Raw genomic sequence first — 72,089 nt, forward strand, 5'->3', positions numbered from 1 at the left:
TGGACGACTCTAATTTTTTCGGAATCTGGGGCTACCCCTTCGGAACTTACCACATGTCCCAAGTAATTCACTTGTGGCTTTAATAAGTGACACTTAATTGGATTCACTTTCAGTCCATAATGGGCCAGTTGTTGCAGAACTTCTTGCAGATGGTGTAAATGCTCTGAATATGACTTAGAAAATATAATAATATCGTCTAAATATAAGAGGATCATTTCAAAGTTTTTATGGCCCAAACAATGTTCCATCATCCTTTGGAAAGTGGCCGGAGCATTACACAATCCAAAGGGCATTCACTTGAATTCATAGAGTCCCATGGGGGTGGTAAAAGCCGTCTTTTCTTGGTCTTCAGTTGCCACCATAATCTGCCAGTATCCACTGGTGAGATCTAGCGTTGAGAAATATTTAGCTGATTTCAAAGCTGCTAACGACTCTTCTATTCTGGGCAGTGGATAGGCGTCCCGGTGGGTTATCTGATTTAGTTTCCTATAATCGACACAGAATCGTAACTGACCGTTTTTCTTTTTGACTAGTACCATCGGGGCAGCCCAAGGGCTGTGGCTTTCCTGGATGACCCCAGTTGCCTTCATATCCTCTAACATTTGTCTAACTGGCTGGTATAGAGCTGGGGCTACCGGGCGATGTCTTTCTCGGATAGGTATTGCATTCCCTGTTACTATATGATGTGTGACGGTCGTCACTGTACCAAAATCCAACGGATTTTTGCTGAAAGTCTGTGGATTCTCTTTTACCACTTTTAATACTCCTTCTTTTTGTTCCAACGGGGTGGTTTCGCCTCCAATTTGGATACCCTCCCACCATTCATTGGTGATATTCTTTTTGTCGCTGGTACCATCCTCACTTGGTCGATGAACCCGGTTTTGGGCCTGCATAACATCCTGAAAGGTGACCCACGTGAGTTTGGCAATCGGTCTTTGGCGATACAATTTAATCTGGTGGTTGTGAGGGTTCATGATCCGAATTGGCACTCGTCCATTCGTAATCTGTACCAGACAATGGGCCACCACAATGCCGTCCTCTTCATTACCTTCACAAGGTTCAACCAGGGCCTCGTAACTTTTTCCCCTCGGTCCGCAACGAGCCTTTCCCCAAACTATGACTTCGGAGTTGGGAGGCAACTTTATAGGCTTACCATCAGTAATCCGTACTTTCCCCACGGAACCTCCACACTGTATAAAGGCCCGTTGACTTTGCAGGGTCTTAATGGTCTTTTGTATAACATTCCGATCAGGGGACAACTGTTCAGCAAGGGACCGCTTCAGGATCGTAATTAATTCATCCGGGCAACTTTGCAGGATATTCATCCCTAAAATGATTGGGATTGCGTTCGGGTCACTAGTATGGGTAATCAGACATCCTTGCCGAGGTAAGTCCTTATCTCCGATTTTTACATTAGCCTCCCAATAACCCATACACGAGATGCTTGATCCGTTACTGGCTATCAATTTTAACCAGGTCGGTGGCGGGGACACCATTTGCTGCTCTCCCCAGTATTGTAGGAAGGTGGAATGTTGAATGGTGGTTATTTGTGAACCAGTATCCACCATAGCCGTAATCTCTACTCCATTGATAGAAATCCGTATATGCGGACACTGTCCCACGTACTGGGCCCACCATTCTTCAGCCTCTGGACCTATTCGGGTGTCTCCCCCCGAGGCTCGGCCCCCAACCTCGGGACATTGGAGTTTAAATCTTCCGCTGATTCACAGTTTCGTTCGATATGTCCCGGTCGATGACATCGCCGACAAATTGGACGTCCTTGAGGATCAAACTGATCGGTACTTCTTCGGCCACTATTGGGTGGTGGAGTCCACCAATCGCTCCGTGTTCTCCGCCGTTCCCGGGACCACCGATTTTCATTGGGAAAGGAGGCTTGCTTTCTAGTGACATTCTGAATTTCTTTACTCATCTCTGTCATACCCATAACGAGCTCTTTTATTTGGCTCTGTAGCGTTCGGATGGGATCCGGATGACTCTGGAAATTCTGACTGCCAATATCAGTGCTCCTCTTGTTCCTTACTGTACGAAGAGAGCCATCTTCACCGGGCGTCTGATCTTCCCGATAACCCGGCATCTCTGGAAAACTGACCTCTGGCGTTATCTCTGTTCCCACTACTTTGATCGCCGCTTCTTTAAAATCTAAGAATGACTGATCAGGTTTCTGCATTCTAAGTAATCTCAGCTGAGCTCTTACGCCTTCTCTATTTGCTCCTTCGATCAATTGGGATACTAGCGTCTCATCGCTATTTTCCATTTCACTCTCATCTACCGTTCGGATCGCTTTTAAGGATTCCTGCAAGCTTAACGCAAAATCTCGAAGTGTTTCATTTTGACGCTGTTTCCTAGCGTAAAATCTCATCTTCAGTTCTGAAATGGTATGTAACTCAAAGGTAGTAGCTAATCTCTGGAGTATCTGTTCAATGGTCTTTCTCTCTCCAGCCGGCCATGAAATCACTTCACGCTGCGCCGACCCTTTCAACTGTCCGATTAGAATCTCTACCTTTTGTTGTTCGTTTAAGGGATATAGACGAAACATAGACTTCATCTTATTTTTGAAATCAGTCAAAGTATTCCCTTCGGAATGGATTCTATCGCCATAATAGGTGGGAAGCCACGGGGCCCCAAAATAGTAGGGTAACGTAATAGGATTTACTTGAGCCATACTGGGGATTCCCGAAGGAGACTGGCTGGTTTCTCCCCTAGCCGAGGGATGAGACTGCTCTGGTTCCTTAGACATGTCTTTGGTGTAGAATCTGCCCCGTGTTGGGGTAGGTATCCTGTTCGTGACGCCACTTAATTAGTATGTAGAACTCTTGTTCTAGTTTCTAACCGGTTCCGATTTGTATAAGTGTAGGGTCTATTCCCCGTAATTTCCAGGTAAGTTATATTGGGGGGTGTAGTTTTATTTTCCAACTTTCTGTTTCCGCAGGTCGCCTTAACTCCGGAACGATAGTAGCCAGACGAATTAGACGAGAATAACAATTCCACTACTTTTATGACACCAATAAATACTCTGACTACTGATCTGGTTTATCCCTAAATCAATGTAAGACAAATATTGAACCGAAATTATTTATTATACTGGAACATCACGTTCATTGAATCCTGTCTGGGATCTATCTTCGGCTCTGTTAAAAGGTTAGTATAACATATATATTGCAATAATATATTAACTTATGCACTTTACAACTTATCATTAAACAACTAACAATACTATTTTCCCCTAGTATGCCATACGGATATTCCCAACTCCTACTGACAGTATCCCTAAAGTTCAGCTGACTATTCGTACGTTGGTGCACAATGAGGAATAGAAAACCCGGTAGGTGTTTATCGGAAGTATGCTCAGTAGCTTAAGTGTCGCTTGATCTGAATCACTAACATCCCTTGATGCTGTATTTCTAGGGTGATCAATGATGCCACTTGTATATCCGCTGGTTAGTAGATCCGAGCTGACTAACTCGGAGATCTCTGAATGGGATTTTTAGTAAGGAGGCTCTTAAAATACCTATGTCAAATTCCAGCGTCTGAATGACTCCTGTTCTCTCTGCTGACTGTGGCTTAATGGTCTTTCCTTACAAGCCTCTACTGAGTTTCATCAAAACTAGTGTTATACTCCCTTCCAGACTAGGTCTAAATATATCTGGATTCGCTGTCCATTTACCATCATCAGAGACCAGACAGGTATTAGTTAGGATATTGCCTCCGCCTTTCTCTCTTTCTTATTTGTTGCTCCCTGTAGTCGAGTACACTCCTGACGGGGTCACTTTCTTCCTGTTACTAGTCCTGTACTGCTATCTATTTCAACTAGGCAGCTATCTGGAAAACGAGTAGGGATTCTGTCTCTACTACTTTCTCTGAAGAGGATAGGGCATCTGTCTACGCAGTAGCCTAGAAGTGGGGTAGAGAGTCTAATTACGCAGTGTCTGAAGAGGGAGTAGAGACTCAATCTACGCAGCGTATGAGGAGGGAGTAGAGACTCAATCTACGCGGTGTCTGAGGAGGGAGTAGAGACTCAGTCTACGCAGCGTCTGAGGAGGGAGTAGAGACTCAATCCACAGAATGTCCTGTAAGCGGAGTAGCCATTCTCTCTACACAGTGTCCTTTTGAGACGATTAGGGAGTTAGGTTTTGGCACTATTTTTAATCTCTGGTGCTGAATTGGGCACGATTAATACTCTCAGCGTGTGGCCTCAGTCTCGGCTCAACGACTCTTACTACACCAGATGCCGTCTCTCTCTGCTGCAGCGCACCAGTCCTCCCGTACTCACGGTCCGTCTCCTCCGTTCGTTCTGACACTTCACTTTCTGGTTCTCCCTTGTCTCTGCTGCCACCTGGTGGTTCTCTCTCGGTAAGTCACGACTTACTATCCGCTCGGCGTACTCCGCTCCCCGCTGCTTGTCACGGCATCTGCTCCGTAGTCACTCCGCTCTCTCTCTGCTCCTGCTCACTCCGCCAACCGCCGCACCGCTCGAGCCCTCTCCTCTTTATCTCCTTCCCTTAAGTCCCCGTATGTCTCCCGCCGAGCGCTCGTGATCCGGCAGTTAGTCGGGCCTCCGTCCTCCCTGTAATAGTTCACAGGTCACAAGTTCTGCTTGAGCACTCCACATCTCCATAGTAACTACACAATCCATCTCTCCATCATAATAGTCAGCTTTTGATTTCTCTCCCTGTTGCTACCCTAATTCGGGTTCCTACCCTTAAGTGATACCCTAAGATCTATAGTCAGTGCAATCTTTCTTTCTGGGTATCACAGAGGCATGCTGAAGGTCTCCTGAAAGACAGAACTGGAAAGGCACTGATGAATCAGTGAAGAATACCAGTTATAATTGTGCTAAAGGGCACGGGGTGCTTGGAGACACTGAGGTGCTTGCGGACACTGAGGTGCTTGCGGACACTGAGGTGCTTGCGGACACTGAGGTGCTTGGAGACACTGAGGTGCTTGGAGACACTGAGGTGCTTGGAGACACTGAGGTACGTGGAGGCACTGGGGTGCGTGGAGGCACTGGGGTGCGTGGAGGCACTGGGGTGCGTAGAGACACTGGGGTGCGTAGGGGTGCTGAGGCACGGAGGTGCTGGAAGCACGGAGATGCTGTGGCACGGAGGTACTGAGGCACGGAGGTGCTGTGGCACGGAGGTGCTGGAAGCACGGAGGTGCTGGAAGCACGGAGGTGCTGGAAGCACGGAGGCACTGAGGCACGGAGATGCTGAGGCACGGAGATGCTGAGTCACGGAGATACTGAGGTGATGGAAGCACGGAGGTACTGAGGCACGGAGGTACTGAGGCACTGAGGTGCTGAGGCACGGAGATGCTGAGTCACGGAGATACTGAGGTGCTGGAAGCACGGAGGTGCTGAGGCACGGAGATGCTGAGGCACGGAGATGCTGAGGCACGGAGATGCTGGAAGCACGGAGATACTGAGGTGCTGGAAGCACGGAGGTGCTGAGGCACGGAGATGCTGAGGCACGGAGATGCTGAGGCACGGAGATGCTGGAAGCACGGAGATACTGAGGTGCTGGAAGCACGGAGGTGCTGAGGCACGGAGATGCTGAGGCACGGAGATGCTGGAAGCACGGAGATGCTGAGGCACGAGGTACTGAGCCCTGGAGATCCCAACTACAACAGTAGTAAAACTGAAACACGACAGCTGTGGTTTTCAGTGGAGAACACGGAATTCAGTACTGTGCCTTTAAGACGAAACATTGCAGCTGTACCTTTACATTGAGACTCAGGGAAATGGTGAAATCAAATGGCAACACACAAATAAACCAAACGGTAACAAGGGAACAGAGTTTCCACAGGAACTTAGGTACAAAGGTTACCTTTAGGGAGCTCAGCTTAAGACCCACACAAGGCTGTATGTGACACAAGGAACTGGCCCAGATTCCAACTCAGCCTCCTGATTTATACTTCCTGGTCCTTGATGATTGGTGGGCAGGATTAGGTGATGTCACTGTCATGTGACTACTCTAGCCAAGGCTGTGATGTAGAATGAGGCCTAGCAGGCCAAGAGAACACTGAAGCCTGGACTTCTGCAAAACACAGGATGCTTGCTTTTAGATTACTGAATTCAGCCTCACACAGGAGATCACCACAGGTGGAGCTGATTACCTCTCAGGCAGAGAACTCAGGAAACCTCATAGTGCTGACAAGCTGTTTAACTCCGTGAGTGAAAAGACACAGGATCCAGGACAGATGGCAGGGGTAAGTCACCAAATATAAACCTACAGTCAGGATTGTGACAGTATCCCCCTCTTCAAGGGTGGACTCCGGACACCCATCTTGAATCTTAGAGGAACTTGATGAATAATTTGTACACAAAGCTTCTAAAAAGTGGAAACCAGAGGGTCCAGAACAAAACTTAAGCTGGATTCTTTAGAAGTCTTCCTGATCTTCATCTTCAGAACAGGTAGACCATCCATCATAGACAAGACTGGAATTTCCTTCATCCGAAAGGACTGAGGAATAAACTGTAGAAGGTTCCTCTCCTCGTTTTGTAGTGCGAGAAGATTGTGCTTTCGAAGCTAGCACTCCACTGAGGCTTGTTCTATAACGAGGACTTTTCATACAGAGACCTGTAGAGCTTTTTGGTGATTCTGGAACCTCTTCATGCATGGAAGCATAACAGGAAGGAACAGCACCTCCCAGGAAAGGAGTAGCATCATAAACTGGATCAAATTCAGAGTCTGAGTCCAATTCTAACGGAAAATATGAATCTCCTTTAGATACACAGTTTGAAAATGACCTAGAAGTGCACTGTAACTTTAAATTCTTTGGCGGAGAACTTAGTATTGAGCTAGGAGAGACTCCTACATGACCAACCTGAATGGTCGGATTCCTACGGAAGGAGATACTTGGACTATCTTTGGCAGGCTTAGAGGATGAAACTGAAGAAAGCTTTGGCTGGACGAGTAGGACTGGATTGGATCCGAGGATACTTGAATTGGCTGGAGCCAAAGGAGACGGACCAGGCTGGTCCTGGAGTATTGCTGGACCGGCTGTAACCGGGACGGACTGACCAGGCAGAACCTGGAGTATTGCTGGACCGGCTGGAACCGGGACGGACTGACCAGGCTGGGCCTGGAGTATTGCTAGACCGGCTGGAACCGGGACGGACTGACCAGGCAGGGCCTGGAATATTGCTGGACCGTCTGGAACCGGGATGGACTGACCAGGCAGGGCCTGGATTATTGCTGGACCGGCTGGAACCGGGACGGGCTGAGCCCTTTCTTCACAGGGTTGGGCTGAGGCAAGAGCCCCCACTTCACGGGGCTGGGCTGAGGCAAGAGCCCCCTCTTCACGAGGCTGGGCTGAGGCAAGAGCCCCCTCTTCACGAGGCTGGGCTGAGGCAAGAGCCCCCTCTTCACGAGGCTGGGCTGAGGCAAGAGCCCCCTCTTCACGAGGCTGGGCAGCACTCTGCAGAATCTCTGGCTGGGCAGCACTCTGCAGAATCTCTGGCTGGGCAGCACTCTGCAGAATCTCTGGCTGGGCAGCACTCTGCAGAATCTCTGGCTGGGCAGCACTCTGCAGAATCTCTGGCTGGGCAGCACTCTGCAGAATCTCTGGCTGGGCAGCACTCTGCAGAATCTCTGGCTGGGCAGCACTCTGCAGAATCTCTGGCTGGGCAGCACTCTGCAGAATCTCTGGCTGGGCAGCACTCTGCAGAATCTCTGGCTGGGCAGCACTCTGCAGAATCTCTGGCTGGGCAGCACTCTGCAGAATCTCTGGCTGGGCAGCACTCTGCAGAATCTCTGGCTGGGCAGCACTCTGCAGAATCTCTGGCTGGGCAGCACTCTGCAGAATCTCTGGCTGGGCAGCACTCTGCAGAATCTCTGGCTGGGCAGCACTCTGCAGAATCTCTGGCTGGGCAGCACTCTGCAGAATCTCTGGCTGGGCAGCACTCTGTAGAATCTCTGGCTGGGCAGCACTCTGCAGAATCTCTGGCTGGGCAGCACTCTGTAGAATCTCTGGCTGGGCAGCACTCTGTAGAATCTCTGGCTGGGCAGCACTCTGTAGAATCTTTGGCTGGGCAGCACTCTGTAAACTCTCTGGCTGGGCAGCACTCTGTAAACTCTCTGGCTGGGCAGCACTCTGTAAACTCTCTGGCTGGGCAGCACTCTGTAAACTCTCTGGCTGGGCAGCACTCTGTAAACTCTCTGGCTGGGCAGCACTCTGTAAACTCTCTGGCTGGGCAGCACTCTGTAAACTCTCTGGCTGGGCAGCACTCTGTAAACTCTCTGGCTGGGCAGCACTCTGTAGACTCTCGGGCTGGACGCTCTGAAGACGCCCCTCCTGGGGCTGGACGCTCTGAAGACGCCCCTCCTGGGGCTGGACGCTCTGAAGACGCCCCTCCTGGGGCTGGACGCTCTGAAGACGCCCCTCCTGGGTCTGTGGACACGGACTCCTCTGTGACTGTAAATGGCTTGAACATTCTTCTCTGGACACCCAACTTGGGATAAGGTCTTTTAACCACCGGACCCCAGTCATAAATTTGAGTCTCTCTCAGAAGAGTAGCCTTCTTGATACCCCCGTCAGCAGCAGAAGGATCGGATACTGTGGATGACTTGTAGACATGAGCACTATGATACTGAGATTTGTCACTATTACCTGGCTTGCGAAGAATGCAGTCTTTAACAAAATGACCAGAATTTCCACAGTAAAGACAGAGATGTAGCTCCTTACGCCGCTGACGTTCAGCTTCAGAGAGCTTGGGCCGTGGATAGCTCTGATGAAAAACTTTCCCTTGCGCAGAGGAAGAGACTATTAACTGGATGGGACAAAACAGGATCAACAACGTTGGTAGTATTCCTGAGGAGATCAGGCATCACAGAGAGAATACTAGGCAAAAGTTCTTGTAACTGTAGTAACATCTGGTAGAAAATCTGCAGTTGGTCAGGAGTCTTAGAGCAGAAGGTCATAGAATCTCTGGAGGACGAATTCCGCTGCAGACACTGTGCCAATCGATGCTGAGTCGACTCCAGACCTTCCAAGCGTCCTGCAATATTGCTTAGGAGGTCATGCGTCAGACTAACACTTTCGGCCGGGTCCATGTGGCCAGTTCCTACTGTCATGACTGAGGTTTTTGTGAACCCGGTGTAGTGAAGTCTGTGCGGGCGACTGGAGGATTATGTGAATACTACCACTGACCTGGTTTGGAAATGCTGTGGACTCTGGGTCTCCTCCGGTGACTGGGAAGAGGAACCGCAGCAGAGATGGCCGAATCTAGGTTCTCCTCATGCAGGATTAGGTCGGCAGACAGGAGGCATGCTGAAGGTCTCCTGAAAGACAGAACTGGAAAGGCACTGATGAATCAGTGAAGAATACCAGGTATAATTGTGCTAAAGGGCACGGGGTGCTTGGAGACACTGAGGTGCTTGCGGACACTGAGGTGCTTGCGGACACTGAGGTGCTTGCGGACACTGAGGTGCTTGGGGACACTGAGGTGCTTGGGGACACTGAGGTGCTTGGGGACACTGAGGTGCTTGGGGACACTGAGGTACGTGGAGGCACTGAGGTGCGTGGAGGCACTGAGGTGCGTAGAGACACTGGGGTGCGTAGGGGTGCTGAGGCACGGAGGTGCTGGAAGCACGGAGATGCTGTGGCACGGAGGTACTGAGGCACGGAGGTGCTGGAAGCACGGAGGTGCTGGAAGCACGGAGGTGCTGGAAGCACGGAGGTACTGAGGCACGGAGATGCTGAGGCACGGAGATGCTGAGTCACGGAGATACTGAGGTGCTGGAAGCACGGAGGTACTGAGGCACGGAGGTACTGAGATGCTGAGGCACTGAGGTGCTGAGGCGCTGAGGCACGGAGATGCTGAGTCACGGAGATACTGAGGTGCTGGAAGCACGGAGGTGCTGAGGCACGGAGATGCTGAGGCACGGAGATGCGGAGGCACGGAGATGCTGAGGCACGGAGATGCTGAGGCACGGAGATGCTGGAAGCACGGAGATACTGAGGTGCTGGAAGCACGGAGGTGCTGAGGCACGGAGATGCTGAGGCACGGAGATGCTGGAAGCACGGAGATGCTGAGGCACGAGGTACTGAGCCCTGGAGATCCCAACTACAACAGTAGTAAAACTGAAACACGACAGCTGTGGTTTTCAGTGGAGAACACGGAATTCAGTACTGTGCCTTTAAGACGAAACATTGCAGCTGTACCTTTACATTGAGACTCAGGGAAATGGTGAAATCAAATGGCAACACACAAATAAACCAAACGGTAACAAGGGAACAGAGTTTCCACAGGAACTTAGGTACAAAGGTTACCTTTAGGGAGCTCAGCTTAAGACCCACACAAGGCTGTATGTGACACAAGGAACTGGCCCAGATTCCAACTCAGCCTCCTGATTTATACTTCCTGGTCCTTGATGATTGGTGGGCAGGATTAGGTGATGTCACTGTCATGTGACTACTCTAGCCAAGGCTGTGATGTAGAATGAGGCCTAGCAGGCCAAGAGAACACTGAAGCCTGGACTTCTGCAAAACACAGGATGCTTGCTTTTAGATTACTGAATTCAGCCTCACACAGGAGATCACCACAGGTGGAGCTGATTACCTCTCAGGCAGAGAACTCAGGAAACCTCATAGTGCTGACAAGCTGTTTAACTCCGTGAGTGAAAAGACACAGGATCCAGGACAGATGGCAGGGGTAAGTCACCAAATATAAACCTACAGTCAGGATTGTGACACAGTGTATCTGATACCTCCTTTCCCACCCCCCGTGTCTGTCTCCATCATCCCCAGTGTATCTGATACCTCCTTTCCCACCCCCTGTGTCTGTCTCCATCATCCCCAGTGTATCTGATACCTCCTTTCCCACCCCCTGTATCTGTCTCCATCATCCCCAATGTATCTGATACCTCCTTTCCCACCCCATGTGTCTGTCTCCATCATCCCCAGTGTATCTGGTACCTCCTTTCCCACCCCCCGTGTCTGTCTCCATCATCCCCAGTGTATCTGATACCTCCTTTCCCACCCCCTGTGTCTGTCTCCATCATCCCCAGTATATCTGATACCTCCTTTCCCACCCCTTGTGTCTGTCTCCATCATCCCCAGTGTATCTGGTACCTCCTTTCTCACCTCCCGTGTCTGTCTCCATCATCCCCAGTGTATCTGGTACCTCCTTTCCCACCTCCCGTGTCTGTCTCCATCATCCCCAGTGTATTTGATACCTCCTTTCCCACCCCCTGTGTCTGTCTCCATCATCCCCAGTGTATCTGGTACCTTCTTTCTCACCTCCCGTGTCTGTCTCCATCATCCCCAGTGTATCTGGTACCTCCTTTCCCACCTCCCGTGTCTGTCTCCATCATCCCCAGTGTATCTGGTACCTCCTTTCCCACCTCCCGTGTCTGTTTCCATCTCCCAGTGTCTCTGTCCTCTCTATTTTGGTCTCCAGTTTATTTGTGTGCCTCTGACCTCCCCCTCCTTGTGTGATTATCCCTGTACCCTGTTAATATCTGCTCTCCTCTTCCTTTCGATCGCTGTTTAGTGTTTAGCTGTCTGCTCAACACCTAGGGCCTTATTTAGAGCGCGTGCGCAACCCTTCAATATGCGATCACGTCCCAGAAGTTGATTGACAGGTGACGGGCGGCAACATAGCGTTGGGGGGAGGAGAGCAGGAAACGCAGGCGTGTCATGGCCGTTTTCAGTGCAGCCCAATGACGCCGCCTGCGTTCCCTGCGATAGGAAACATGGCGCTGAATTGCCTGCTTATGCAGCCGTGCTGCATAGGTAGGGGCTCCGCCTCTGTTTGATGCGATCGCAGATGAATTGTGAACCAATTGCGGGGCAGCGCCACACATGCTGGGCAGCCTTGCCCTGTGCTGGACGGCCCCCAGCATGCGAGTAGTGCAATCGGAGTTCTTGTTGATTTAGCAAAAACTGCAATCAACTCTAAATAACCCCCCTAGTTTGTAAGTCTCACTCTTTATGTCCCCCCCCCCCCCCCCAATGTGTCGTGCTGCATGCATATCGGCATTCACTAATGCCGTATGCATGAAGAAAATTCCAAAGGGCAGCTCTTGCGGTTAAGAGCTGTCCTTTGCGATGATAGGGCTTCTGGGTTTGTAACCCGGAGCCCTATCTGTGAATGCGTTGAGTGTGGCGCAAGCCGCAGGGGATACTCTAAGAAGGGGCACATTGCCCACCGCATCCAAGCTTGGTGAATATGCTGTATGCTGCCAAACCTCAGGAAACTGCATTCTCTGAGGTTTGGCTGCATATTTTAGCTCCTTGCATCTCGTCCTATGTATCATCTGTATGCCTGTCCTGTATTTCTCTTTATGGGGCCCATGTATCATTAAATATTTGCAGCATGTTCACCAATAACATTAGTGTTTGGGGGATAGCAGCAAATATAATGTACACACATATGTATGCCCACCATAGCAGCCACTACTGGACTAAAATGCTCTCTTGCATGGTGGCAGGTTCGGATCCTAGAGGATTCAAGCCCTGTCAGCCATGCAAGCAGAGGTTAGCAGCGTGTCCCATTTAAAAAATGGCGCCATGGAGCCATTTTTTAAATCCAAGATGGCCGACGCGTTATCGCGCTGCCCCTTCTGTCTGGCTTATAAAAGCCAGCTGGAGGCAGTGGCTGTCAGTCCGCCGGTGGGTAGGGAGCATGGAAGACCTCCCGAAGATAGAATCTGCAGGAGTCCTGATGGGCGGTGGCCATGAAAAAGAGCTTAAAGGCCGCCGCCGCCGCCAGGTGAAGACCCTTCATAATAAAATATTACAATATTAGGTGTCTTGTGTTTTTTTAAATATTTTCTTTACAGGCGGACTACAGGTGCCAGCGGGCCCTTTGTGTCCGGGCATGCTGGCACTTGTGGTTCACCAAGTGCCGGCATGCTTGGGCAGGCTTGCTGGGACCTGTAGGCCGTTTGCAAAGAACAATATTATAACATGAACCCCGCACCCACCGCCACCAGGGGTGCGGGACATAGCACTGGGCTATCAGCCCAGTGCTGGTTGTTGCTCGGAAGGGGGGACCCCATTTTATTCTCTGGGTTGTCCCTGCCTTCCCAGGAATTCCAGCCCTGGGCTGACTGGTTTGGGGTGGTTAATGTCATGGCAGGGGGACCCCACACTGAGTGGTCTCCCTGCTATGGCATTATACCCTGCCTGGCTGTGCCTGGTGCTGGTTTGTAATAAACAAGTGGAACCCCACGCTGTTTATTTTTTTACTTTTATAATAATGAAGGGGGGGGGGTGCAGGGTGCAATTAGTCAGTGCCTCACCAGCCATGGCCCTCACCGCACGTCACTGATGTGTGTGTGTGTGTGTGTGTGTGGGGTAGATGTGTGTACAGCAGGTATATATATGTGTGTGTGTGGGGTGGGTGTGTGTACAGCAGGTATATATGTGTGTGTGTGGGGGGGTGGGTGTTTGTACAGCAGGTATGTACATGTGTGTGTGGGGTGGGTGTGTGTACAGCAGGTATATATATGTGTGTGTACAGCAGGTATATATATGTGTGTGTGTGGGGTGGGTGTGTGTACAGCAGGTATATATATGTGTGTGGTGTGTGTGTGTACAGCAGGTATATATATGTGTGTGTGGGGTGGGTGTGTGTACAGCAGGTATATACATGTGTGTGTGTGTGGGGTGTGTGTGTGTACAGCAGGTATATATATGTGTGTGTGGGGTGGGTGTGTGTACAGCAGGTATATATATGTGTGTGTGGGGTGGGTGTGTGTACAGCAGGTATATATATGTGTGTGTGGGGGGTGTGTGTGTGTGTGTGTGTGTGTGTGTGTGTACAGCAGGTATATACTGTATGTGTGTATGGAGGGAGTACATAGGGCAGGTACAGGTATATACACATAGTGGGGGCCGGGGAGGGGAGGAGGTGCTGCAGCCGCTGTGTACTGCGGGTCACTTGCTTGTCTCCATCTTCCGGCGCCGGATCCCCGCTCTCATCCTACCCGGGCAGCTCCGTCCTCCGCTGCCGCCGCCTCACAGTGACTGGTCGAACTTCCCGCAGCCGCGGCCCGTTACCCGTCCTCCTCCTCCAGGCAATCACACAGTGGCCAGTTGACTGCCGCCACGCCCCGCTGACCGGTGATTGGCTAACAGCTCTGAGTGATCACAACCCCTTCTCAGACACTCCGCCAATCACACGACTGGGGTCATACAGGCCCGTCCTAACCATTGGTTCTTCTCTATGACATAGACATCTCCCTCAGCAAATGACACACTTAAAGGGCCAGGAGACACACCCAGATCAGCCACGTGTCTGCTTTTTCTTCCTATATCTTAGGCCAGATCTGTGACTCTTAAGGTCCGTACACACTTAACGATAAAATGAGCGACGTCGCTCATTTTCCCCCTCCTTGAGCGACGTCGCTCATTTTATCGTCAAGTGTGTATGCCGCCAGCGACGACCGATGCGCGGCCCCGCAACGATCGTCGCTGTCGGTAGGGCATGCATGAAGGATGTGGACTGACGTCCACGACCTTCATGCAGGGCTGGCGGGGGCGTGACGTCACTGAGCGATATGAGCGGTCATATCGCTCAGTGTGTATAGTCGGCCACCGACCGGCTGGCCCGGGAAGGGGAAACATTAGACGATGTCGCTCACAGAGCGACATCGTCTAATGTGTATGGAGCTTTACTCCGGGCAGCATTGTGACTCCGCCCAGCGTTAGCAAATGAGGCACAAAGTCACAGATCTGGGCTAATATATAGGATATATATATATATATATATATATATACATACATACACACACACACACACACACACACACACACACACACACACACACACACACAGACAGTTTTCAGTCTGTTGCTGCTTATTACATACACTATTCAAATAAGAATAAATACTGTGAATGTGATGACAGAAACACATACATGTCTTTGTGCACGGTACCCGCTTTAAAGAGCAGGTTCATTACGTTAAATCACAGTTCTAATTACCTGCTATAATAAATATTGTTGAGGTGACAAATTGAGAACTTAACAGTTCTGGGCTCAGGGAAAGTATTTCTACCTGTTACTGTCATCACAAAACATATCATCCAGCATATGTAACGAAGGATTTATAGCAGAGGTTCTCAAACTCGGTCCTCGGGGGCCCACACAGTGCATGTTTTGCAGGTCTCCTCACAGAATCGCAAGTGAAATAATTAGCTCCACCTGTGGACCTTTTAAAATGTGTCAGTGAGTAATTAATACACCTGTGCACCTGCTGGGTTACCTGCAAAACATGCACTGTGTGTGCCCCCGAGGACCGACTTTGAGAACCTCTGATTTATAGGATGTTTTCATAATTTTCTACATTTCTATGTGTAACTACTGTATTTACTGGTATACATAGAAAGACCAGTGTGTCACAGGCTTATAGTAACAAAGCCTCCATGCTTTGTCATACATAAACAAATAATTATTTTGTATTATTATTAATAATAATAATAATAATAATAATAATAATTTTATTAATAGTTTCGTATGTTGCATAAATTAGCAATTAGAGTGATACCACTTTAATAATGTAGAGTCAGAATTAACAAGAAATAACTTAATGTGAAAAGCATTCACAAGCGATTACACATTTAATATTAATTAGTTTTAAACACTACAAACAACTCTTGTTTGTTTCTCATTATAACACTTAGTTTTATGCCTAATTGGAGGGAAGCTTTTAAAACCTATTCATGTTTAATTCATGAGAACTGTAAAACAATAAAGAGACAAGCCGTTAATGGGAGGAACATCAGTCTGGACTCATTGGCTCTCATTTAGAGTTTTGGAGTAGGACCGGAAGTGGAAAGTGGAAAGATATTGGCCCTCATTCCGAGTTGATCGCTTGCAAGGCGAATTTAGCAGAGTTGCTCACGCTAAGCCTACGCCTACTGGGAGTGTATCTTAGCTTCTTAAAATTGCGACCGATGTATTCGCAATATTGCGATTACAAACTACTTAGCAGTTTCAGAGTAGCTTCAGACTTACTCAGCATCTGCGTTCAGTTCAGTGCTTGTCGTTCCTGGTTTGACGTCATAAACACACCCAGCGTTCGCCCAGACACTCCCCCGTTTCTCCGGCCACTCCTGCGTTTTTTCCGGAAACGGTAGCGTTTTTATCCACACGCCCCGAAAACGCCGTGTTTCCGCCCAGTAACACCCATTTCCTGTCAATCACACTACGTTCGCCAGAGCGAAGAAAAAGCCGTGAGTAAAAATACTATCTTCATTGTAAAATTACTTGGCGCAGTCGCAGTGCGAATATTGCGCATGCGTACTAAGCGGAATTTCACTGCGATGCGAAGAAAATTACCGAGCGAACGACTCGGAATGAGGGCCATTGTGTTGTAGGTGACCGAAAAGGAGACAAGTTCAGAGTTGGAAGGAGAGGAACACATGGGTGATGGTAGGAGATGCAGCTGACCACTCTGGGGGAGGGGACGGAGCTAACTTGATGTGATTTGTGTCATTTAAGCCCTGCATCCTCCCTACAGCTCTCTCTCTCTCTCTCTCTCTCTCTCTCTCTCTCTGTCCCTCCTCCTCCAGCCTCTCTCCTGAGTCTCACTCCTGTAAGACTTAAGTCCTAACTGCCTCTGATCTGCTTCCTATCACTTACAGACCCACAACCCACCCTTGCACTCAGCATACCTCTCCGGATGCTCCCGGAAAGTGCTGACGGATTGCTCCAGTGATACCTGTGAGAGCGTAGCCCTCTCTGATGCTTAGCTCTCGTCGTGTAAATTGATATGGGGAAGTATCACTGCACTCAGGGATGCTGCTGTGGGAAGAAGAAGCCAAACCTGGAGAAGTGATAAAGCAGTGTTAAGTGGAAGGTGATAATGCACCAGCCAATCAGTACAGGTATGAAAAATTACAGAAGCTTTTTGGTTGGTGCATTATCACCTACCACTTATCACTTCTTTATCACTTATTTGTCACTTCTCCAGGCTTAATACATCTGCCACACAATTCTCAGATTGTCTGATCACAAATCAGGCAATGAGAGACATTGCCAGGCAACCAGTCTGCCCTCCAGGAAGTCTTCTTATAAGAGTTGCTGATTGCAGATAGGCTGCTGGAGTCAGGTGACCTGAAGCATGGATTGCATTGGTGGTGCAATGGACACCTAACTTGCTGAACATGGCTGCGCCCTGGGACCGGGACTAGCAGTAGCCACAGCATGGGAGACACTGGAGCTTTCTGAAACTTTACTGTTCAGGTGCCGGCAGGAGATGTACTAAGCCATGTAAAGTGATACATTTCACGGTGATAAAGTACCAGCCAATCAGCACCTAACTGCCATGTTACAGGCTGGGTTTGAAAAATGACAGGAGCTGGTTGGTTGGTACTTTAGCACTATGAAATGTATCACTTTTCAAGGCTTAGTACATATTCCCCCTAGTGAGAGAACTGGTGAATGCGGGTTAGTGAGTGGTAGTAGGTTGTTGGCAGTGGAGTAACTAGGGGCCTGCAGCCCCTGCGAGTGCTTGGAGGCGCGCAGGGCTGCGGGGCGCCCTAGCCGCCGCCACTGATTTCTGCTGGGAAGGAGGGACACGGAGGGCACAGCGCGCGCCTCTCCTGTGTGTCCCTCCTGGGTCTCCGGGGCGGCAGTGGCGTGTCTGTTAAATGAAGTGCCCGGCACTTCATTTAACAGACATGCTGCTGCCGCCGGAGACGCAGGAAGGACACACAGGAGAGGCACACGCTGTGCCCTCCATGTCCCTCCTTCTCGAATCGCACAGCAGCGAGGGGGGTGTACCTGGCACTGGGGGAGCATATTTAGCACTGGGGTGGGGCATATTTGGCACTGGGGTGGGGCATATTTGGCACTGGGGAGGGACATATTTGGCACTGGGGGAGGGCATATTTGTCACTGGGGGGGCATGTTTGGTACTAGGGGAGCATATTTGGCACTGTGGGGTATATGTGTACCTGGCACTGGTGGAGCATATTTAGCACTGGGGTGGGGGCATATTTGGCACTGGGGATGGGCATATTTGGCATTGGGGGGCATATTTGGCACTGGGGGAGCATGTTTGGTACTGGGGGAGCATATTTTGCACTGGGGGGTATATGTGTACCTGGCACTGGGGGGGGGGGGGGCATATTTGGCACTGGGGGTATATGTGTACCTGGCACTGGGGAGGGCATATTTGGCACTGGGGGCATATGTGTACCTGGCACTGTGGGGGAATATCTGGCACTGGGGGCATATGTGGCACTGGGAGCACAGCCCTAGCAACAAGCATTACCCCCTGGTTACAAGCACAACACCCAGCTCATGAAATCCCTGACAACAAGCATTACCCCCTAGCAACGAGCATGACACCCAGTGCATGAAACCCCTGGCAATGAATATTACCCCCTGGCAACAAGCTTGAAACCCAGCACATGATGCCTCTGGCAACAAGCATAACACCTAACGCATGAAACCCCTGGCAACGAGCATGACACCCTGAGTATGAAAACCCCTAGCACCATGCATGGAACCAAGAGCATGAAACCCCTGGCAACGAGCAGGTAATTTAAAAGTAATTAGAAGCCTTACTGTAGGACTTAATGTGTAATGGGCATTGCGGTGTGTGGCATAATGTATCACGGACATTGCGGTGTGTGGCATAATGTGTCACAGGCATTACGGCGTGTGGCATACTATATCACCGGCAGTGTGGTATGTGGTATAATGTCTATGGGGCATTGCAGTGTGTGGCATAATGTATAACAGGCATTGCGGTGTGTGACATAGGGTATAACGGGCATTGCGGTATGTGTCACAGGCATTACGGTGTGTGGTGTGCTATATCACAGGCATTGTGGTATGTGGTATAATGTCTCAGGGGCATTGCAGTGTGTGGCATAATGTATAAGGGGCATTGCGGTGTGTGGCAAAGGGTATAGTGGGCATTGCGGTATGTGTCACAGGCATTACGGTGTGTGGTATACTATATAACGGGCATTGTGGTATAATGTCTCGGGGGCATTGCAGTGTGTGGCATAATGTATAACGGGCATTGCGGTGTGTGGCATAGGGTATAACGGGCATTGCGGTATGTGTCACAGGCATTACGGTGTGTGGTATACTATATCATGGGCATTGTGGTATGTGGTATAATGTCTCAGGGTCATTGCAGTGTGTGGCATAATTTATCACGGACATTGCAGTGTGTGGCATAATGTATCACGGACATTGTGGTGTGTGTCATAATGTGTCACAGGCATTGTATTTGCTATAATGTATCAGGGGCATTGCAGTGTGTAGCATAATGTATAACGGGCATTGCGATTCCTGTCATAATGTGTCACAGGCATTACGGTGTGTGGCATAATGTGTCACAGGCATTACGGTGTGTGGCATAATGTGTCACAGGCATTACGGTGTGTGGCATAATGTGTCACAGGCATTACGGTGTGTGGCATAATGTGTCACAGGCATTACGGTGTGTGGCATAATGTATCAGGGACATTATGGTGTGTGGCATAATGTCTAAGGGCCATTTCAGTATGTGGCATAATGTATACTGGGCATTACTATAAGGAGGAAAAATGACAAATAATGTAAGGGGCATGAATCAGGATTATATTTTTTCCTGTGGTGGCCAACGTCTGGGCGTGCAGGTTGCAAAACTGGGGTATAAGGTTGTCTTTTCCTGCAATGCCCGCCCCTTTATGCAAAGCCACGCCCATTTCAGCAAGGCCACGCACACAGATTCATCACTTTGCTAGTGCCAATTATGAAGGGACGGGGGAGGGCGCCAGAGAATTTTTTGGCTTGGGGGAGAAAAATTTCTAGTTACGCCACTGGTTGGCGGGTGACTGGGGGCAGCCAGGGGAATATGTTCTTATCTATGCAAGCACATGCATACGTACCTCACTGTAACAGCAGTGTCAACATCTTAAGGAAAGTTAGTGCACATCTCAAGGCGTTAGGCAGCTTGTTGATACCGATTCGATTCATATGCGCGCTCCCGTGGGGTCGGTATCTCAAGGCTAGATAGAATGTGCAGGCGAATCAATCCTGACTATCTAGTGTACTATCTAAGTATAGTCAAAATTGGTACTTAGTCAAAATCGTACATAGACAAAATCTCAAGCACAGATAGTCAAAATCTGTACTATCTGGGTTCTGGGGGAGTTCAAGGGAAATCAATGGGGCATAGCAAGGATCTCACCGTGTGTACACACCTTAACATCCATATATTTATTTATTAACTTTTATGTAGTGCTAGCATATTCCATTGCACTTGTACACCCCCTACACTATCAGCCCCAATGTCTCTCTCAATATGGAAAAGTATAACAATTTTGTAATTGTGAGGAACATAGAAATACAATTTTAATGCTTGTGATTTATGGCCAGCTGTAGTAAACTGGTGGCTGGTGATCATCATGCTGTCATGATGATGGGCCTATTTGTAGGTGGAGGCCTGGAACTGTATCTCCATCCACCTCATTGTTAATCTGGCCCTTCAGGAGTGTAGGACAGGAACAAGTATGGGTAACGTGGCTGGAAAAGCAGAAGGTAGAGATTCACCAGCTGAAGACATCAGAACCACAAGAGGCCAGCGCCCTCATGGGTCCAGAGTACAATGCAGTAGGGACATGCAGTCAGGGGAGGCAGTGATAATGTATCAGGGGCATTGCAGTGTGTAGCATAATGTATAACGGGCATTGCGATTCCTGTCATAATGTGTCACAGGCATTACGGTGTGTGGCATAATGTGTCACAGGCATTACGGTGTGTGGCATAATGTGTCACAGGCATTACGGTGTGTGGCATAATGTGTCAGGGACATTATGGTGTGTCCTCTTGGATCCAGTCCCTGCCTGACATTTTGCAGAGTTGTGGAGCAGAGCGCTTCCAATTTCAAAAATGGCACAGTTAGCGTCATTTTTTCTCTGACGTCCTAGTGGATGCTGGGTACTCCGTAAGGACCATGGGAATAGACGGGCTCCGCAGGAGACTGGGTACTATCTGGTGTGCACTGGCTCCTCCCTCTATGCCCCTCCTCCAGACCCCAGTTAGAATCTGTGCCCGGCCCGAGCTGGTTGCACACTAGGGGCTCTCCTGAGCTTCTAGAAAAAGAAAGTATTTGTTAGGTTTTTTATTTTCAGTGAGATCTGCTGGCAACAGACTCACTGCTACGAGGGACTGAGGGGAGAGAAGCGAACCTACCTGCTTGCAGCTAGCTTGGGCTTCTAAGGCTACTGGACACCATTAGCTCCAGAGGGATCGAACACAGGGCCCGACCTCGATTGTCCGGTCCCGGAGCCGCGCCGCCGTCCCCCTTGCAGAGCCAGAAGACAGAAGAGAATCCTGAAAATCGGCGGCTGAAGACTTCGGTCTTCATTAAGGTAGCGCACAGCACTGCAGCTGTGCGCCATTGCTCCCTATGCACACCACACACTCCGGTCACTGATGGGTGCAGGGCGCTGGGGGGGGGCGCCCTGGGCAGCGATTAGAGTACCTTACATGGCTAATTGACACATAATACAGCTTTTAAGCTGTATATGTGCATAATCCCCCGCCATTATACAGATAAAAAAGCGGGAGAAGTCAGCCGAGAAGGGGGCGGGGCTATCTTCCTCAGCACACCGGCGCCATTTTCTCTTCACAGCTCCGCTGGAAGACAGCTCCCCAGGCTCTCCCCTGCAGTTTCCATGCATCAAGAGTAAAAAAGAGAGGGGGGGCACTAAATTTAGGCGCAAACTATATATAAAAGCAACAAACAAACAACCACATTAAAGAAATTGTATATATATATATATATATATATGTGTGAATCTTTTTCAGTCCTCAGGATATTAGGTATAGTCCGCCTTGCGGTTCGCACCTCTGGACTGACCTCCTCACAGCGGGGGATGTTCCTTAAAAGGTTTCTTTCTCCACACTTCTTAACACATCAAGCTTCCTGGGTCTCACCCCTTTTTTTCATAAAGAGACGCTCACCTTATGCATACGCCCTATGTGCCTTGAAAGGTTTCTTTTACTTCACTTCCTTTTCCACACCACCCTCCTTATATATATCACATCAGAGGCTGCTCCTGTCCCATATATAATATGCTCACCTTCAGGCAAAGCCCTATATGCCTTGAACGGTTTCTTTTCCTCCGTCTGTCCTCTTTGGTTTTCTTTCCACACCTCAAAGAACCCGTATGCAGTATATCCAATTGATAAAAGAAGTTCAGAGTCCAAAGTTGCATAAAAATTATTCGAAAAATTTATTTTTAACAAAACATTCCATAAAACATTAAAAAGTCTCCCCAGAAAATTTAGTGGCCACAGGGTAATCCCACAGTATGCCTCTCGGAACCCGTCAGGGAGTAATATCTTACCCTGAAAAAAACGAATTTTGTGGATTCCTCCTGAGAGGTAAAAGACCTCATATATAAGAAAAAAGTGGGAAACCTTACCACTTGGGGTTAAAAAGATTGTGCCAACGCGTTTCGGATAACAAATCCTTCCTCAGGGCATAATGTGGGACCAACCTAGTGGGCATTTTATACCCTACTGCAGTCTCCCCTGATTCCCTCAACCAATCGGGAATCCTTACTCCCAAATCTTCATAAAAAAACATTTAAAATCTCTGGATTTCAACTTTGGACTTTTCCTTACATTAATACATCATTTACAATGAATCAGATAATTATAAAACCATATATTTCATATGTTATATATTTCTTAAACATTAATTGGTAAAGAGCAATACAAGGTATGGAGTACCAGATCCGTTAGTTAACATATATCCCTTTTATTAAAATCGGATCAATTCCAAGTCCATTTATCCATATTTCATACGTTGCTCCGTTTGTATTGTGATTGCTGGTTTCCGGTTGTTGCGTCACTTCCTGCTCATGTGTCCGTCTTACATTGTGGACCCCTTGTCCTTTTCACAAGGTTCCCGTCTGTTAGGAGGTGTATTTTCCCCCGCTGCTTGCGGCCGTGACGTACTTCCGGTCTTTGACACGCAAACAGGAAGTTTGCTTAAAACGCAACCACATCTCACCAGTGTTATTGTGCCGGAGCCACCATACGGGAGCATATAAATAGACAAAAAGCAATTTATTAGAAAGTTATACATAACCCTCATATTTTCTCCTATATAGCACTCCAATAAGACTTAAATATAACGATTTCATATAAAACTTATACATACTTCCATTCCGATATACTGACTACTGATACATTTTCATTCCTCCATAGATTTTCTATTTTTTGTTTTTTTGTATCAAAGAAACCATTTGACCTCAAAGTCTATATTCAGCCCCTTTGGGGTCAGAGTACCTAATTCATAAATGGCTCTCATCTCTGTCCTCGCTAGATGTGCCTCCCCATTTTTTATTCTCCAACTTGGTGCAGCTATCTTAATACCACAGAATCCAATTAAATGACTGATGTTACACTTATGAGTTTTGCCAAAATGGGATGAAACACTATGGGATTCAAGACCTTTTTTAATATTACGGACATGTTCCGCCATTCTCACTTTAAGCATCCGTGTCGTCCGTCCCACATATTGTAGTCCACAGAAACATTCCAATAGGTATATACAGTTCTTACTATTACAGGTAATAAAGTCTTTAATGTAATAGACTTTATTAGTTTGTGTGGATCTATATTGTGTTATTTTACTTTCTTTATTTTTGCACGCCTTACACATAATACATAGACCACACCTAAAGAAGCCCTTAGATATGTTTCTAGTAGGCATCCTGGGGGCCGTTACTACACTTCTAACTACATTTTCTTTTAAATTCTTGGCCCTCCTGTAAATAAACTTCGGGGTCTTGGTTATAGATTCTTTCAACGCAGGGTCTCTATTGAGGATAGACCAGTGTCTTCTTATGATGCCTTCAACTTGCTTATGTTGGCTGTTGTATGCTGTAATAAACGGTACTTCCCCATGTAATCTATTTACCTTTTCTGATTTTTTACTTAACATCCCATCATGGTTATAAGTCCCTGTGGTTTCCATGGCTAACTGGACCATTCCCTGGTCATACCCCTTAGCTTTGAATTGCTCTTGTAGGGTCTGTGCCTGTTCCCAGTATACTTCAATATCAGTACAATTCCTTCGAATTCTTTGGAATTGACTTGCTGGAATACTCCGCAACCAGTTCTTATGATGGTTACTGGAATGATCTATAAATGAGTTGCAGTCTGTAAGTTTTGTATAATTACTAGTTTTAATTTTATTCTCTTCTATATAGATACGTAGGTCAAGAAAATTGACCTCTACCTCACTAATATTAAAAGTCAGGTGTATATTATTATCATTGTTATTTAGATGTGCGCAAAAATCATCCAACGAGGGACGATCCCCACTCCATACAAAAAGTACATCATCTATGTAACGATTCCATGACACCAGACTGGCGCCAAGTTCATGGCCACTCCACACCTGTTGGTCTTCCCAGTGGGCCATGAATAAGTTTGCATAGCTTGGCGCCAGCCTGGTGCCCATTGCGGTACCCATAAGTTGTAAATAGAAAGAGCCGTTGAACCAAAAGAAGTTATTGTGTAAAATTAAAGATGTTCCTTCCAGTACAAAATTAATTCTTTCAAGTGAAAAACCTTCCTTTTCCATAGAGTATTTCAGGGCCTTTAAACCTATCTGGTGATCAATCACCGTATAAAGGGACGTCACATCAGCGGTCACCAACCAATACCCTGGATTCCAATTTACCGACTTTAATTTGTTAATGGTAGCAATGGTATCCTTTAAATAGGAACGGGTGGTCTTGACCATAGGTTGTAGTATATGGTCTATAAAGCAAGATAGATTAGACAAACACGAATTGGTCCCTGCTACGATGGGACGCCCAGGTGGTGTTTCGCTATTTTTGTGTATCTTGGGCAAAATATAGAACACAGGTAGAGATGGATTTTCAATAATCATATACCTGTATTCCTCTTCTGTAATTGTGCCCATCCCTAGATAAAGTCCCAAGAAAACCTCTAATTTCTTGTCTATACCATCACTGGGGTTTCCCCTAAGTTTTTGATAGGTGGTATTATCTGCTAATTGCCTCATAATCTCCTTGTTGTAGTCATCTAGACCCATAATGATAATGCTACCCCCCTTGTCGGCAGGTTTTATTACCACTTCCTTATTATTTCTCAAGGAGGTAATAGCCTTTCTTTCCTCCTTTGTAAGGTTGGTTTTCCTACTGGGTTTGAATGTGATACTCTCTAGATCGGCTTTTACTGCCTTTTCAAAGGATTCTATGAAGCTTCCCTTTTTATGCTTGGGGTAAAATTTGGATCTTTTTTTAAATTTAGATCCTATATTGATATTCTCTTCAATGTCACCCTCCGGTATTTCACTGAAGAATCTTTTTAAGGTCAGTCGTCTAACTAACTTTTCCACATCAATAAGAACTTCAAACTTATCACATCTGTTTGTAGGAGCGAATTTAAGTCCTTTTTCAAGGATGGATTTCTCATAGGTTGTGAGTGTATACCCACTCAAATTATAAATCTTGGTTACTCCAGACTTATTTTTCTGTGGGTCCTCCTGAATTGTTTCAATATCAGTAATGGGGTTTCTTTCTACATTTTCTTTATTTGATTTGCTTTTATCTCTTCTTCTTTTGTTCAGGGACCTGTTTTTACCCCCTCTTTTCCCTCGTTTATTATGTATTATCTTCTTCTTGGGGGTATATATGTTCCCCTCTCTAAAAAAGACAAATTGGTGGGATTTTGTGGCCTACGGGGTTCTTCATGATATCTATCATTTTCTCTCCATCTTTGGTCCTTATAGGATGTCCCTGATACATCCTCCCTTTCCTCACGTGGGTTCCTTCCCCATTCTGCTAGCTTTTTTTGTCTATCTTCATCATGAGCATCTCTTCTTTCCTGATCTCCCCTGTTTCTTCTGAGTATATTTGCCTCTCTTCTAGGGGTTATATCCCTTTGTCTATCCTTATATGTATATCTTTGCTTAGTTATATTGGAGTTTTGTATTTCTCTCATCCTATTTGATTCCAAGGGGGTTTCTCTACTCCTAATAAATCTCCTATTATTTCTCCTAGGTGACCTTTTTGGTAGAGCCTGATATGTAAGGTTCATATCAGACCCCCCCTCTCTGGGAGGTTCTCTCACTTCCTCTTCCTTATCCTTTTTATCCCTATTATATTTTTTTGTTTTTTATTTTTAATTTCTCTCTCATTCCTCATGATTTTTGTAGTAATAACCTCCTCCATCTCTTTATATTCCTTAGACCCTATATAGGGTTCTGCTAGGGATTTATAGGTTTCGATTTCCCCCTCAACCCCTTGTAACTCTCTTTTTTTCTCACCAATGATTAACTCCATTAGAGAGAAAGAACATGCATTAATTGTTTTTTGCCATGATTCAATGAACTCGCCCGACTCTCTCTGAAAGGATGGGACTTTGTTTATCCTTAATCCTCTAGGTATTAATCCATCGACACAATACCTCTCTAGAGAGGCCACCTCCCACCATAGTTTTCCTTCTTGAATCAGCAATTTTTCTAGTTTATACATAACCTTATCCAGATTAATATCCATTAGATCATAATTTTTTCCTCCAAAAATATCATCCATCTGGGCTTTTCTCTGAGCCCTATGGCCAAACATTCTGTAATCAGGCTGCAAGACACACCCCAAATGGTGTATACAGAATATCCAAATAAACAAGAAGGAGAGGTATAACTTGCGCCTATGGAGCTGCTTGGTACTAAAACTCTGGGAAACACCACATCCAGTTATATATTTACAATTACAAATTGAGAATAGTCCTCAAGCGCTACCAACAAACAAACAACCACATTAAAGAAATTGTATATATATATATATATATGTGTGAATCTTTTTCAGTCCTCAGGATATTAGGTATAGTCCGCCTTGCGGTTCGCACCTCTGGACTGACCTCCTCACAGCGGGGGATGTTCCTTAAAAGGTTTCTTTCTCCACACTTCTTAACACATCAAGCTTCCTGGGTCTCACCCCTTTTTTTCATAAAGAGACGCTCACCTTATGCATACGCCCTATGTGCCTTGAAAGGTTTCTTTTACTTCACTTCCTTTTCCACACCACCCTCCTTATATATATCACATCAGAGGCTGCTCCTGTCCCATATATAATATGCTCACCTTCAGGCAAAGCCCTATATGCCTTGAACGGTTTCTTTTCCTCCGTCTGTCCTCTTTGGTTTTCTTTCCACACCTCAAAGAACCCGTATGCAGTATATCCAATTGATAAAAGAAGTTCAGAGTCCAAAGTTGCATAAAAATTATTCGAAAAATTTATTTTTAACAAAACATTCCATAAAACATTAAAAAGTCTCCCCAGAAAATTTAGTGGCCACAGGGTAATCCCACAGTATGCCTCTCGGAACCCGTCAGGGAGTAATATCTTACCCTGAAAAAAACGAATTTTGTGGATTCCTCCTGAGAGGTAAAAGACCTCATATATAAGAAAAAAGTGGGAAACCTTACCACTTGGGGTTAAAAAGATTGTGCCAACGCGTTTCGGATAACAAATCCTTCCTCAGGGCATAATGTGGGACCAACCTAGTGGGCATTTTATACCCTACTGCAGTCTCCCCTGATTCCCTCAACCAATCGGGAATCCTTACTCCCAAATCTTCATAAAAAACATTTAAAATCTCTGGATTTCAACTTTGGACTTTTCCTTACATTAATACATCATTTACAATGAATCAGATAATTATAAAACCATATATTTCATATGTTATATATTTCTTAAACATTAATTGGTAAAGAGCAATACAAGGTATGGAGTACCAGATCCGTTAGTTAACATATATCCCTTTTATTAAAATCGGATCAATTCCAAGTCCATTTATCCATATTTCATACGTTGCTCCGTTTGTATTGTGATTGCTGGTTTCCGGTTGTTGCGTCACTTCCTGCTCATGTGTCCGTCTTACATTGTGGACCCCTTGTCCTTTTCACAAGGTTCCCGTCTGTTAGGAGGTGTATTTTCCCCCGCTGCTTGCGGCCGTGACGTACTTCCGGTCTTTGACACGCAAACAGGAAGTTTGCTTAAAACGCAACCACATCTCACCAGTGTTATTGTGCCGGAGCCACCATACGGGAGCATATAAATAGACAAAAAGCAATTTATTAGAAAGTTATACATAACCCTCATATTTTCTCCTATATAGCACTCCAATAAGACTTAAATATAACGATTTCATATAAAACTTATACATACTTCCATTCCGATATACTGACTACTGATACATTTTCATTCCTCCATAGATTTTCTATTTTTTGTTTTTTTGTATCAAAGAAACCATTTGACCTCAAAGTCTATATTCAGCCCCTTTGGGGTCAGAGTACCTAATTCATAAATGGCTCTCATCTCTGTCCTCGCTAGATGTGCCTCCCCATTTTTTATTCTCCAACTTGGTGCAGCTATCTTAATACCACAGAATCCAATTAAATGACTGATGTTACACTTATGAGTTTTGCCAAAATGGGATGAAACACTATGGGATTCAAGACCTTTTTTAATATTACGGACATGTTCCGCCATTCTCACTTTAAGCATCCGTGTCGTCCGCCCCACATATTGTAGTCCACAGGAACATTCCAATAGGTATATACAGTTCTTACTATTACAGGTAATAAAGTCTTTAATGTAATAGACTTTATTAGTTTGTGTGGATCTATATTGTGTTATTTTACTTTCTTTATTTTTGCACGCCTTACACATAATACATAGACCACACCTAAAGAAGCCCTTAGATATGTTTCTAGTAGGCATCCTGGGGGCCGTTACTACACTTCTAACTACATTTTCTTTTAAATTCTTGGCCCTCCTGTAAATAAACTTCGGGGTCTTGGTTATAGATTCTTTCAACGCAGGGTCTCTATTGAGGATAGACCAGTGTCTTCTTATGATGCCTTCAACTTGCTTATGTTGGCTGTTGTATGCTGTAATAAACGGTACTTCCCCATGTAATCTATTTACCTTTTCTGATTTTTTACTTAACATCCCATCATGGTTATAAGTCCCTGTGGTTTCCATGGCTAACTGGACCATTCCCTGGTCATACCCCTTAGCTTTGAATTGCTCTTGTAGGGTCTGTGCCTGTTCCCAGTATACTTCAATATCAGTACAATTCCTTCGAATTCTTTGGAATTGACTTGCTGGAATACTCCGCAACCAGTTCTTATGATGGTTACTGGAATGATCTATAAATGAGTTGCAGTCTGTAAGTTTTGTATAATTACTAGTTTTAATTTTATTCTCTTCTATATAGATACGTAGGTCAAGAAAATTGACCTCTACCTCACTAATATTAAAAGTCAGGTGTATATTATTATCATTGTTATTTAGATGTGCGCAAAAATCATCCAACGAGGGACGATCCCCACTCCATACAAAAAGTACATCATCTATGTAACGATTCCATGACACCAGACTGGCGCCAAGTTCATGGCCACTCCACACCTGTTGGTCTTCCCAGTGGGCCATGAATAAGTTTGCATAGCTTGGCGCCAGCCTGGTGCCCATTGCGGTACCCATAAGTTGTAAATAGAAAGAGCCGTTGAACCAAAAGAAGTTATTGTGTAAAATTAAAGATGTTCCTTCCAGTACAAAATTAATTCTTTCAAGTGAAAAACCTTCCTTTTCCATAGAGTATTTCAGGGCCTTTAAACCTATCTGGTGATCAATCACCGTATAAAGGGACGTCACATCAGCGGTCACCAACCAATACCCTGGATTCCAATTTACCGACTTTAATTTGTTAATGGTAGCAATGGTATCCTTTAAATAGGAACGGGTGGTCTTGACCATAGGTTGTAGTATATGGTCTATAAAGCAAGATAGATTAGACAAACACGAATTGGTCCCTGCTACGATGGGACGCCCAGGTGGTGTTTCGCTATTTTTGTGTATCTTGGGCAAAATATAGAACACAGGTAGAGATGGATTTTCAATAATCATATACCTGTATTCCTCTTCTGTAATTGTGCCCATCCCTAGATAAAGTCCCAAGAAAACCTCTAATTTCTTGTCTATACCATCACTGGGGTTTCCCCTAAGTTTTTGATAGGTGGTATTATCTGCTAATTGCCTCATAATCTCCTTGTTGTAGTCATCTAGACCCATAATGATAATGCTACCCCCCTTGTCGGCAGGTTTTATTACCACTTCCTTATTATTTCTCAAGGAGGTAATAGCCTTTCTTTCCTCCTTTGTAAGGTTGGTTTTCCTACTGGGTTTGAATGTGATACTCTCTAGATCGGCTTTTACTGCCTTTTCAAAGGATTCTATGAAGCTTCCCTTTTTATGCTTGGGGTAAAATTTGGATCTTTTTTTAAATTTAGATCCTATATTGATATTCTCTTCAATGTCACCCTCCGGTATTTCACTGAAGAATCTTTTTAAGGTCAGTCGTCTAACTAACTTTTCCACATCAATAAGAACTTCAAACTTATCACATCTGTTTGTAGGAGCGAATTTAAGTCCTTTTTCAAGGATGGATTTCTCATAGGTTGTGAGTGTATACCCACTCAAATTATAAATCTTGGTTACTCCAGACTTATTTTTCTGTGGGTCCTCCTGAATTGTTTCAATATCAGTAATGGGGTTTCTTTCTACATTTTCTTTATTTGATTTGCTTTTATCTCTTCTTCTTTTGTTCAGGGACCTGTTTTTACCCCCTCTTTTCCCTCGTTTATTATGTATTATCTTCTTCTTGGGGGTATATATGTTCCCCTCTCTAAAAAAGACAAATTGGTGGGATTTTGTGGCCTACGGGGTTCTTCATGATATCTATCATTTTCTCTCCATCTTTGGTCCTTATAGGATGTCCCTGATACATCCTCCCTTTCCTCACGTGGGTTCCTTCCCCATTCTGCTAGCTTTTTTTGTCTATCTTCATCATGAGCATCTCTTCTTTCCTGATCTCCCCTGTTTCTTCTGAGTATATTTGCCTCTCTTCTAGGGGTTATATCCCTTTGTCTATCCTTATATGTATATCTTTGCTTAGTTATATTGGAGTTTTGTATTTCTCTCATCCTATTTGATTCCAAGGGGGTTTCTCTACTCCTAATAAATCTCCTATTATTTCTCCTAGGTGACCTTTTTGGTAGAGCCTGATATGTAAGGTTCATATCAGACCCCCCTCTCTGGGAGGTTCTCTCACTTCCTCTTCCTTATCCTTTTTATCCCTATTATATTTTTTTGTTTTTTATTTTTAATTTCTCTCTCATTCCTCATGATTTTTGTAGTAATAACCTCCTCCATCTCTTTATATTCCTTAGACCCTATATAGGGTTCTGCTAGGGATTTATAGGTTTCGATTTCCCCCTCAACCCCTTGTAACTCTCTTTTTTTCTCACCAATGATTAACTCCATTAGAGAGAAAGAACATGCATTAATTGTTTTTTGCCATGATTCAATGAACTCGCCCGACTCTCTCTGAAAGGATGGGACTTTGTTTATCCTTAATCCTCTAGGTATTAATCCATCGACACAATACCTCTCTAGAGAGGCCACCTCCCACCATAGTTTTCCTTCTTGAATCAGCAATTTTTCTAGTTTATACATAACCTTATCCAGATTAATATCCATTAGATCATAATTTTTTCCTCCAAAAATATCATCCATCTGGGCTTTTCTCTGAGCCCTATGGCCAAACATTCTGTAATCAGGCTGCAAGACACACCCCAAATGGTGTATACAGAATATCCAAATAAACAAGAAGGAGAGGTATAACTTGCGCCTATGGAGCTGCTTGGTACTAAAACTCTGGGAAACACCACATCCAGTTATATATTTACAATTACAAATTGAGAATAGTCCTCAAGCGCTACCAACAAACAAACAACCACATTAAAGAAATTGTATATATATATATATGTGTGAATCTTTTTCAGTCCTCAGGATATTAGGTATAGTCCGCCTTGCGGTTCGCACCTCTGGACTGACCTCCTCACAGCGGGGGATGTTCCTTAAAAGGTTTCTTTCTCCACACTTCTTAACACATCAAGCTTCCTGGGTCTCACCCCTTTTTTTCATAAAGAGACGCTCACCTTATGCATACGCCCTATGTGCCTTGAAAGGTTTCTTTTACTTCACTTCCTTTTCCACACAATCTTTTTAACCCCAAGTGGTAAGGTTTCCCACTTTTTTCTTATATATGAGGTCTTTTACCTCTCAGGAGGAATCCACAAAATTCGTTTTTTTCAGGGTAAGATATTACTCCCTGACGGGTTCCGAGAGGCATACTGTGGGATTACCCTGTGGCCACTAAATTTTCTGGGGAGACTTTTTAATGTTTTATGGAATGTTTTGTTAAAAATAAATTTTTCGAATAATTTTTATGCAACTTTGGACTCTGAACTTCTTTTATCAATTGGATATACTGCATACGGGTTCTTTGAGGTGTGGAAAGAAAACCAAAGAGGACAGACGGAGGAAAATAAACCGTTCAAGGCATATAGGGCTTTGCCTGAAGGTGAGCATATTATATATGGGACAGGAGCAGCCTCTGATGTGATATATATAAGGAGGGTGGTGTGGAAAAGGAAGTGAAGTAAAAGAAACCTTTCAAGGCACATAGGGCGTATGCATAAGGTGAGCGTCTCTTTATGAAAAAAAGGGGTGAGACCCAGGAAGCTTGATGTGTTAAGAAGTGTGGAGATAGAGAAACCTTTTAAGGAACATCCCCCGCTGTGAGGAGGTCAGTCCAGAGGTGCGAACCGCAAGGCGGACTATACCTAATATCCTGAGGACTGAAAAAGATTCACACATATATATATATATATACAATTTCTTTAATGTGGTTGTTTGTTTGTTGGTAGCGCTTGAGGACTATTCTCAATTTGTAATTGTAAATATATAACTGGATGTGGTGTTTCCCAGAGTTTTAGTACCAAGCAGCTCCATAGGCGCAAGTTATACCTCTCCTTCTTGTTTATTTGGATATTCTGTATACACCATTTGGGGTGTGTCTTGCAGCCTGATTACAGAATGTTTGGCCATAGGGCTCAGAGAAAAGCCCAGATGGATGATATTTTTGGAGGAAAAAATTATGATCTAATGGATATTAATCTGGATAAGGTTATGTATAAACTAGAAAAATTGCTGATTCAAGAAGGAAAACTATGGTGGGAGGTGGCCTCTCTAGAGAGGTATTGTGTCGATGGATTAATACCTAGAGGATTAAGGATAAACAAAGTCCCATCCTTTCAGAGAGAGTCGGGCGAGTTCATTGAATCATGGCAAAAAACAATTAATGCATGTTCTTTCTCTCTAATGGAGTTAATCATTGGTGAGAAAAAAAGAGAGTTACAAGGGGTTGAGGGGGAAATCGAAACCTATAAATCCCTAGCAGAACCCTATATAGGGTCTAAGGAATATAAAGAGATGGAGGAGGTTATTACTACAAAAATCATGAGGAATGAGAGAGAAATTAAAAATAAAAAACAAAAAAAATATAATAGGGATAAAAAGGATAAGGAAGAGGAAGTGAGAGAACCTCCCAGAGAGGGGGGGTCTGATATGAACCTTACATATCAGGCTCTACCAAAAAGGTCACCTAGGAGAAATAATAGGAGATTTATTAGGAGTAGAGAAACCCCCTTGGAATCAAATAGGATGAGAGAAATACAAAACTCCAATATAACTAAGCAAAGATATACATATAAGGATAGACAAAGGGATATAACCCCTAGAAGAGAGGCAAATATACTCAGAAGAAACAGGGGAGATCAGGAAAGAAGAGATGCTCATGATGAAGATAGACCAAAAAAGCTAGCAGAATGGGGAAGGAACCCACGTGAGGAAAGGGAGGATGTATCAGGGACATCCTATAAGGACCAAAGATGGAGAGAAAATGATAGATATCATGAAGAACCCCGTAGGCCACAAAATCCCACCAATTTGTCTTTTTTAGAGAGGGGAACATATATACCCCCAAGAAGAAGATAATACATAATAAACGAGGGAAAAGAGGGGGTAAAAACAGGTCCCTGAACAAAAGAAGAAGAGATAAAAGCAAATCAAATAAAGAAAATGTAGAAAGAAACCCCATTACTGATATTGAAACAATTCAGGAGGACCCACAGAAAAATAAGTCTGGAGTAACCAAGATTTATAATTTGAGTGGGTATACACTCACAACCTATGAGAAATCCATCCTTGAAAAAGGACTTAAATTCGCTCCTACAAACAGATGTGATAAGTTTGAAGTTCTTATTGATGTGGAAAAGTTAGTTAGACGACTGACCTTAAAAAGATTCTTCAGTGAAATACCGGAGGGTGACATTGAAGAGAATATCAATATAGGATCTAAATTTAAAAAAAGATCCAAATTTTACCCCAAGCATAAAAAGGGAAGCTTCATAGAATCCTTTGAAAAGGCAGTAAAAGCCGATCTAGAGAGTATCACATTCAAACCCAGTAGGAAAACTAACCTTACAAAGGAGGAAAGAAAGGCTATTACCTCCTTGAGAAATAATAAGGAAGTGGTAATAAAACCTGCCGACAAGGGGGGTAGCATTATCATTATGGGTCTAGATGACTACAACAAGGAGATTATGAGGCAATTAGCAGATAATACCACCTATCAAAAACTTAGGGGAAACCCCAGTGATGGTATAGACAAGAAATTAGAGGTTTTCTTGGGACTTTATCTAGGGATGGGCACAATTACAGAAGAGGAATACAGGTATATGATTATTGAAAATCCATCTCTACCTGTGTTCTATATTTTGCCCAAGATACACAAAAATAGCGAAACACCACCTGGGCGTCCCATCGTAGCAGGGACCAATTCGTGTTTGTCTAATCTATCTTACTTTATAGACCATATACTACAACCTATGGTCAAGACCACCCGTTGCTATTTAAAGGATACCATTGCTACCATTAACAAATTAAAGTCGGTAAATTGGAATCCAGGGTATTGGTTGGTGACCGCCACCATACGGGAGCATATAAATAGACAAAAAGCAATTTATTAGAAAGTTATACATAACCCTCATATTTTCTCCTATATAGCACTCCAATAAGACTTAAATATAACGATTTCATATAAAACTTATACATACTTCCATTCCGATATACTGACTACTGATACATTTTCATTCCTCCATAGATTTTCTATTTTTTGTTTTTTTGTATCAAAGAAACCATTTGACCTCAAAGTCTATATTCAGCCCCTTTGGGGTCAGAGTACCTAATTCATAAATGGCTCTCATCTCTGTCCTCGCTAGATGTGCCTCCCCATTTTTTATTCTCCAACTTGGTGCAGCTATCTTAATACCACAGAATCCAATTAAATGACTGATGTTACACTTATGAGTTTTGCCAAAATGGGATGAAACACTATGGGATTCAAGACCTTTTTTAATATTACGGACATGTTCCGCCATTCTCACTTTAAGCATCCGTGTCGTCCGCCCCACATATTGTAGTCCACAGGAACATTCCAATAGGTATATACAGTTCTTACTATTACAGGTAATAAAGTCTTTAATGTAATAGACTTTATTAGTTTGTGTGGATCTATATTGTGTTATTTTACTTTCTTTATTTTTGCACGCCTTACACATAATACATAGACCACACCTAAAGAAGCCCTTAGATATGTTTCTAGTAGGCATCCTGGGGGCCGTTACTACACTTCTAACTACATTTTCTTTTAAATTCTTGGCCCTCCTGTAAATAAACTTCGGGGTCTTGGTTATAGATTCTTTCAACGCAGGGTCTCTATTGAGGATAGACCAGTGTCTTCTTATGATGCCTTCAACTTGCTTATGTTGGCTGTTGTATGCTGTAATAAACGGTACTTCCCCATGTAATCTATTTACCTTTTCTGATTTTTTACTTAACATCCCATCATGGTTATAAGTCCCTGTGGTTTCCATGGCTAACTGGACCATTCCCTGGTCATACCCCTTAGCTTTGAATTGCTCTTGTAGGGTCTGTGCCTGTTCCCAGTATACTTCAATATCAGTACAATTCCTTTGAATTCTTTGGAATTGACTTGCTGGAATACTCCGCAACCAGTTCTTATGATGGTTACTGGAATGATCTATAAATGAGTTGCAGTCTGTAAGTTTTGTATAATTACTAGTTTTAATTTTATTCTCTTCTATATAGATACGTAGGTCAAGAAAATTGACCTCTACCTCACTAATATTAAAAGTCAGGTGTATATTATTATCATTGTTATTTAGATGTGCGCAAAAATCATCCAACGAGGGACGATCCCCACTCCATACAAAAAGTACATCATCTATGTAACGATTCCATGACACCAGACTGGCGCCAAGTTCATGGCCACTCCACACCTGTTGGTCTTCCCAGTGGGCCATGAATAAGTTTGCATAGCTTGTCGCCAGCCTGGTGCCCATTGCGGTACCCATAAGTTGTAAATAGAAAGAGCCGTTGAACCAAAAGAAGTTATTGTGTAAAATTAAAGATGTTCCTTCCAGTACAAAATTAATTCTTTCAAGTGAAAAACCTTCCTTTTCCATAGAGTATTTCAGGGCCTTTAAACCTATCTGGTGATCAATCACCGTATAAAGGGACGTCACATCAGCGGTCACCAACCAATACCCTGGATTCCAATTTACCGACTTTAATTTGTTAATGGTAGCAATGGTATCCTTTAAATAGGAACGGGTGGTCTTGACCATAGGTTGTAGTATATGGTCTATAAAGCAAGATAGATTAGACAAACACGAATTGGTCCCTGCTACGATGGGACGCCCAGGTGGTGTTTCGCTATTTTTGTGTATCTTGGGCAAAATATAGAACACAGGTAGAGATGGATTTTCAATAATCATATACCTGTATTCCTCTTCTGTAATTGTGCCCATCCCTAGATAAAGTCCCAAAAAAAACTCTAATTTCTTGTCTATACCATCACTGGGGTTTCCCCTAAGTTTTTGATAGGTGGTATTATCTGCTAATTGCCTCATAATCTCCTTGTTGTAGTCATCTAGACCCATAATGATAATGCTACCCCCCTTGTCGGCAGGTTTTATTACCACTTCCTTATTATTTCTCAAGGAGGTAATAGCCTTTCTTTCCTCCTTTGTAAGGTTGGTTTTCCTACTGGGTTTGAATGTGATACTCTCTAGATCGGCTTTTACTGCCTTTTCAAAGGATTCTATGAAGCTTCCCTTTTTATGCTTGGGGTAAAATTTGGATCTTTTTTTAAATTTAGATCCTATATTGATATTCTCTTCAATGTCACCCTCCGGTATTTCACTGAAGAATCTTTTTAAGGTCAGTCGTCTAACTAACTTTTCCACATCAATAAGAACTTCAAACTTATCACATCTGTTTGTAGGAGCGAATTTAAGTCCTTTTTCAAGGATGGATTTCTCATAGGTTGTGAGTGTATACCCACTCAAATTATAAATCTTGGTTACTCCAGACTTATTTTTCTGTGGGTCCTCCTGAATTGTTTCAATATCAGTAATGGGGTTTCTTTCTACATTTTCTTTATTTGATTTGCTTTTATCTCTTCTTCTTTTGTTCAGGGACCTGTTTTTACCCCCTCTTTTCCCTCGTTTATTATGTATTATCTTCTTCTTGGGGGTATATATGTTCCCCTCTCTAAAAAAGACAAATTGGTGGGATTTTGTGGCCTACGGGGTTCTTCATGATATCTATCATTTTTTCTCCATCTTTGGTCCTTATAGGATGTCCCTGATACATCCTCCCTTTCCTCACGTGGGTTCCTTCCCCATTCTGCTAGCTTTTTTTGTCTATCTTCATCATGAGCATCTCTTCTTTCCTGATCTCCCCTGTTTCTTCTGAGTATATTTGCCTCTCTTCTAGGGGTTATATCCCTTTGTCTATCCTTATATGTATATCTTTGCTTAGTTATATTGGAGTTTTGTATTTCTCTCATCCTATTTGATTCCAAGGGGGTTTCTCTACTCCTAATAAATCTCCTATTATTTCTCCTAGGTGACCTTTTTGGTAGAGCCTGATATGTAAGGTTCATATCAGACCCCCCCTCTCTGGGAGGTTCTCTCACTTCCTCTTCCTTATCCTTTTTATCCCTATTATATTTTTTTTGTTTTTTATTTTTAATTTCTCTCTCATTCCTCATGATTTTTGTAGTAATAACCTCCTCCATCTCTTTATATTCCTTAGACCCTATATAGGGTTCTGCTAGGGATTTATAGGTTTCGATTTCCCCCTCAACCCCTTGTAACTCTCTTTTTTTCTCACCAATGATTAACTCCATTAGAGAGAAAGAACATGCATTAATTGTTTTTTGCCATGATTCAATGAACTCGCCCGACTCTCTCTGAAAGGATGGGACTTTGTTTATCCTTAATCCTCTAGGTATTAATCCATCGACACAATACCTCTCTAGAGAGGCCACCTCCCACCATAGTTTTCCTTCTTGAATCAGCAATTTTTCTAGTTTATACATAACCTTATCCAGATTAATATCCATTAGATCATAATTTTTTCCTCCAAAAATATCATCCATCTGGGCTTTTCTCTGAGCCCTATGGCCAAACATTCTGTAATCAGGCTGCAAGACACACCCCAAATGGTGTATACAGAATATCCAAATAAACAAGAAGGAGAGGTATAACTTGCGCCTATGGAGCTGCTTGGTACTAAAACTCTGGGAAACACCACATCCAGTTATATATTTACAATTACAAATTGAGAATAGTCCTCAAGCGCTACCAACAAACAAACAACCACATTAAAGAAATTGTATATATATATATATGTGTGAATCTTTTTCAGTCCTCAGGATATTAGGTATAGTCCGCCTTGCGGTTCGCACCTCTGGACTGACCTCCTCACAGCGGGGGATGTTCCTTAAAAGGTTTCTTTCTCCACACTTCTTAACACATCAAGCTTCCTGGGTCTCACCCCTTTTTTTCATAAAGAGACGCTCACCTTATGCATACGCCCTATGTGCCTTGAAAGGTTTCTTTTACTTCACTTCCTTTTCCACACCACCCTCCTTATATATATCACATCAGAGGCTGCTCCTGTCCCATATATAATATGCTCACCTTCAGGCAAAGCCCTATATGCCTTGAACGGTTTCTTTTCCTCCGTCTGTCCTCTTTGGTTTTCTTTCCACACCTCAAAGAACCCGTATGCAGTATATCCAATTGATAAAAGAAGTTCAGAGTCCAAAGTTGCATAAAAATTATTCGAAAAATTTATTTTTAACAAAACATTCCATAAAACATTAAAAAGTCTCCCCAGAAAATTTAGTGGCCACAGGGTAATCCCACAGTATGCCTCTCGGAACCCGTCAGGGAGTAATATCTTACCCTGAAAAAAACGAATTTTGTGGATTCCTCCTGAGAGGTAAAAGACCTCATATATAAGAAAAAAGTGGGAAACCTTACCACTTGGGGTTAAAAAGATTGTGCCAACGCGTTTCGGATAACAAATCCTTCCTCAGGGCATAATGTGGGACCAACCTAGTGGGCATTTTATACCCTACTGCAGTCTCCCCTGATTCCCTCAACCAATCGGGAATCCTTACTCCCAAATCTTCATAAAAAACATTTAAAATCTCTGGATTTCAACTTTGGACTTTTCCTTACATTAATACATCATTTACAATGAATCAGATAATTATAAAACCATATATTTCATATGTTATATATTTCTTAAACATTAATTGGTAAAGAGCAATACAAGGTATGGAGTACCAGATCCGTTAGTTAACATATATCCCTTTTATTAAAATCGGATCAATTCCAAGTCCATTTATCCATATTTCATACGTTGCTCCGTTTGTATTGTGATTGCTGGTTTCCGGTTGTTGCGTCACTTCCTGCTCATGTGTCCGTCTTACATTGTGGACCCCTTGTCCTTTTCACAAGGTTCCCGTCTGTTAGGAGGTGTATTTTCCCCCGCTGCTTGCGGCCGTGACGTACTTCCGGTCTTTGACACGCAAACAGGAAGTTTGCTTAAAACGCAACCACATCTCACCAGTGTTATTGTGCCGGAGCCACCATACGGGAGCATATAAATAGACAAAAAGCAATTTATTAGAAAGTTATACATAACCCTCATATTTTCTCCTATATAGCACTCCAATAAGACTTAAATATAACGATTTCATATAAAACTTATACATACTTCCATTCCGATATACTGACTACTGATACATTTTCATTCCTCCATAGATTTTCTATTTTTTGTTTTTTTGTATCAAAGAAACCATTTGACCTCAAAGTCTATATTCAGCCCCTTTGGGGTCAGAGTACCTAATTCATAAATGGCTCTCATCTCTGTCCTCGCTAGATGTGCCTCCCCATTTTTTATTCTCCAACTTGGTGCAGCTATCTTAATACCACAGAATCCAATTAAATGACTGATGTTACACTTATGAGTTTTGCCAAAATGGGATGAAACACTATGGGATTCAAGACCTTTTTTAATATTACGGACATGTTCCGCCATTCTCACTTTAAGCATCCGTGTCGTCCGCCCCACATATTGTAGTCCACAGGAACATTCCAATAGGTATATACAGTTCTTACTATTACAGGTAATAAAGTCTTTAATGTAATAGACTTTATTAGTTTGTGTGGATCTATATTGTGTTATTTTACTTTCTTTATTTTTGCACGCCTTACACATAATACATAGACCACACCTAAAGAAGCCCTTAGATATGTTTCTAGTAGGCATCCTGGGGGCCGTTACTACACTTCTAACTACATTTTCTTTTAAATTCTTGGCCCTCCTGTAAATAAACTTCGGGGTCTTGGTTATAGATTCTTTCAACGCAGGGTCTCTATTGAGGATAGACCAGTGTCTTCTTATGATGCCTTCAACTTGCTTATGTTGGCTGTTGTATGCTGTAATAAACGGTACTTCCCCATGTAATCTATTTACCTTTTCTGATTTTTTACTTAACATCCCATCATGGTTATAAGTCCCTGTGGTTTCCATGGCTAACTGGACCATTCCCTGGTCATACCCCTTAGCTTTGAATTGCTCTTGTAGGGTCTGTGCCTGTTCCCAGTATACTTCAATATCAGTACAATTCCTTCGAATTCTTTGGAATTGACTTGCTGGAATACTCCGCAACCAGTTCTTATGATGGTTACTGGAATGATCTATAAATGAGTTGCAGTCTGTAAGTTTTGTATAATTACTAGTTTTAATTTTATTCTCTTCTATATAGATACGTAGGTCAAGAAAATTGACCTCTACCTCACTAATATTAAAAGTCAGGTGTATATTATTATCATTGTTATTTAGATGTGCGCAAAAATCATCCAACGAGGGACGATCCCCACTCCATACAAAAAGTACATCATCTATGTAACGATTCCATGACACCAGACTGGCGCCAAGTTCATGGCCACTCCACACCTGTTGGTCTTCCCAGTGGGCCATGAATAAGTTTGCATAGCTTGGCGCCAGCCTGGTGCCCATTGCGGTACCCATAAGTTGTAAATAGAAAGAGCCGTTGAACCAAAAGAAGTTATTGTGTAAAATTAAAGATGTTCCTTCCAGTACAAAATTAATTCTTTCAAGTGAAAAACCTTCCTTTTCCATAGAGTATTTCAGGGCCTTTAAACCTATCTGGTGATCAATCACCGTATAAAGGGACGTCACATCAGCGGTCACCAACCAATACCCTGGATTCCAATTTACCGACTTTAATTTGTTAATGGTAGCAATGGTATCCTTTAAATAGGAACGGGTGGTCTTGACCATAGGTTGTAGTATATGGTCTATAAAGCAAGATAGATTAGACAAACACGAATTGGTCCCTGCTACGATGGGACGCCCAGGTGGTGTTTCGCTATTTTTGTGTATCTTGGGCAAAATATAGAACACAGGTAGAGATGGATTTTCAATAATCATATACCTGTATTCCTCTTCTGTAATTGTGCCCATCCCTAGATAAAGTCCCAAGAAAACCTCTAATTTCTTGTCTATACCATCACTGGGGTTTCCCCTAAGTTTTTGATAGGTGGTATTATCTGCTAATTGCCTCATAATCTCCTTGTTGTAGTCATCTAGACCCATAATGATAATGCTACCCCCCTTGTCGGCAGGTTTTATTACCACTTCCTTATTATTTCTCAAGGAGGTAATAGCCTTTCTTTCCTCCTTTGTAAGGTTGGTTTTCCTACTGGGTTTGAATGTGATACTCTCTAGATCGGCTTTTACTGCCTTTTCAAAGGATTCTATGAAGCTTCCCTTTTTATGCTTGGGGTAAAATTTGGATCTTTTTTTAAATTTAGATCCTATATTGATATTCTCTTCAATGTCACCCTCCGGTATTTCACTGAAGAATCTTTTTAAGGTCAGTCGTCTAACTAACTTTTCCACATCAATAAGAACTTCAAACTTATCACATCTGTTTGTAGGAGCGAATTTAAGTCCTTTTTCAAGGATGGATTTCTCATAGGTTGTGAGTGTATACCCACTCAAATTATAAATCTTGGTTACTCCAGACTTATTTTTCTGTGGGTCCTCCTGAATTGTTTCAATATCAGTAATGGGGTTTCTTTCTACATTTTCTTTATTTGATTTGCTTTTATCTCTTCTTCTTTTGTTCAGGGACCTGTTTTTACCCCCTCTTTTCCCTCGTTTATTATGTATTATCTTCTTCTTGGGGGTATATATGTTCCCCTCTCTAAAAAAGACAAATTGGTGGGATTTTGTGGCCTACGGGGTTCTTCATGATATCTATCATTTTTTCTCCATCTTTGGTCCTTATAGGATGTCCCTGATACATCCTCCCTTTCCTCACGTGGGTTCCTTCCCCATTCTGCTAGCTTTTTTTGTCTATCTTCATCATGAGCATCTCTTCTTTCCTGATCTCCCCTGTTTCTTCTGAGTATATTTGCCTCTCTTCTAGGGGTTATATCCCTTTGTCTATCCTTATATGTATATCTTTGCTTAGTTATATTGGAGTTTTGTATTTCTCTCATCCTATTTGATTCCAAGGGGGTTTCTCTACTCCTAATAAATCTCCTATTATTTCTCCTAGGTGACCTTTTTGGTAGAGCCTGATATGTAAGGTTCATATCAGACCCCCCCTCTCTGGGAGGTTCTCTCACTTCCTCTTCCTTATCCTTTTTATCCCTATTATATTTTTTTTGTTTTTTATTTTTAATTTCTCTCTCATTCCTCATGATTTTTGTAGTAATAACCTCCTCCATCTCTTTATATTCCTTAGACCCTATATAGGGTTCTGCTAGGGATTTATAGGTTTCGATTTCCCCCTCAACCCCTTGTAACTCTCTTTTTTTTCTCACCAATGATTAACTCCATTAGAGAGAAAGAACATGCATTAATTGTTTTTTGCCATGATTCAATGAACTCGCCCGACTCTCTCTGAAAGGATGGGACTTTGTTTATCCTTAATCCTCTAGGTATTAATCCATCGACACAATACCTCTCTAGAGAGGCCACCTCCCACCATAGTTTTCCTTCTTGAATCACCAATTTTTCTAGTTTATACATAACCTTATCCAGATTAATATCCATTAGATCATAATTTTTTCCTCCAAAAATATCATCCATCTGGGCTTTTCTCTGAGCCCTATGGCCAAACATTCTGTAATCAGGCTGCAAGACACACCCCAAATGGTGTATACAGAATATCCAAATAAACAAGAAGGAGAGGTATAACTTGCGCCTATGGAGCTGCTTGGTACTAAAACTCTGGGAAACACCACATCCAGTTATATATTTACAATTACAAATTGAGAATAGTCCTCAAGCGCTACCAACAAACAAACAACCACATTAAAGAAATTGTATATATATATATATGTGTGAATCTTTTTCAGTCCTCAGGATATTAGGTATAGTCCGCCTTGCGGTTCGCACCTCTGGACTGACCTCCTCACAGCGGGGGATGTTCCTTAAAAGGTTTCTTTCTCCACACTTCTTAACACATCAAGCTTCCTGGGTCTCACCCCTTTTTTTCATAAAGAGACGCTCACCTTATGCATACGCCCTATGTGCCTTGAAAGGTTTCTTTTACTTCACTTCCTTTTCCACACCACCCTCCTTATATATATCACATCAGAGGCTGCTCCTGTCCCATATATAATATGCTCACCTTCAGGCAAAGCCCTATATGCCTTGAACGGTTTCTTTTCCTCCGTCTGTCCTCTTTGGTTTTCTTTCCACACCTCAAAGAACCCGTATGCAGTATATCCAATTGATAAAAGAAGTTCAGAGTCCAAAGTTGCATAAAAATTATTCGAAAAATTTATTTTTAACAAAACATTCCATAAAACATTAAAAAGTCTCCCCAGAAAATTTAGTGGCCACAGGGTAATCCCACAGTATGCCTCTCGAAACCCGTCAGGGAGTAATATCTTACCCTGAAAAAAACGAATTTTGTGGATTCCTCCTGAGAGGTAAAAGACCTCATATATAAGAAAAAAGTGGGAAACCTTACCACTTGGGGTTAAAAAGATTGTGCCAACGCGTTTCGGATAACAAATCCTTCCTCAGGGCATAATGTGGGACCAACCTAGTGGGCATTTTATACCCTACTGCAGTCTCCCCTGATTCCCTCAACCAATCGGGAATCCTTACTCCCAAATCTTCATAAAAAACATTTAAAATCTCTGGATTTCAACTTTGGACTTTTCCTTACATTAATACATCATTTACAATGAATCAGATAATTATAAAACCATATATTTCATATGTTATATATTTCTTAAACATTAATTGGTAAAGAGCAATACAAGGTATGGAGTACCAGATCCGTTAGTTAACATATATCCCTTTTATTAAAATCGGATCAATTCCAAGTCCATTTATCCATATTTCATACGTTGCTCCGTTTGTATTGTGATTGCTGGTTTCCGGTTGTTGCGTCACTTCCTGCTCATGTGTCCGTCTTACATTGTGGACCCCTTGTCCTTTTCACAAGGTTCCCGTCTGTTAGGAGGTGTATTTTCCCCCGCTGCTTGCGGCCGTGACGTACTTCCGGTCTTTGACACGCAAACAGGAAGTTTGCTTAAAACGCAACCACATCTCACCAGTGTTATTGTGCCGGAGCCACCATACGGGAGCATATAAATAGACAAAAAGCAATTTATTAGAAAGTTATACATAACCCTCATATTTTCTCCTATATAGCACTCCAATAAGACTTAAATATAACGATTTCATATAAAACTTATACATACTTCCATTCCGATATACTGACTACTGATACATTTTCATTCCTCCATAGATTTTCTATTTTTTGTTTTTTTGTATCAAAGAAACCATTTGACCTCAAAGTCTATATTCAGCCCCTTTGGGGTCCGAGTACCTAATTCATAAATGGCTCTCATCTCTGTCCTCGCTAGATGTGCCTCCCCATTTTTTATTCTCCAACTTGGTGCAGCTATCTTAATACCACAGAATCCAATTAAATGACTGATGTTACACTTATGAGTTTTGCCAAAATGGGATGAAACACTATGGGATTCAAGACCTTTTTTAATATTACGGACATGTTCCGCCATTCTCACTTTAAGCATCCGTGTCGTCCGCCCCACATATTGTAGTCCACAGGAACATTCCAATAGGTATATACAGTTCTTACTATTACAGGTAATAAAGTCTTTAATGTAATAGACTTTATTAGTTTGTGTGGATCTATATTGTGTTATTTTACTTTCTTTATTTTTGCACGCCTTACACATAATACATAGACCACACCTAAAGAAGCCCTTAGATATGTTTCTAGTAGGCATCCTGGGGGCCGTTACTACACTTCTAACTACATTTTCTTTTAAATTCTTGGCCCTCCTGTAAATAAACTTCGGGGTCTTGGTTATAGATTCTTTCAACGCAGGGTCTCTATTGAGGATAGACCAGTGTCTTCTTATGATGCCTTCAACTTGCTTATGTTGGCTGTTGTATGCTGTAATAAACGGTACTTCCCCATGTAATCTATTTACCTTTTCTGATTTTTTACTTAACATCCCATCATGGTTATAAGTCCCTGTGGTTTCCATGGCTAACTGGACCATTCCCTGGTCATACCCCTTAGCTTTGAATTGCTCTTGTAGGGTCTGTGCCTGTTCCCAGTATACTTCAATATCAGTACAATTCCTTCGAATTCTTTGGAATTGACTTGCTGGAATACTCCGCAACCAGTTCTTATGATGGGTTACTGGAATGATCTATAAATGAGTTGCAGTCTGTAAGTTTTGTATAATTACTAGTTTTAATTTTATTCTCTTCTATATAGATACGTAGGTCAAGAAAATTGACCTCTACCTCACTAATATTAAAAGTCAGGTGTATATTATTATCATTGTTATTTAGATGTGCGCAAAAATCATCCAACGAGGGACGATCCCCACTCCATACAAAAAGTACATCATCTATGTAACGATTCCATGACACCAGACTGGCGCCAAGTTCATGGCCACTCCACACCTGTTGGTCTTCCCAGTGGGCCATGAATAAGTTTGCATAGCTTGGCGCCAGCCTGGTGCCCATTGCGGTACCCATAAGTTGTAAATAGAAAGAGCCGTTGAACCAAAAGAAGTTATTGTGTAAAATTAAAGATGTTCCTTCCAGTACAAAATTAATTCTTTCAAGTGAAAAACCTTCCTTTTCCATAGAGTATTTCAGGGCCTTTAAACCTATCTGGTGATCAATCACCGTATAAAGGGACGTCACATCAGCTCCGGCACAATAACACTGGTGAGATGTGGTTGCGTTTTAAGCAAACTTCCTGTTTGCGTGTCAAAGACCGGAAGTACGTCACGGCCGCAAGCAGGGGGGGAAAATACACCTCCTAACAGACGGGAACCTTGTGAAAAGGACAAGGGGTCCACAATGTAAGACGGACACATGAGCAGGAAGTGACGCAACAACCGGAAACCAGCAATCACAATACAAACGGAGCAACGTATGAAATATGGATAAATGGACTTGGAATTGATCCGATTTTAATAAAAGGGATATATGTTAACTAACGGATCTGGTACTCCATACCTTGTATTGCTCTTTACCAATTAATGTTTAAGAAATATATAACATATGAAATATATGGTTTTATAATTATCTGATTCATTGTAAATGATGTATTAATGTAAGGAAAAGTCCAAAGTTGAAATCCAGAGATTTTAAATGTTTTTTATGAAGATTTGGGAGTAAGGATTCCCGATTGGTTGAGGGAATCAGGGGAGACTGCAGTAGGGTATAAAATGCCCACTAGGTTGGTCCCACATTATGCCCTGAGGAAGGATTTGTTATCCGAAACGCGTTGGCACAATCTTTTTAACCCCAAGTGGTAAGGTTTCCCACTTTTTTCTTATATATGAGGTCTTTTACCTCTCAGGAGGAATCCACAAAATTCGTTTTTTTCAGGGTAAGATATTACTCCCTGACGGGTTCCGAGAGGCATACTGTGGGATTACCCTGTGGCCACTAAATTTTCTGGGGAGACTTTTTAATGTTTTATGGAATGTTTTGTTAAAAATAAATTTTTTGAATAATTTTTATGCAACTTTGGACTCTGAACTTCTTTTATCAATTGGATATACTGCATACGGGTTCTTTGAGGTGTGGAAAGAAAACCAAAGAGGACAGACGGAGGAAAAGAAACCGTTCAAGGCATATAGGGCTTTGCCTGAAGGTGAGCATATTATATATGGGACAGGAGCAGCCTCTGATGTGATATATATAAGGAGGGTGGTGTGGAAAAGGAAGTGAAGTAAAAGAAACCTTTCAAGGCACATAGGGCGTATGCATAAGGTGAGCGTCTCTTTATGAAAAAAAGGGGTGAGACCCAGGAAGCTTGATGTGTTAAGAAGTGTGGAGAAAGAAACCTTTTAAGGAACATCCCCCGCTGTGAGGAGGTCAGTCCAGAGGTGCGAACCGCAAGGCGGACTATACCTAATATCCTGAGGACTGAAAAATATTCACACACATATATATATATATACAATTTCTTTAATGTGGTTGTTTGTTTGTTGGTAGCGCTTGAGGACTATTCTCAATTTGTAATTGTAAATATATAACTGGATGTGGTGTTTCCCAGAGTTTTAGTACCAAGCAGCTCCATAGGCGCAAGTTATACCTCTCCTTCTTGTTTATTTGGATATTCTGTATACACCATTTGGGGTGTGTCTTGCAGCCTGATTACAGAATGTTTGGCCATAGGGCTCAGAGAAAAGCCCAGATGGATGATATTTTTGGAGGAAAAAATTATGATCTAATGGATATTAATCTGGATAAGGTTATGTATAAACTAGAAAAATTGCTGATTCAAGAAGGAAAACTATGGTGGGAGGTGGCCTCTCTAGAGAGGTATTGTGTCGATGGATTAATACCTAGAGGATTAAGGATAAACAAAGTCCCATCCTTTCAGAGAGAGTCGGGCGAGTTCATTGAATCATGGCAAAAAACAATTAATGCATGTTCTTTCTCTCTAATGGAGTTAATCATTGGTGAGAAAAAAAGAGAGTTACAAGGGGTTGAGGGGGAAATCGAAACCTATAAATCCCTAGCAGAACCCTATATAGGGTCTATGGAATATAAAGAGATGGAGGAGGTTATTACTACAAAAATCATGAGGAATGAGAGAGAAATTAAAAATAAAAAACAAAAAAAATATAATAGGGATAAAAAGGATAAGGAAGAGGAAGTGAGAGAACCTCCCAGAGAGGGGGGGTCTGATATGAACCTTACATATCAGGCTCTACCAAAAAGGTCACCTAGGAGAAATAATAGGAGATTTATTAGGAGTAGAGAAACCCCCTTGGAATCAAATAGGATGAGAGAAATACAAAACTCCAATATAACTAAGCAAAGATATACATATAAGGATAGACAAAGGGATATAACCCCTAGAAGAGAGGCAAATATACTCAGAAGAAACAGGGGAGATCAGGAAAGAAGAGATGCTCATGATGAAGATAGACAAAAAAAGCTAGCAGAATGGGGAAGGAACCCACGTGAGGAAAGGGAGGATGTATCAGGGACATCCTATAAGGACCAAAGATGGAGAGAAAATGATAGATATCATGAAGAACCCCGTAGGCCACAAAATCCCACCAATTTGTCTTTTTTAGAGAGGGGAACATATATACCCCCAAGAAGAAGATAATACATAATAAACGAGGGAAAAGAGGGGGTAAAAACAGGTCCCTGAACAAAAGAAGAAGAGATAAAAGCAAATCAAATAAAGAAAATGTAGAAAGAAACCCCATTACTGATATTGAAACAATTCAGGAGGACCCACAGAAAAATAAGTCTGGAGTAACCAAGATTTATAATTTGAGTGGGTATACACTCACAACCTATGAGAAATCCATCCTTGAAAAAGGACTTAAATTCGCTCCTACAAACAGATGTGATAAGTTTGAAGTTCTTATTGATGTGGAAAAGTTAGTTAGACGACTGACCTTAAAAAGATTCTTCAGTGAAATACCGGAGGGTGACATTGAAGAGAATATCAATATAGGATCTAAATTTAAAAAAAGATCCAAATTTTACCCCAAGCATAAAAAGGGAAGCTTCATAGAATCCTTTGAAAAGGCAGTAAAAGCCGATCTAGAGAGTATCACATTCAAACCCAGTAGGAAAACCAACCTTACAAAGGAGGAAAGAAAGGCTATTACCTCCTTGAGAAATAATAAGGAAGTGGTAATAAAACCTGCCGACAAGGGGGGTAGCATTATCATTATGGGTCTAGATGACTACAACAAGGAGATTATGAGGCAATTAGCAGATAATACCACCTATCAAAAACTTAGGGGAAACCCCAGTGATGGTATAGACAAGAAATTAGAGGTTTTCTTGGGACTTTATCTAGGGATGGGCACAATTACAGAAGAGGAATACAGGTATATGATTATTGAAAATCCATCTCTACCTGTGTTCTATATTTTGCCCAAGATACACAAAAATAGCGAAACACCACCTGGGCGTCCCATCGTAGCAGGGACCAATTCGTGTTTGTCTAATCTATCTTGCTTTATAGCCCATATACTACAACCTATGGTCAAGACCACCCGTTCCTATTTAAAGGATACCATTGCTACCATTAACAAATTAAAGTCGGTAAATTGGAATCCAGGGTATTGGTTGGTGACCGCTGATGTGACGTCCCTTTATACGGTGATTGATCACCAGATAGGTTTAAAGGCCCTGAAATACTCTATGGAAAAGGAAGGTTTTTCACTTGAAAGAATTAATTTTGTACTGGAAGGAACATCTTTAATTTTACACAATAACTTCTTTTGGTTCAACGGCTCTTTCTATTTACAACTTATGGGTACCGCAATGGGCACCAGGCTGGCGCCAAGCTATGCAAACTTATTCATGGCCCACTGGGAAGACCAACAGGTGTGGAGTGGCCATGAACTTGGCGCCAGTCTGGTGTCATGGAATCGTTACATAGATGATGTACTTTTTGTATGGAGTGGGGATCGTCCCTCGTTGGATGATTTTTGCGCACATCTAAATAACAATGATAATAATATACACCTGACTTTTAATATTAGTGAGGTAGAGGTCAATTTTCTTGACCTACGTATCTATATAGAAGAGAATAAAATTAAAACTAGTAATTATACAAAACTTACAGACTGCAACTCATTTATAGATCATTCCAGTAACCATCATAAGAACTGGTTGCGGAGTATTCCAGCAAGTCAATTCCAAAGAATTCAAAGGAATTGTACTGATATTGAAGTATACTGGGAACAGGCACAGACCCTACAAGAGCAATTCAAAGCTAAGGGGTATGACCAGGGAATGGTCCAGTTAGCCATGGAAACCACAGGGACTTATAACCATGATGGGATGTTAAGTAAAAAATCAGAAAAGGTAAATAGATTACATGGGGAAGTACCGTTTATTACAGCATACAACAGCCAACATAAGCAAGTTGAAGGCATCATAAGAAGACACTGGTCTATCCTCAATAGAGACCCTGCGTTGAAAGAATCTATAACCAAGACCCCGAAGTTTATTTACAGGAGGGCCAAGAATTTAAAAGAAAATGTAGTTAGAAGTGTAGTAACGGCCCCCAGGATGCCTACTAGAAACATATCTAAGGGCTTCTTTAGGTGTGGTCTATGTATTATGTGTAAGGCGTGCAAAAATAAAGAAAGTAAAATAACACAATATAGATCCACACAAACTAATAAAGTCTATTACATTAAAGACTTTATTACCTGTAATAGTAAGAACTGTATATACCTATTGGAATGTTCCTGTGGACTACAATATGTGGGGCGGACGACACGGATGCTTAAAGTGAGAATGGCGGAACATGTCCGTAATATTAAAAAAGGTCTTGAATCCCATAGTGTTTCATCCCATTTTGGCAAAACTCATAAGTGTAACATCAGTCATTTAATTGGATTCTGTGGTATTAAGATAGCTGCACCAAGTTGGAGAATAAAAAATGGGGAGGCACATCTAGCGAGGACAGAGATGAGAGCCATTTATGAATTAGGTACTCTGACCCCAAAGGGGCTGAATATAGACTTTGAGGTCAAATGGTTTCTTTGATACAAAAAAACAAAAAATAGAAAATCTATGGAGGAATGAAAATGTATCAGTAGTCAGTATATCGGAATGGAAGTATGTATAAGTTTTATATGAAATCGTTATATTTAAGTCTTATTGGAGTGCTATATAGGAGAAAATATGAGGGTTATGTATAACTTTCTAATAAATTGCTTTTTGTCTATTTATATGCTCCCGTATGGTGGCTCCGGCACAATAACACTGGTGAGATGTGGTTGCGTTTTAAGCAAACTTCCTGTTTGCGTGTCAAAGACCGGAAGTACGTCACGGCCGCAAGCAGCGGGGGAAAATACACCTCCTAACAGACGGGAACCTTGTGAAAAGGACAAGGGGTCCACAATGTAAGACGGACACATGAGCAGGAAGTGACGCAACAACCGGAAACCAGCAATCACAATACAAACGGAGCAACGTATGAAATATGGATAAATGGACTTGGAATTGATCCGATTTTAATAAAAGGGATATATGTTAACTAACGGATCTGGTACTCCATACCTTGTATTGCTCTTTACCAATTAATGTTTAAGAAATATATAACATATGAAATATATGGTTTTATAATTATCTGATTCATTGTAAATGATGTATTAATGTAAGGAAAAGTCCAAAGTTGAAATCCAGAGATTTTAAATGTTTTTTATGAAGATTTGGGAGTAAGGATTCCCGATTGGTTGAGGGAATCAGGGGAGACTGCAGTAGGGTATAAAATGCCCACTAGGTTGGTCCCACATTATGCCCTGAGGAAGGATTTGTTATCCGAAACGCGTTGGCACAATCTTTTTAACCCCAAGTGGTAAGGTTTCCCACTTTTTTCTTATATATGAGGTCTTTTACCTCTCAGGAGGAATCCACAAAATTCGTTTTTTTCAGGGTAAGATATTACTCCCTGACGGGTTCCGAGAGGCATACTGTGGGATTACCCTGTGGCCACTAAATTTTCTGGGGAGACTTTTTAATGTTTTATGGAATGTTTTGTTAAAAATAAATTTTTCGAATAATTTTTATGCAACTTTGGACTCTGAACTTCTTTTATCAATTGGATATACTGCATACGGGTTCTTTGAGGTGTGGAAAGAAAACCAAAGAGGACAGACGGAGGAAAAGAAACCGTTCAAGGCATATAGGGCTTTGCCTGAAGGTGAGCATATTATATATGGGACAGGAGCAGCCTCTGATGTGATATATATAAGGAGGGTGGTGTGGAAAAGGAAGTGAAGTAAAAGAAACCTTTCAAGGCACATAGGGCGTATGCATAAGGTGAGCGTCTCTTTATGAAAAAAAGGGGTGAGACCCAGGAAGCTTGATGTGTTAAGAAGTGTGGAGAAAGAAACCTTTTAAGGAACATCCCCCGCTGTGAGGAGGTCAGTCCAGAGGTGCGAACCGCAAGGCGGACTATACCTAATATCCTGAGGACTGAAAAAGATTCACACATATATATATATATACAATTTCTTTAATGTGGTTGTTTGTTTGTTGGTAGCGCTTGAGGACTATTCTCAATTTGTAATTGTAAATATATAACTGGATGTGGTGTTTCCCAGAGTTTTAGTACCAAGCAGCTCCATAGGCGCAAGTTATACCTCTCCTTCTTGTTTATTTGTATATATAAAAGCAGCTATAGGGAAAATCGCTTTTGTTAGTGTAAATCCCTGATTATATAGCGCTGTGGTGTGTGCTGGCATACTCTCTCTCTGTCTCCCCAAAGGACTTTGTGGGGTCTTGTCCTCAGTCAGAGCATTCCCTGTGTGTGTGTGCGTGTGTCGGTACGGCTGTGTCCACATGTTTGATGAGGACGCTTACGTGGAGGCGGAGCAGGTGCCGATAAGTGTGATGTCGCCCCCTGCGGGGCCGACACCAGAGTGGATGGATATGTGGAAGGTATTAACCGACAGTGTCAACTCCTTGCATAAAAGGTTCGATGACGCAGCTTTGGGACAGCCAGCATCTCAGCCCGCGCCTGCCCAGGCATCTCAGAGGCCATCAGGGGCTCAAAAACGCCCGCTACCTCAGATGGCAGACACAGATGTCCACACGGAGTCTGACTCCAGTGTCGACGAGGATGAGACAAATGTACAATCCACAAGGGCCATCCGATGTATGATTACGGCAATGAAAAATGTGTTGCACATTTCTGACATTAACCCGGTTACCACAAAAAAGGGTATTATGTTTGGGGAGAAAAAGCAGCCAGTGACTTTTCCCACATCTGATGAGTTAAATGAATTGTGTGAAGAAAGACAACAGAAAAAGTGTCCGGGCGCCAGAAAAGGGGTAAAGCAGCAGACCAACTGGTCAAAAGGTATCCCCAATACCAAAAGATGTGTAATGTGAATAGTGTGGTTTATGACCAGCTGATATGCGCTAGAATGAATAAACAGATAATACTTCCCTCACAGATGTTCTTGACATGAAGCTTCATGTGTATTTCATGAACCCGATATCCATATACAAACAAAACAAAAATAATTCCAAAATAGTGTAGTATGTTCCGTATAATGTAATGGAATACAATGAGTCAATATAAATGATGAGCAAATAACACTTCGAGATGTGAATAGAGGTTTACCAAATGGGTAAAGTCAGACTGTCTTGTATTAAAGTCTATTTGGAGTAGATGTAATATTTTCACAACCATATGCAAATGAATCAAGATGGGGGTTTACCAGATTCCAATGAAGTGTGGACCTTAAGATTTGTTTCCCTCATAGGTTTTCTGTCGTTGAATTTTGTATAACGTACGTTCGGAATCCTTCAGCTCCGCACTGTCCGCCACCTTGCCGAGCTGAAGGATTCCGAACGTACGTTATACAAAATTCAACGACAGAAAACCTATGAGGGAAACAAATCTTAAGGTCCACACTTCATTGGAATCTGGTAAACCCCCATCTTGATTCATTTGCATATGGTTGTGAAAATATTACATCTACTCCAAATAGACTTTAATACAAGACAGTCTGACTTTACCCATTTGGTAAACCTCTATTCACATCTCGAAGTGTTATTTGCTCATCATTTATATTGACTCATTGTATTCCATTACATTATACGGAACATACTACACTATTTTGGAATTGTGTGAAGAAGCGTGGTGTTCCCCAGATAAGAAACTAGTGATTTCTAAACGGTTACTAATGGCGTACCCTTTCCCGCCAACGGATAGGTTACGCTGGGAGACATCCTCTAGGGTGGACAAGGCGCTCACACGCTTATCAAAAAAGGTGGCACTGCCGTCTCAGGATACGGCCGCCTTAAAGGAGCCTGCAGATAGAAAGCAGGAGGCTTTCCTGAAGTCTGTGTATACACACTCAGGTACTATACTGAGACCTGCTATTGCTTCAGCATGGATGTGTAGTGCTGCAGCAGCATGGTCTGATTCCCTGTCAGATAACATTGATTCCCTTGACAGAGATACTATTTTGCTAGCTATAGAGCATATTAAAGACGTAGTCTTATATATGAGAGATGCACAGAGGGACATTTGCCGGCTGGCATCTAGAATTAATGCAATGTCCATTTCTGCCAGGAGAGTATTATGGACTCGGCAGTGGACAGGTGATGCTGATTCTAAAAGGCACATGGAAGTTTTGCCTTATAAGGGTGAGGAATTGTTTGGGGACAGTCTCTCTGACCTCGTGTCCACAGCAACAGCTGGGACGTCGTCTTTTTTTACCTCAGGTCCCCTCACAGCCTAAGAAAGCACCGTATTATCAAGTACAGTCCTTTCGGCCTCAGAAAGGCAAGCGGGTCAAAGGCACGTCCTTTCTGCCCAGAGGCAGGGGTAGAGGGAAAAAGCTGCACCAGACAGCCAGTTCCCAGGAACAAATATCCTCCCCTGCTTCCACTAAGTCCACCGCATGACGCTGGGGCTCCACAGGTGGAGCCAGGTGCGGTGGGGGCCCGTCTCCGGAACTTCAGCGACCAGTGGGTTCGCTCACAGGTGGATCTCTGGGCTCTACAGGTATCTCAGGGATACAAGCTGGAGTTCGAGACGTCTCCCCCTCGCCGTTACCTCAAATCAGCCTTGCCTGCTACTCCCAAGGAAAGGGAGGTAGTACTGGCGGCAATTCACAAGCTGTACCTCCAGCAGGTGATAATCACAGTTCCTCTCCTTCAACAGGGACGAGGTTACTATTCCACAATGTTTGTGATACCGAAACCAGACGGTTCGGTGAGTCCCATTCTAAAATTGAAAGGAAGTTCAAGTTCAAAATAGAATCGCTCAGGGCGGTTATTGTAAGCCTGGAAGAGGGGGATATTATGGTGTCACTGGACATCATGGATGCATACCTTCATGTCCCCATTTACCCACCTCACCAGGAGTACCTCAGGGTTGTGGTACAGAACTGCCATTACCAATTCCAGACGTTGCCGTTTGGTCTGTCCACGGCACCGAGGGTGTGTTCCAAGGTAATGGTCAAAATGATGATACTCCTTCGAAAGAAGGGAGTTATAATTATCCCGTACTTGGACGATCTCCTTATAAAGGCGAGGTCCAAGGAGCAGTCGTTGATCGGAGTAGCACTATCTCAGGAAGTGCTACAACAGCACGGCTGGATTCTGAATATCCCAAAGTCGCAGCGGGTTCCTACGACGCGTCTGCTATTATTGGGCATGTTTCTGGACACAGAACAGAAGAAGGTGTTTCTCCCGGAGGAGAAGGCCAAGGAGTTGTCATCTCTGGTCAGAGACCTCCTGATACCAAAACAGGTGTCGGTGCATCATTGCACGCGAGTCCTGGAAAAGATGGTAGCTTCTTACGAAGCAATTCCCTTCGGCAGGTTCCATGCAAGGAATTTTCAGTGGGACCTGTTAGACAAGTGAGGATCGCATCTTCAGATGCATCGGCTGATCACCCTGTCCCCGAGGGCCAGGGTGTCTCTGCCGTGGTGGCTGCAGAGTGCTCATCTTCTCGAGGGCCGCAGATTCGGCATTCAGGACGGGGTCCTGGTGACCACGGATGCAAGCCTCCGAGGTTGGGGAGCAGTCACTCAGGGAAGAAACTTCCAAGGACAACGGTCGAGTCAGGAGACTTCCCTACACATAAATATTCTGGACCTAAGGGCCATTTTCAATGCCCTAAGTCAAGCAGAACCCCTGCTTCAAAACCAGCCGGTGCTGATTCAGTCAAACAACATCACGGCTGTTGCCCATGTAAACCGACAAGGCGGCACAAGAAGCAGGATGGCGTTGGCAGTAGCCACAAGGATTCTCCGATGGGCGGAGTATCACGTGCTAACACTGTCAGCAGTGTTCATTCCGGGTGTGGAAAACTAGGAAGCAGACTTCCTCAGCAGGCACGACCTCCACCCGGGACAGAAGTCTTCACGCAGATTGTGAACCGTTGGGAACGGCCACAGGTGGACATGTTGGCGTCCCGCCATAACAAAAAGCTAAAAAAGTATTGCGCCAGGTCAAGAGACCCTCAGGCGATAGCTGTGGACGCACTAGTGACACCGTGGGTGTACCAGTCGGTTTATGTGTTCCCTCCTCTTCCTCTCATACCCAAGGTACTAAGGATAGTAAGTAAGAGAGGAGTAAGAACTATACTCGTAGTTCCGGATTGGCCAAGAAGACCTTGGTACCCAGAACTACAAGAAATGATCTCGGAGGACCCATGGCCTCTGTCTCTCAGACAGGACCTGCTACTGCAGGGGCCCTGTCTGTTCCAAGACTTACCGCGGCTGCGTTTGAAGGCTTGGCGGTTGAACGCCGGATTCTAACGGAAAAGGGCATTCCAGATGAAGTGATTCCTACGCTGTTAAAGGCTAGGAAAGACGCTGCCTGAAGTTCAGACGTTGTTAAGGGAGTGCTGTATATTCAGCCCCCGTTTGTGCCTCCAGTGGCACCTTGGGATCTCAACGTAGTGTTGGATTTCCTAAAATCACATTGTTTTGAGCCACTTCAGACCGTGGAGTTGAAGTATCTCACGTGGAAAGTGGTCATGTTTTTGGCCTTGGCTTCGGCTAGGCGTGTGTCAGAATTGGCGGCTTTGTCATGTAAAAGCCCTTATCTGATCTTCCATATGGACAGGGCAGATTTGAGGATTCGTCCCCAATTTCTCCCTAAGGTGGTATCAGCGTTTCATTTGAACCAACCTATTGTGGCGCCTGCGGCTACTCGGGACTTGGAGGATTCCAAGTTGCTGGACGTAGTCGGGGCCCTGTAAATCTAGGTTTCCAGGACGGCTAGAGTCAGAAATACTGACTCGCTGTTTATCCTGCATGCACCCAACAAGCTGGGTGCTCCTGCTTCTAAGCAGACTATTGCTCGCTGGATCTGTAGCACAATTCAACTTGCACATTCTGCAGCTGGACTGCCGCATCTTAAATCAGTAAAAGCCCATTCCACGAGGAAGGGGGCTCTTCTTGGGCGGCTGCCCAAGGGGTCTCGGCATTACAACTTTGCCGAGCTGCTACCTGGTCGGGGTCAAACACGTTTGCAAAATTCTACAAGTTTGATACCCTGGCTGAGGAGGACCTTGAGTTTGCTCATGCGGTGCTGCAGAGTCATCCGCACTCTCCCGCCGTTTGGGAGCTTTGGTATAATCCCCATGGTCCTTACGGAGTACCCAGCATCCACTAGGACGTCAGAGAAAATGCGGATTTTCTGCAATACTTGTATATAGTTATTGCTTAACTAAAGTGTTATTGTTCTGAGCCATCTGTTCAGTGAGGCTCAGTTGTTATTCATACTGTTAACTGGGTATAGTTATCACGAGTTGTACGGTGTGATTGGTGTGGCTGGTATGAGTCTTACCCTGGATTCCAAATCCTTTCCTTGTAGTGTCAGCTCTTCCGGGCACAGTTTCCCTAACTGAGGTCTGGAGGAGGGGCATAGAGGGAGGAGCCAGTGCACACCAGATAGTACCTAATCTTTCTTTTAGAGGGCCCAGTCTCCTGCGGAGCCCGTCTATTCCCATGGTCCTTACGGAGTACCCAGCATCCACTACGGACTACGAGAAATAGAATTACCGGTGAGTAAATTCTTATTTTAAATCTCAGGTGACCGCCGTGAGCCGATCAGGGCTCGCCGCATCATCGCTCCCCCCTCCTCGGTGCTGGCTTATAAAAGCCAGCGCGAGGCATCGGCTGTCAGTCCGCCGGCGGGGAGGGAGGCAGGGAAGAGCTACCGAAGGCAGTAGACACTAGGAAGCCCTGGGGAGGCGGCGGCCATGGAAAGGAGCTGCCCAAAGGCCGCTGCCCACCCAGGTGAAGACAGAAGACGCCAGGAAATCCTGGGGAGGCGGCAGCCCCCCAGGTGAAGACAGAAGATTCCAGAAGTCCTGGGGAGGCGGCAGCCATGGAAAAGAGCTGCCCAAAGAATACCGCCACCCAGGTGAAGACCTGTACAATAAACTTTTTTTTTTAAATGTGTCGTGTTTATTTTAATATTTTCTTTACAGGAGGACTACAGGTACCAGCGGGCCCTGATTGTCCAGGCATGCAGGCACTTGTGGTTCTCCAAGTGCCAGCATGCTTGGGCAGGCTTGCGGGGAACCCTGCACCCACCGCCACCAGGCCAGTGCTGGTTGTTGCTCGGGAGGGGGGACCCCATTAATTTTTTTCTGGGGTCCCCACTTTCCGAGGAATTCCAGCCCTGGGCTGACCGGTTTGGGGAGAGTTTAATGTGATGGCAGGGGGACCCTATACCGAGTGTCTCCCCTGCTATGGCATTATCACCCCTGGCTGGTTCAGCCTGGTGCTGATTTTTGTTAAATATGGGGAACCCCAATTTCTCTTACGTCCTAGAGGATGCTGGGAACTCCGTATGGACCATGGGGTATAGATGGGCTCCGCAGGAGACATGGGCACTCTAAAGACTTTAGAATGGGTGTGCGCTGGCTCCTCCCTCTATGCCCCTCCTCCAGACCTAAGTTAGATCCTGTGCCCAGAGGAGACTGGGTGCACTGCAGGGGAGCTCTCTTGAGTTTCTCTGAAAAAGACTTTTGTTAGGTTTTTTTATTTTCAGGTAGCGCTGCTGGCAACAGGCTCCCTGCATCGTGGGACTGAGGGGAGAGAAGCAGACCTACTTAAATGATAGGCTCTGCTTCTTAGGCTACTGTACACCATTAGCTCCAGAGGGTCGAAACGCAGGTCTCACCCTCGCCGTTCGTCCAGGAGCCGCGACGCCGTCCTCCTCACAGAGCCGGAAGAAAGAAGCCGGGTGAGTATTAAGAAGAAAATAAGACTTCAAAGGCGGCAGAAGACTTCAGATCTTCACTGAGGTAACGCGCAGCGGTAACACTACGCGCCATTGCTCCCACACATACATACACAGCGCGGGCACTGTAAGGGTGCAGGGGGGGCACCCTGGGCAGCAATATTAACCTCAAGGGACACTGGCATATAGGTAGATACTGCGGAGGCGGTATATTAAAAAAACCCGCCAGTAAAAATAATTTGAGCGGGACCGAAGCCTGCCACTGAGGGGGCGGAGCTTGATCCTATAGCACTAACCAGCGCCATTTTCTCCACAGCACACTGCAGAGAAGCTGGCTCCCCAGACTCTCCCCTGCTGAACACGGTTACAGAGGGCAAAAAAGAGGGGGGGGGGGCACATTTAATTGGTGCAGTGAGGGTAATTGTATATATTTATATAAAAGTGCTGTACTAACTGGGATTTGATTCCAGTGTCCAGTGACGCTGGGTGTGTGCTGGCATACTCTCTCTCTGTCTCTCCAAAGGGCCTTATTGGGGGACTGTCTCCATTTAGATATATCCCTGAGTGTGTGTGGGTGTCGGTACGTGCATGTCGGCATGTCTGAAGCGGTAGGCTCATCTAAGGAGGAGGTGGAGCAGATGATTGTGGTGTCTCCGTCGGCAACGCCGACACATGATTGGTTGGATATGTGGAATGTTTTAAAAGCAAATGTGTCTTTATTACATAAGAGATTGGACAAAGCAGAGTCCAGGGATAAAACAGGGTGTCAGTCCATGGCTTTGGCTGTATCACAGGGCCCTTCAGGGTCTCATAAACGTCCCCTGTCCCATGTAGCAGACACTGATACCGACACGGATTCTGACTCCAGTGTCGACTACGATGATGCGAGGTTACACCCAAGGGTGGCCAAAAGTATTCATTATATGATTATTGCAATAAAAGATGTTTTGCATATCACAGATGACCCCTCTGTCCCTGACACGAGGGTATGCATGTTTAAGGAAAAGAAACCGGAGGTAACCTTTCCCCCATCTCATGAGCAGAATGAGTTATTTGAAAAAGCTTGGGAAACTCCAGAAAAGAAACTGCAGATTCCCAAGAGAATTCTTAGGGCATATCCTTTCCCTGCACAGGACAGGTTACGGTGGGAATCCTCGCCCAAGGTGGACAAGGCTTTAACATGCTTGTCCAAAAAGGTGGCGCTACCGTCTCCAGACACGGCGGCCCTCAAGGATCCTGCTGATCGCAGACAGGAGACTACCTTGAAATCAATTTATACACATACGGGTGCCTTGCTCAGACCGTCAATAGCGTCGGCTTGGGTTTGTAGCGCTGTAGCAGCTTGGGCAGATACCTTGTCTGCTGACATTGATACCCTAGATAAGGATACCATTTTATTGACCTTAGGTCACATTAAAGACGCAGTCTTATATATGAGAGACGCTCAGAGAGATGTTGGGTTGCTAGGTTCGAGAGCCAACGCCATGGCGATTTCTGCAAGGCGAGCCCTGTGGACCCGCCAATGGACAGGTGATGCCGACTCAAAGAGGCATATGGAAGTTTTGCCTTACAAGGGTGAGGTTTTATTTGGGGAAGGTCTCGCGGACCTGGTTTCCACAGCTACCGCGGGTAAGTCTACTTTATTACCTTATGTTCCCTTACAGCAAAAGAAAACACCACAATATCAGATGCAGTCCTTTCGGTCACATAAGTCCAGAAGAGGTCGGGGCTCTTCCTTCCTCGCCAGAGGTAAGGGTAGAGGGAAAAGAATGCCTGCTACGGCTAGTTCCCAGGAGCAGAAGTCCTCCCCGGCTTCTACTAAATCCACCGCATGATGCTGGGGCTCCACTGAGGGAGTCCGCCCCGGTGGGGGCACGTCCTCGACTCTTCAGCCACGTCTGGGTTCAATCAGACGTGGATCCTTGGGCGATGGAAATTGTATCCCAAGGATACAAGCTGGAATTCGAAGAGGTGCCTCCGCTCCGATTTTTCAAATCTGATTTCCCGGCGTCTCCCCCAGAGAGGGAGATAGTGTTAGCTGCAATTCAAAAGCTGTATCAACAGCAAGTGATTGTCAAGGTTCCCCTAGTTCAACAGGGGAATGGGTTCTATTCAACACTGTTTGTGGTTCCGAAAACCGGATGGCTCGGTCAGGCCCATTCTAAATCTAAAATCCCTAAACCTGTACTTGAAAAAGTTAAAATTCAAGATGGAATCGCTCCGGGCGGTTATCTCCAGCCTGGAAGGGGGGGATTTTATGGTGTCGCTAGACATAAAGGATGCATACCTTCATGTCCCTATATATCCTCCTCATCAGGCGTACCTGAGATTCGCTGTACAGGACTGTCATTACCAGTTTCAGACGTTGCCGTTTGGGCTTTCCACGGCCCCGAGGATTTTCACCAAGGTAATGGCGGAAATGATGGTGCTCCTGCGCAGGCAGGGAGTCACAATTATCCCGTACTTGGACGATCTCCTGATAAAAGCGAGATCGAGAGATCAGTTGCTGAAAAGCGTGTCACTCTCCCTGAGAGTGCTGCAGCAACATGGCTGGATTCTAAATCTACCAAAGTCACAGTTGGTTCCAACGACTCGGCTATCTTTCTTAGGCATGATTCTGGACACTGAAGAAAATAGGGTTTTTCTCCCGATGGAAAAAGCCCAGGAACTCCAGAACATCGTCAGAGACCTGTTAAGACCGAAAAGGGTGTCGGTCCATCAATGCATTCGTGTACTGGGAAAAATGGTGGCGACCTACGAGGCCATCCCCTTCGGCAGGTTTCATGCGAGGACATTTCAGTGGGACCTTCTGGTCAAGTGGTCTGGGTCCCATCTTCAAATTCATCAGAAAATAAGCCTGTCCCCCAGGGCCAGGGTGTCTCTCCTGTGGTGGCTTCAGAATGCTCACCTTCTAGAGGGTCGCAGGTTCGGCATTCAGGACTGGGTTCTGGTGACCACGGATGCGAGCCTCCGAGGATGGGGAGCAGTCACACAAGGAAGAAATTTTCAGGGAACATGGTCAAGCCAGGAGGCTTGTCTACACATCAACATACTGGAATTAAGGGCCATGTACAACGGCCTCCGACAAGCGAAGAATCTTCTTCGTGACCTACCAGTTCTGATTCAATCAGACAACGTCACAGCCGTGGCTCATGTAAACCGCCAAGGTGGGACAAGGAGCAGACTGGCAATGGCGGAATATAGAAACAGACAAAATCAGCTGCGCAAAGTATCAGGGAAAGGACAGTACAATTTTAGGAGAACCGATGTATGTATATAAATTGATTTATTAATGAAAAAGCATAAAATAGCAGTAAAAGATGACATAAAATTGTTGGATATAAAAAGGCACACCTTGACTAAGTTTATCCGTTTAAACAGACACCAAATTGTGTCGGTTCTCTATATGGAAGTCCACAAAAGGAAATAAAGTCCAGCTGTTTGTTGGAAAGCAATAGATGGTAATAGCCGTAATGTTATTACTGGAAGTGAATGATCATTGCAGTAGACATCCCATAATAATAAATTGGGGGAGTGATCCAGTGTTCTTTATTTTTCAATTACCTCTCCTTAGGTGGGCTGGTCCAAAGCCGAGCGTCCTCGGCGATGTGTCCTGCAATGCCCACTGTGCGAATGCCGCAGGGGAGAGGGAGCCGTGGATTCACTGTAAAGTGTATGCCGTGTGCTGGTTTATCCGGCTGACGGGGAGCCGTATGTTGATACGGGCGGCTCGAGAATTCAGATCCGCGGCTATTCTGGGATCTCTGTGGAGATGAAGGACGGCTTGCGGGGAGAACAAACCCGCTAATGCTTTCAAATCGGATACCTCGGCAGGTGTGCAGACAGGAGGCGTGGCCTAACTAGTTTCGTCACGTGACCCGTGACTTTCTCAAAGGAATAGGCAATGGCGGAAGCCACAAGGATTCTGCACTGGGCGGAAAATCACGTAAGCACTCTGTCAGCAGTATTTCATTCCGGGAGTGGACAACTGGGAAGCAGACTTCCTCAGCAGACACGATCTCCATCCAGGAGAGTGGGGACTTCATCAATAAATTTTTGCAGAGATAACAAGTCTTTGGGGACTTCCTCAAATAGACATGATGGCGTCACGCCTCAACAAGAAGCTTCGGAGGTATTGTGCCAGGTCAAGGGACCCTCAGGCAGTAGCGGTAGATTCCCTGGTGACACCATGGGTGTATCAGTCGGTCTATGTATTCCCTCCTCTTCCTCTCATCTCCAAAATATTGAGAATCATAAGAAGAAATAGAGTGCAGACAATACTCGTTGTTCCAGATTGGCCTCGAAGGGCCTGGTATTCAGATCTTCAGGAGATGCTCACAGAAGATCCATGGCCTCTTCCTCTCAGGGAGGACCTGTTGCAGCAGGGGCCCTGCGTGTTCCAAGACTTACCGCGGTCACGTTTGACAGCATGGCGGTTGAACACCGAATCCTGGCTGGGAAAGGCTACAGACAGGAATGGATATGGGCCTGAAGTTAGGCTCCATTAAGGTACAGATTTTGGCCCTATCTATATTCTTTCAGAAGGAATTGGCTTCTCTCCCAGAAGTCCAGACTTTTGTAAAGGGAGTGCTGCACAACCAGCCTCCATTTGTGCCCCCAGTGGCACCATGGGACCTTAACGTGGTGTTACAGTTCCTTAAGTCACACTGGTTTGATCCTCTTCAAACAGTTGAGTTGAAATTTCTCACTTGGAAAGTGGTCATGTTGTTGGCCTTGGCATCTGCGAGGCGGGTGTTCGAATTGGCTGCTTTGCCTCACAAACGCCCCTACCTGATTTTCCATGTGGATAGAGCAGAGTTGAGGACTCGTCCTCAATTTTTGCCTAAGGTGGTTTCATCGTTTCATATGAACCAGCCTATAGTGGTGCCTGTGGCTACGGGAGACTTGGAGGATTCCAAGTACCTGGATGTAGTCAGGGCCTTAAAAATTTATGTAGCCAGGACGGCTCGGGTTAGGAAAACAGAGGCACTGTTTGTCCTGTATGCTGTCAACAAGATTGGCGCCCCTGCTTCTAAGCAGACTATTGCTCGCTGGATCAGTAACACGATTCAGCAGGCTCATTCTACGGCTGAATTGCCGGTACCTAATTCGGTAAAGGCCCATTCCACTAGGAAGATGGGCTCTTCTTGGGCGGCTGCCCGAGGGGTCTCGGCATTGCAACTTTGCCGAGCGGCTACTTGGTCGGGTTCAAACACTTTTGCTAAATTCTACAAGTTTGATACCCTGGCTGAGGAGGACCTCATGTTTGCTCAATCGGTGCTGCAGAGTCATCCGCACTCTCCCGCCCGGTCTGGAGCTTTGGTATAATCCCCATGGTCCTTACGGAGTCCCCAGCATCCTCTAGGACAGGGGTGTCAAACTCAAATTCATCGGGGGCCGCATCAGCAGTTTGGTCCCCATCAAAGGGCCGGTTGTATCTGTAGGTCTATGTGTCCACTCTTTATTATCATAAATTAATGTCACTGCATTCAATTATTACTGTTTTTTGTAATAATGTAAGTAATAACTAGCTCTGAAAGGGGGAGACGCAGAGAGAGAGCGCAAGGGGGGAGACGCAGAGGGGGGAGAGACGGAGAGAGGAGCAGAGAGAGGGGGAGACAGAGAGGGGAAATGGATAGTGAGGAGATAGGGATAGAGAGCGGGGAGAGACGGAGAGAGAAAGGGGGGAGACAATAGTATTGCATTTTCCTGCCTGGCATCAGTAGTGCTTACAATCAGGGGCTGTCACTGTGCATGGAGATGGCTGCCAGTGACTCTATGCATCCCTCCCATGAACTTTTGGCGCTGGTGACAATCAGGACCGGGGTGTAACAGCCAGGTGTCCGTGTGAACAGCAATAGAGAGAGGGACTTGGAATAGTTAAACAAGTCGGGCACATGCAGCATTTGAGTCTATGGTGGAGGAGCTGAAAGCAGAGCATCTCCTTCTCCCCCTCCGGCCGGGAGTCGGGACCCGAGTCACTGACTGTGCAGTGACTGTCTTAATGCACAGGGCTCCGGGGCACTGGTGGTGGGCAGACAGGCGCAGCGTTGGTGGCGGCATTAAATGAGTCAGTGAGACTCATTGTAATGCCGGAAGCTCGGGGACCTGAACCAGCCCCCACCGCGGGAACAGTCAGCCCCCCTGTCACCGCTGATTGTAACAGCTCAGAGCTAAAGCAGCATCACCACCCGGAGCTGGCCGCGGGATCACGGAGTACCCAGCCCCGATCCCCGGCTGCGGAACACTGGCAGCTCTCAGACCCCAACACCCTCCTCCAGCCGCAGGTTATCCACTGTCCGAAGCACAACTCACCAAATCGAGGAGAGCTGCGCCATCAAGTCCGCACTGGCAAGGCTCCACCTCCTATTTTTAAAGTTTGCAGCCGGGCCACAGAGCCATCAATCAATCTGGCAGGCTAGGGATTGGCTGCAGCGAAGCGCGTCCCACGGACCCACCCATGTTTGAAATGTGAGTCCGCGGGCCATCAGACGAGGTCTGGCGGGCCGGATTTGGCCCGCGGGCCTTGTGTTTGACACCCCTGCTCTAGGACGTAAGAGAAAAATAAGATTTTAAACCTACCGGTAAATCTTTTTCTCCTAGTCCGTAGAGGATGCTGGGCGCCCGTCCCAGTGCGGACTAAATTCTGCAAGTCTTGTATATAGTTATTGCTTACATAAGAGTTATGTTACAGTTTGGATCAGTCTCGGGCTGATGCTGTTTTGTTTCATACTGTTCACTGGTTCGTATGTTCCAAGTTGTATGGTGTGGATGGTGTGGGCTGGTGTGTATCTTGCCCTTAGATTAACAAAAATCCTTTCCTCGTACTGTCCGTCTCCTCTGGGCACAGTTCTCTAACTTAGGTCTGGAGGAGGGGCATAGAGGGAGGAGCCAGTGCACACCCATTCTAAAGTCTTTAGAGTGCCCATGTCTCCTGCGGAGCCCGTCTATACCCCATGGTCCTTACGGAGTCCCCAGCATCCTCTACGGACTAGGAGAAAAAGATTTACCGGTAGGTTTAAAATCTTATTTTTTTTTCTTTTATATATTATTGAAGGGGGGTTGGTGTAATGAATCATCCAGTGCCTCCCCAGATACAGACCTCACCGCACGTCACTGCAATGCAGGGCCTACGGCAGCAAGTCGTCATGTTCTGGAGTAGTTCCTGGCATCAGGAAATAGATAACTCTAGCTTGCTAACCCCAGAACATCTGGACAGTGATGCCATATCACTGATTCACAGAGAGATACAAAACGCATAATTTGTGAGGTCTAAATCAGGGGTGTAACTAGAACTTTGTGGGTCCCATAACAACAGTTTGAAAAGGGTCTCACACCCAGGGAGGCCGGGAATCGGGATTGAAAAATTATTAATCCCGGGATTGGATTGTTTTAACATTTTTCAAATCCCCCCCCCCCCCCCCGCTCCGCCCAACCACACAACTCACCATCCTCTGGACAGGCAAGGGCGCAGGGTCCACTTGCTGCGGAGCAGTGAGGTCAGACTGCGCAGCGTGACGTTTGACATCATGTCACGCTGCGCAGGGTGCATAGCCGGAGCATGGGGAGCTGGGCAGGGGGAGTCAGGCAGCGCCTGAGCCTGCTAAAGATACTCAACACTGCCCAGCATTGAAAAAAGGGGGCTGGCTTATCCAATCCCCAGGTTTGGAATCTCCATTCCCGGTATTGAATCCCAGACAATTTTAGGCTAAAATCCCGGGATCCTGCAGATCCGATCCCAGGATTGGCCACCATACTCATCCCGGGTATTGGCCCTGGAAGTCCATTTGTGCATGCGTAGAGTGACATGGCGGCCACGGGGCATGCTGGGAGGGATCCGATCGGATTCCTCACATAGCGCAACGTGGAAAGAAGCACCTAGGCTTCTATAAGGTAATGCCAGCTATAGCTGACGTTACCCTCCGTATCTGGGCTTTAATACATTTGGAAATGCGGTAAAATACCCAAGCAGCGAGTGACAAGGAGCTTCCCAATTGCCCTCCCCCGACCACCACCACCAAGGCACATTGTGGCATGTGGAAGGGACAGTGGCCAAAAAACAGGACAGTTGGGAGGTATGTAATAAAGGTCCCAGCACAGAGCTCGGAGAAAGCTCTGTTCTGGCAATGTTTCCGCATTCGGACTTTTACAATATTTAAAGCCTTCACTTGCAGGGGCACTATCTGCACATGCTCAGTAAGGCAATAAGAAGTGTGGAGATGGAGCATACAGCTTGTGTCGTATATCATGCAGAAAGAAAATATAGTTATAACAGAACATAAATAACATAACATTTACCTGCACACAGGGATCTCTGATCAGGGATCTGCTGTTGTTACCTGGGGCAAAATTGACTAAAAAGTTAAATTTTGGTGATTCAAGGTATTCTGTTTCAATTCGATTTCCATTCGATTTGGGTTGAACAGATTTACTAAAGCCCAAATCGAATGTCAGATCGATTCTATTGGCAGATTTAATTCATATCCCAATCGAAATAGAACAACATGAATTCCCCTAATTTACTAAGGTTCGATTTGCAATGGACCTCCAAATCGAACCTCAAATCTCCAAATGTTTAGAATGATCTTGGACATTCGATTTTGGCTTCAAACCCCATTCTAAAGAAAAGAAAATGATAATGATGACTTTTTAAGTACCCAAAAGCACACATGGCACTGTGAAAGTCGCAAAAATGGATGCCCAAGGCAATGGAATGATGTGCACCTACATATACCATGCAATACATCACCTGACTGAAAAAACTCTGGAGATACATTCTGAGTTCTGTCAGCAGCTTCATGAGTTGAGTACTGCACAAATTTAGACTTTTAGGCTAAAAAAAAATATGCAAAAGATAGCACCGAGCACAATATTTTCAAATTTACAGTAAATTATGATGAAATTAGCAAAAAACAAGAGTGAAGTAAGTGCCTATCAAGATTCTGCCCATGATGCTTACATCCTTACCAACTCATTCCGGGCTGTCTTAAATCTTGTTGGACAAATTGCAGATTAATGGTTATTGTGTAAGATAGCAGTATATGTTAATTAAAAAAAAAATTAGAGGCACTTATAGCAGAATGCAAATTTGTTGGACTTTTTATTATAACCATTTATTTTCTATCTGCATGCATCCTATCCGACACAGACCATCTCCATACTTCTAACTGCTGTACACTTTACCAGGTAGAGCTTTCTCGCAAGCTCTGTGTCGGCACCTTTATTATGATATAGCCCTGTGATACAATCCAATATCGCAATGCAATATTAATTGATATTACTGCCTCACAATTGCATTTGAAATGCGAATTGTGATAAATATGCTTCCATGTGTCTCACATTACTATAGGGTTAGTCACAGTTGCCGACTTTTGGACTTCCCGTCCGGGAGGGGGCAACCAGGTTGGTGATGTGGGGAAGGAACATGGGGCCTAATTCAGAATGGATCGCTGCAGCAATTGCAGTCTGAAGCCCTTTGCAGAGTGCGCAGCGGGAGGCCCAGTGAGATGCAAAAAGCATCTCAGGTCTGTGATCGCCTCTGCCTGATTGACAGGCAGAGACGGTCGAGGGGCGGGGAGGGGATGGGGGTCATGCCAATGGCATTAGAACGCCATTGGTGGGGTGCAGTCCGGACAACGCAGGCGTGTTTGGACCATTGTGGGGGCGGGCCGCGGCAGCTGTGTGACGTCACATGCAGCCGCTGCGACCAGGCTACCAGCTAGGCTGTGCAGGCAGGGAGCTACTCGGTGGGTGCAAAAGCATCGCCACTGTGCAATGCTTTTGCCCCTATGCGGGGAGTGGGAGGGCATGACATGCGGGGCGGACTAGCCCTGTGCTGAGCGTGCCACCGCATATCTGAGTAACTGACTGTAGATGTGCTAAATTTAGCACGTCTACGACCAGATCTGGAACGCCCCCCATGGTGCAGTCAAGTAAATGTGGATTTGTGTGTGTTGCATGCTTATGTACTAAGCCTTGGAGAGTGATAAAGTGAATAGAGATAAACCAGCAACCAATCAGCCCATGTCATTTTTTAAACACAGCCTGCAACATGGCAGTTTAGGGACTGATTGGCTGGTACTTTATCTCTTTCAACTTTATGACTCTCCAAGGCTTAGTACATCTTCCTAAAAGTCTGTCTATGGGAATGAAAATAATTTATGCAAAATTCAGCATTGCAGAAACCAGACATTTGTTGTTAGCAGCAGGTAATTAAATAACTCTCTGTAATTACAGTACTTTTGTTTTAAATGGAAATCATTGCTAAATTCATTGAATTAACATTTTGGCTTATTCCATAATGCAATGCATGACTCTAATGATGATAATGAAGTCTGGAGAGCCAGTTAAAAAGAAATACATGCAGTACCTGGGCTACAAGCTATGGCTAATAGGCCCTACACACTGGGCGATTTTTTTAAAGATATGAACGATCTCGTTCATAAATGAACGAGAACTCGTTCATATCTTTCAGTGTGGAGACTCCAGCGATGAACGATGCGCGTCCCCACGCTCGTTCATCGCTGGTCTCCCGTCGGCTGTGCATGCAGGCCAATATGGACGATCTCGTCCATATTTGCCTGCACTTCAATGCAGCCGCGTGACGGGGGGAGTGAAGAAACTTCACTCCCCCCGTCACTGCCCCCCCGCCGCCGGTTCGGTCGTCGGCCGTATCCGCCGTCGGGCAGCTCGGCGGCGGGTCGGCCAGTGAGTAGGGCCCTTAAGTCTGCCTGTCACAGTAGAACTAGAGTAGTAAGCAGGGAAGCGCTTAGTGACCATCTCACGATATGATGATTCCATTATTGTCCACTTCTCTGGCAGCTTTTTTGATTGGTCACCAGGCTGACAGTCATAGGCATGCCTCTGTCAAGTCTCGCCCTGATTAGTCATTTCCAGCCCTCTCCCCAAAGTCGGGTGTAGGAAAAATAGTGAAGACAAGTCTTTATGAGTAAGAGAATGGTGGTCCTGTCTGCAGCTCCCACCAGATGGTTGCATATAATGAGCCGGCCCCACAGATAAATCCATCTCCCCCCCCATTAATTCTCTACCTGCACTGCAGCAGTGATCAGCAGGGTGCAGGCATTGATAGGGTCTCATGAGTCCTGTCTCAGACTTCCCTTCTGGCACCGGCAGCCGGTGAAATAAAGATATTTTTATTGAGGCACCGCTGACAGACAGAGGAGCCATGGTGCAAAGAGAAACCTCCAACAGAAAAAAATAAAGTAAGTGACTGTGAGCTGATGCCAAAGGGTTGTAGGGGGCTGAAGTTGGGGAGACACTGGGGGGCTTCAGCGAAATAAGTGGCTGGAATTGGGGGAGACACTGGGAGGCTGGAGAGAAACAAGGAGGCTGAAAATGGAGAGAAAGAAGGGATCTGGAGTTGGAGAAACACTAGGGAACTAGAGAGACACAAGGAGGCTGGAGCTGGGGATACACTGGTGGGCTGGAAGGACACTAGAGGGCTGGAGCTTGGGTAATACTGAGGGTCTGGAGAGAGATAAGGGAGCTGGAGAGACACTGGGGGGCTTTAGAGAAATAAGTGGCTGGAATTGGGGGAGACACGGAGGCTGGAGAGAAACAAGGAGGCTGAAGATGGAGAGAAAGAAGGGATATGGAGTTGGAGAAACACTAGGGAACTAGAGAGACACAAGGAGGCTGGAGCTGGGGATACACTGGTGGGCTGGAAGGACACTAGAGGGCTGGAGCTTGGGTAATACTGAGGGGCTGGAGAGACACAAAAGGGCTGGGGCAGGACAGACCCGTGGTGGTGGGGAGGACTGGAGAGGCACAGGGGGATAAGGCTGGAGAGACACAAGGGGGCTGATGCTACGGAGACATAGGGGAAAGGAAACTGGGAGAAAGTGACTGGAGATTATCCAAGACTAGCAGGATTAGAAGGAAAAGGTTCGGGGATAGTAATCTTCATTAAAGCATCAATTTAAAAAAAACAATATTACTGATAAAAATGGCAACAAATCAGCAAATACAGTTTAATAATATAGAATTATTTAATCAGGAAAATTCACATTTTGTCCTGCCTAAAACCTCTGTTACCATGTATTAGCTAGTTGAACCTCTGTTATATGATGATGACACTGTTATATTCCTATGAAAACAGTCGTCTTCTAGACCATGTGATCTCCTACGTGCATACTGACTACCGAGTGAAGTCACCATCTGCCCAGGAAGCATCAATTTCTTCTGAGGGTCACCATTTTCTTTCCTTCTGCATTTACAATTGTAATTTGGGACAATTGCTGTGCCTCCAGGCAGCTGTGGAGATTAGCACTGAAATACAGCGTGTTTACTTTGCAGGTGTGTTAATCAGATTGCCAATATCCACTTCTGGCTCTCAGGACACAATTTTGTTCTGTTTCTAAATAACTGTAACGGGCATGGTAGTGCAGGTAATGACAGTGTTTTGGA

The sequence above is a fragment of the Pseudophryne corroboree genome, chromosome 7 (genome assembly GCF_028390025.1).
Source record: "Pseudophryne corroboree isolate aPseCor3 chromosome 7, aPseCor3.hap2, whole genome shotgun sequence".
Classification (NCBI taxonomy): Eukaryota; Metazoa; Chordata; class Amphibia; order Anura; family Myobatrachidae; genus Pseudophryne; species Pseudophryne corroboree.